Genomic DNA, 71,392 nt, shown 5'->3' on the forward strand with positions numbered 1-71,392 from the left:
ATAGGAACATGTGAAATGTCTCCCTGTGAGTTTTTTTGCAGTTGTTGAATGCTTTTTCGGATATGAGGAGATACTGTCAGCTCCTAATTTCAGCAACATACAAATTAATTAGAATAGTTTATTTTGAAGCCCAGATCTGTCTTTGTGCACATGTGCCTTTCCACGCTTGTGTATGCGGACACATACAATTTTCACCTCTTTGCTAACTTCTTTTCCTTCCCCTTTTTTTCCTAGATTAGTGCAAGCAAACAACAGGAGACTGACTGGTGCTGAAAGCTTCTTTCTGAGGGCAGTGCCTTTCCCACACAGCACACCATTTAAGATGGTGAAGCTCCACATGAGAGCACAGGGCTTCCCACATGCAACTTCCTGCAGCATCCAGGGCTAATTCATGATGCAAAACATTGTCTGAAGCAGGCACTCGACTAAAGAGCAATAACTATAGATTTAAAAATTCAAGGAATTCCTCATAAAAACAAAATAGAAAACAGATTTTTCCTTGTCCTTCCCCCATGAGTGTTCAATATGAGAAAACCCTTTTTGTTTGTGTGCCTAGTCTCCAGCTGGTTATCCTTGAAGAGCTGTCAGTTTTTCCCTTTCCCCACAGATGCATCAATTCCTGCGTGGTAAGCATGAGGCAGAAGGGAAAGGCTTTAACTTTCTGTACTCCTGTCCCTGTTGGTAAATTTGCAACTGAGGAATTATGCAGAAAGCAGGTAAATCCAGGACACTCTCACTCCAGCAGTCTCGATGTGCTGCAATAGCCTCTGGAAGCAACAGGTAGTCAGCCTTGACATTTCTATGGCTAAATTATATGGCTAGAAGCAATACCACTGAGTATAGTGTTGGTATCATACAAATTAATACAGTATAAATCTTGCTACTTTTCTCCTCAACCTAGAAGCTCTTTTCTTCTTTTTCAGAAAAGTGGCTGCGCTGATCAATAATTAGAAAATCTGTAAGAAACAGAGAAAATTGTTTGCCTTGTGAAAACTGGTTCGCTCCCGTAAACATTTGCTTTTAATCAGCATGGACCGCAGCTGCATTCTAGACTGAGCAAGCCAGCAGAGAGGGCTCACCATAGTTTGACTTGAAAGGGGCAGTCACTTCTGTTTCTATCAATCAACCTCAAAGCTGACCCCTTTCCCACCCAACTTATGGTCAATGCCAAGGGACTGAAGGATCAGGATCATTAAGCAGTTCTGAATGGACAAGTCCTAAAGTGAAGCAGAGAGACAGTCAATTGTAGGCGGGATGCAGCAGATTTATATCCACGAGGTGAAAGAAAAATGACTCCTAAATGGGCTGGAGCAGCTGCGACACCAGTCTGCCACAAACGAGGATGAAGCAAGGGAATCTCAGGAAGAGACTCTTTGCCATCCAGCTCTATAAGCAATTACCATAGATAAAAGCAGGTTCCTTGTGGTGCAGGCCAACTGACAGGGTTCAATTCTTAAATAGCAATCTACTCCCTGGGGAGCTTCCAGGTCACTTACAGACCTGAAACTGTGGCAGCTTCACTGACTGGAAATATGACAGCAGAGCAAGAGTCAAAGAGTTGTCCCTGCAAGCGCATAGAGGTTGTCCAAAAACAAAGGCATTAAAAAGTGGATTCCATAAGAAAACGTCTCTTTCCAATGCATGTCAGCTATGAGGGGAATGGAGTACAGTCAGAGTTGCTATATAGGAAGAATGAGCCTCAGCTTTACAAACTAGAATTAAAACTCCCAGGTATTTAAATGTTTAATTGAATACCCTTTTAGCAAGCTAAATCTCATCAAGATTAGAGTTTGGTAGTTAATTTCACGGATCAGAACAATTGTTGCATAATCTCCCCAATAACATTCTATAATGCCTAAAGCTGAATTATGATTTTTTTTTTTTCTGTGCACAGAAACTAATTTTACTTTTCAAATAAAAAAAGGACATAATAATACATTGCATGGGGAGGCATCTCTTTGGTCTAGTGTTATGAATCAGTTTATATCAAAATTTAAAAAAAAAGAAAGAGAAGGATCAAGGTTAAAGTGAATAGTTGGAGGAAGACTGGAGAAAAAAAAAATCTTTCTTTTCTCTGAAAGAAAGTTTTGAACTGTGTGTCTCATCAGCCATGACAGAGCAAAAAACTGAGAAGATAGAGCGAAGCAAAAACTGGACACTGAAGCATGGAAAGATGTATGCTTAGTATTACTTAGAGAGACAGGTGAAAACAACAGGCAAGTGAACAAGTGAGAATGAACCATCAAAAAGATGTTGTTAAAGTTGAAGTGTTAGCAGATGGTTGTACCACAAGAAGGGAAAAAAAAAAAGAAACTCCACTTGTGAAAAAATACAGACCACTAATATAAGCTAAAAAAATCCATAACAAGTAAAACTGTTAGGATGTTGGTGGTTGGAGACAAAACTACTGAGTTTTACTCAGCAGGGCAATGGTTAAAGATACAGTGTGAGACTCCTTTGCTGTCTGTGCAGCTCTTTGAATCAGACTAGCTTAGTGCAAAGTACAGGCAAGCTATAGCAGTCACAAGCACCTTGTGTTTACCAAAGGTAACCAAGCATTAATTAATACAAGCACTTGAGTTTTACTTGGTTAAGCATTAACTAGTTTCAGGTCCATCTGTTTTTTGTTGTTTTGGGTGGCAGTAAGGATGTTCCCTGTTGACTTTGTGTGCTTCTAAGCTGCAACCAGTTGCACCTTCGATCAAATAACGTTCACAATTCAACTTCCATCTAAGTAGAACAAGGGTGATATTCTCACTAATTTCAACAGCACTGCTTATGGGCTGAAGCACAGAAGACCCAATCCCATGCCCCTAAATTCACTCTTTGGCTTAAAGAACACAACACAAAAACTGGGGCTGATTAGTCTGGGGAAAAGGAGGCTGAGGGGAAAACTTATTGCTCTCTTCTAATACCTGAAAGCTGTTTATGCTGAGAGCAGGATTGCTCTTTTCACTGGTGACAGCATGAGGGAAAATGGCCTTAAGTTGTGCCAGGACAAGTTTAGGTCGGATATCAGGAAACACTTCTTTACCAACAGGGTTGTTAAGCAGTGGAATAGGCTCCCCAGGAAGGCTGTCGAGTCATCATCCCTGAATGCATTTAAAAACCATTTGGATGTGGTGCCCAGGGATATGATTTAGAGGAGACATACAAAGGTTAGACTCAATAAGATTACTGCAATAAAAAGATAACAACAACAACAACTAAGGAAATGCTCACCAGTGTTAGAGGCTCACAATAAATTCCACAGGGAGCAATCTCCAGAAGAGATCCTTCCTTAGTGGCAGTCAGCCCTTAAATGGGATCTAGGAGAGGTGCAGCCAGGCTCCACTCCTTCCGGTAGCACAGGTGAATTGCCTTCACCTGTGCTCCCGTGGCTGAATCAATTCTGGCCTCAGGTGATCAATCAGAGGTTCAGGCCGTGATCAACAGTTCCTATACAGGAGGGTTGTTAGGGTAGTATGGATAGGTTGTGGCTGGACTCGATGATCTTTAATGTCTTTTCCAACCTGAGCAATTCTATGATTCTATGACTTACAGCATCTTTCTGTGAAAAACAAATAGAGAAACACATTTAAACAAAATTGAAATGTGCTTTAGGCAAGACAAAGGTTTTATCTTTTCTTAAACGTAAGCAACTTCACGGCCTTCAGAGGCCTAATCCTAAAATATGATAATTTGAGGCTATAAAGGACAAATGTTGTTTGTAATAAAGTAATGGGAGGTTGGGAACTGATTTAAGGAGATAGGATTTGATCCGGTGAGTTAGTTAGAAAATCAAATAGTCTGGCCTCACTTGATGGTTCAGTTTGAGCTTGTAGAGCCATCTCCATTTCAATTCCTCTCATTAAGGAGTTTTCTCATTCTCAGTTTCTCTCATTAAAGACACAAAGTTTAAAAGGTGGCAACTAACTAGAAGAAATTGTGTTTGTACAGTGAATTGAAACATAATGGCCTCAGGTTCTGCCTGCAATTACATCCCTGTGAAGATATTTGTAACTTCGGTACTAATTGCAAATACAGATGGTATCAAAGTCATTTATCAGCAGCTCTAGGGTTTTATCAAAAGAATGAAAGCAAAGTGGCAGGCTGAAGTGGCAACCATTTGATTACTTATGTGCTTTATCACTAACACAAATAAGCCTTTGTCTTGTACTACTGAATGAAACCACTACAGCACTGGGATAGAAATGCAGCAGTGGAAGTTTCCAAAATTCCTCTACCTAGTACTATAAAATGATGTTAAAGGCAGTTATAGTGAGTGAAACAGTAAAAGTCACGCTGATTTTTATTTATGCTGTTGTACAGTAAAAATAAATCTTTCTTGAAAAGAGACTGTAATGTTTATTTGGGAACTTTTTGCTCTCAACTGAAAGCCCATAATAAATCACACAGGTTGCCCCATCATTCCATTTTCCATTCTACCAGCACAACCAAGAGTTTCATTTCTCTCCTCCTTCTGTTCCTGTACTCTGTAATCATCCCTGTAAGGCACCTGAAGCTTAAGATTATACATGAGTGGTAAACCTGTCATCTTCTAAAAAAAGTCTGTATAGTCACTTCTCATCTAGATTGAGTGGATTTACATACATGTCATTGGAAAATTCCTCTTAACTCAGAAAGCGAACTTTTTGCTGTGAATACCTCTGAAGTGTACAGACTCACAGTAAAACTTGTCTCCACACTCTTCTCTAGGGAAAAAAAAAAAAAAAAGACATTTTTCAGGTGAGACCAAAACTTGAAAATGCCTATCCTCCTAAAATATTAATCAGCAGGATAACAAGAGAGGTACACAGCCCATGCCTCGCCTTGTCAAACAAAGGGAAAATAGATGAAGGTGGTGAGACAATTGCATTCAACGGCTGGAAAGCCACAGCTTCTCCTACAGATGCTTGGTCCTCCAAACTCCCTCAGTTATTACAATTTATTTTCTTCTGCATTATTTCCATGGATTTTAAGCAGGTGTTAATTCTAAATGCAAGAAGAAAGATGGCATTCAGAAACAATATTAAAGCTGAATTCTTCAAACTTTCACAATGATCAGCCCAGTTGGTCTATTTCTAAATACCTTCCGCCATCTCAGATTAAAACTAAGAATGTAATATTGAGTAACATTTCTGTCAAGAATTAATAGTGTTCTGCTTTTTGCCTCCAGAAAACTGTAACTTAGTACTCTTCAGAAACAGCCTTTTACTTTTGCTGTTAATGAATGAACAACTTTGTTATTTTCTGTTAAATATTGTGTATTACCTATTTCCTCCAATTCTTTTTGCTCCTTGGAGCACCTGCAATTTGACATGGAGCAGAATTATGCAAGAACAGCCACTGTTATCTGTTACTAATTTTGCTAAGCAAAACAACAAATGAACAAACAAGAAAACTTTCTAAACAAAAAGATACTTCTAAGGCCCTCTCCAAACGGGGTTGATTTCAAGCCCTACCTATTATACAATTCATCTCCTGCACTTACTGAAGGACTCCTGTTAGTTGTCCTGTCATTTAAAGAAACAAGTGTATGCCCCACTGGCAAGCAAATTACACACTGTGACCCTCTCAACTCACTGAACCACTTCAAAAAGAGGGGAAAAAAATCCATTTGTTCATGATCAATGAAGAGTTTTCCTGAAGGATTAATTTTGCATGTTTTAACTTTTCTGGATGACTTTTTTTTTTTTTGACATTTTTTTGTGTACTGAGAGTTTCCATTTATACATGCTAACTTGTAAACTATGGATTATATTATATATATGTGCAAGTCATACTCTCACTTCTCATTTTTCAGTGGTATGTGCAAACATTTAATGTTTGCAATAGCATTTGTGCAAACATTGCTTTAATTTACACATTGCCTCTTTTTCCTTTCCTTGCTTATTATCCTTCTGAAGAAAGAATAACAGCAATCTGTGGTCTCCAGTTACTAATTTTTGTTGAACTGGAATTCCCTTGTGACTAACATTTTATTGAAGACTAATGTCTTCAGTCAGCCAACTATCCAGCTGATATGCAGCATCGTACTGATGCTGACAGTTTGCATCTGACAGTTTGTTTTTCCAGGTGTATCAGTTGGCCTAACAAATGCTATAATATTGTACTGTTATCAGAGCAAGTAAGGGTCTTATTTCAAAGAAGAAACAGTTTTGTTTAATCTAGTATAGACATTATAAATTGCTGTCTGAGCAAATCAAAACACAGCATGATTCTTATATCTGCTGTCACACCTGAGTAGCTGAGCCCTGATAAGATTTCGGGTTGGAGAGAACCAAGCCCCTGCAGGTCCTGGTGCTCTAGCGCAGCTGTTCCCATCACTGTCTGGGATGCAGGGCCTGCCACAGCCTCCCTGTCCTGGGAAACTTTACCTGGGGTCTGACATTTCTGGGCACTGTCTCAGTACAGCTCCTACACACCGCCAGCTGCTGACCTGTTTGCATTGCTCACTACACACCTGCTCTGAGCAAGACAGTCTCGTTACTTGATGTTTACAAGACTGTTTTTGTTGGAGGGTGAAGCAAAGACTTAAAAAAATAGATATATATATTTATATATAGTACTTTACTTTGATTTAGACATACTGAAGATTACTTTAAAGAGAAGATCATTCTGTATGCGTAAAAATGCAAATTGAATATGGTTTTACTTTGTAGCTATCTCAGATTTCACATTGTTTTTATATTTTAAAATACAAGACATGTAGAAGTACAAGCCCCATGCAAAATTTATCACAAATCTTCAAAATAGGTTTGCTACGGCCAGTGACAAATGATGTCCTATAAAGCACTGCATGACTGTTTTTAACATAGCTCTCACACATTATTTCTTCTTCATTGATTGTCCAGCAATATGAACATGGTGAAATACAAGGCATTATAAATGACATGCTTTCATGTCTCCACTTAATCTTTGGTAGACTCATGCTCACTTGACTCCATATGAAAAGCAAATAAAAACAAGTGACGCTGACAGCTGGAACCGTCCCAGCAGCTTGGCTCTAACCATGTATCTGTATTATCCCTGTTCCATACCCGTGGTGGTAGACTGCTCATGCACAACATCCCAAACATTTCATTTGCTTCAACTTCACTTCTGCCTTCTCTTTAACAGGCAGTAATTTCTCTTCAAATTCAGATCCTAACAGTCCGGCCTTGTCAATACCACTCCTCATCATGGACTCTACTCCACATGGTATTCCACAGCGCTTTCTCTTTTCTCTTTCTCTTTTTTCTTCTTCCTACCTTTCTTTCTTCCTTCTTTTCTTCTTTCTCCCTTTCACTCCTTCCTTGGAAAAGAGATAATGCATTTAAGCTGTGACAGGGGAGGTTCAGGTTGGGTATTAGGAAAAAATCCTTCTCAGAAAGAGCGGTGAGGCAGTAGCACAGGCTGCCCAGGGAGGTGGTGGAGTCACCATACCTGGAGGTTTTCAAGAAATATGTAGATGTGGCACTGACGGACATGGTTCAGTGGGCACAGTGGGGATGGGTTGATGGTTGGACTGGATGATCTTAGTGGTCTTTTCCAACTTAATGATTCTATGATTTAATGACTCTTTTCCTCTTTCTTTCTCCCTCTCCCTTTTTTTTTTTTTTTTTTTTTTTTTTAAAAAAAAAAAAATAAAAATTAATTTTTTTTTTTTTTTTTTTTTTTTATAAAAGTCCAGCTTTCTCTTACCTCCTACCTTTCTAAAGTTGTTTACTCAAGAGCCCTCCTCATTTTTCATCCACTACCTCCACCTTTCTCCTTCACTGTAAGATAGATGATAAAAGGCCTGAAATCGTAATGCATTGGCTTTCATTCCCAGTTTTGCCCACTCATTATCTTCTTGATGCTGAAAGCATCACAGGAATATTTGGGATCTGACTAAGAGCTAGGATCCCACCCCCAGTCAACAAACAGTCATACTGAAGCCAGGCATATGAGAATCCTTTCACACGTGCCGTGCTATAGTACTGAACACAGACTGAGGCTCAACACAGCAGTGCTCAGGGCCATTGCTGATTCCATCTGGTAAAAATGGTGACTGGAAAGTGGTCAAAGCAGAATGGACAGTGAGGAGAACAGTGGGTACTTAGAAAAGTGTGATGTGCACTTCCCAAGTGTAGCAACTCAGCTGCACGGTACACAGGGTGGCTGTGCTGTAGCTGTGTGCGTGAGGGCTGGAGGAGTTTGCTGTCCGTAGTGCCTTCGCCACTCGTGTCACCAGTGTCTGCTTACCCTTCTGGAAAAAGGAATAGTGCCATACACATGTCATGGGCCTTGGGGAAGGAAATAAGACATTTCTGAGACCCTGGGTGGAAACTGTAAGACCTTAGGCGTCAGGACCAATTTCATTTCATACTTTACATCTGCATCTTTACTTAGAATCACCATCCATTGTCATCCAGTTTGTGAGCACTGGGAAGCGCCTCTTCAGCCTTCCCGTTATTTGTCGCGCGCTGGCAGGAGCAGGGCCGGCTCTCTGTGCTGGCTCAGCGTGCGGGACAGCGGCACGGGCTGCTCGCAGGTCGCCCTGAGCGCAACAAGGACGACAGCGCAGTCCGAGAACGGGGCGGGCAAGGAAAGAAGCGGCAGAGCCCGCCACGGGGTGCCGCCCGCTCCCCGCCGGCCTCACGCCCACCGCGCTCCCCCCCCCTCTGCAGTCCCCGGGGCCGGGCCGCGGCGGGGCGGCGGGTAAGTCCCTCCCCGAGCGGGGCGGGAGTCGCGGGAGTCGAGGTGCTGCCGGCGGAGGGTCCCGCCGCGAGGTGAGCGAGCGAGCGCGGCTGGGCTCTGAGGAGCGGCGGGTGCGGCGCCTCTCCCGTCGGGCCGGCGTAAGCGCCGGCGGGGCCGGGAAACTTCGCCGAAGTTACGGCCGACAACGGCTCCCAGCGCTGGGGAGAGCGGGAGGCGGCGGGGCCGAGCTGAGCGCTCGGTAGAGGGCAGCGGCACCGCAGGCCCGCCGGGTCGGAGCGCTGAGGCGGAGCGCGGCCCACCCGTCGCGCGCGGCCGCAGCCCGATGGCGGGCGCTGCTAGGGGCGGTGGGGAACTGCGGCGGGAGGCGGGGCGGGCGGGACCGGGCTGGAGAGCATCGCCTGTGCACTAGTCGGCTTGTCGCGGCCAGTTGAGGCCGCTGCGCTGCGTGCGGCGCTACGTGCTATTATTAGAGCTGGTATTTATTGTTGGTGCGCGCATAGCCAGCTATATACTGGGACGGCGTCCTCTGTCTGCAGTACTTTCCCGTCAAAGGAAAGTTCTGTGAGGGAGCAAGTGCCTCGGTCCCAAGCTCGGACCTTCAGAACTGTCTTTAGGTACTGCTCTGCCTGGAAGCTCCCGCTGCCCTCTGAGATGCTTGAAGTGCACGAAGCTCGACAGCAGAGCTCCATGCAGGCACCGTGTGTCTGCCGTGCCCTAAGGTGCAGCGCCCGTTAGGAAGCTCGGTTCCGTGAAGCCCTGATTTCTCCTGCCCTGCAGCGATGCCAGGGCAGCGGGAAGGAGCGTGTTGTGCCAGGTTCAGCAAGGTTCCCTTGGCACCAGCCAGCAGTGCCCAGGGCTGGGCAGCCCCTGCAGCAGGCGCTGTGCTGAGGTGGGCCCGATCCTGAGCTGAAACATGTACATCACGTGGTGACCAGCTCACATGAACAACTTTTGTGGCCGAGCAAGTTCATCGTCAGTACAAATGACCTCTAGGAAATCTGAAATCTGGCTTTTTTTTAGGTGCATTTCTTGTTGAGAATGCCGTCTTCTGTGTGCTGGAAGCCTGTGATAGCTGTTGAATGAAACAGGCTACTAGCCAGAGGTCACTTCTTTTTTGAAAAATAGTGTTTTGCCTGTGTAGAATTGCCCTGCGGTTTATGCTGGATGTGTTTGTTATTCAACATTATCTGCCATAATATGTTCTGTAGTGTTTAAAGGTTGTTGCCTTTTTCCTGCTGGGGGCTGCGGTTTGGTGATGGGTGAAGTGATGCTTGTAATAGGTGGTTTTGTATCGTTTTGTCAGGTACTTCGGGATTGTTACATGAAAGACTACGTATGTGTCATTTATTATTATGTGTGCCTCTCATGTTTTGGAATTTAACAGACATAATATTTGCCCTCATGTCACCGTCATCTCATTCATTTTTGTAGTAATAATCAAAGGTGGCAACAATGGCATTCAGATGTTTAATTACGTTTCATATAGGTGACCAGTGTTAACTTATTAAATTAATGCATGGTGGAGCAGGAGCAAGCGTCACCACTTCCCTCCGTGCTTGGGAAGACATCAGCCTGCTCCTCACATATCAAAATCAGTATATAGTCAGCCATATGGCACCAGAGAGTGTTTATTAAAGGAATGTTTCTCTGAACATTCTGTGTACTTTATTTCTTATTTCACTTCATGTGGATCTAAAATATTTTTTCCATCTCTCAGAAATTAAAACATTGAACAACATTCATTCTTCAGCAAGCTGAAGCCAAGATTTCTTAAGATTTTATGAAAATTAATAAAGCTGGATTTTTGCATCGGACTCCTCCAGATTTTGCTTATCACTGGGCATGTTCAGATGGGTCTGGAGAAGTTCTTCTGGTCTCACTGCTGGAACTCTTGAGGGCTGTAAACTTTGATGTGGAGATCCCACTCTTTGTTGCTCATTTCACACTGGGTATCAAAGATTTCTTGCAGTGCAACTAATTAGTAGTTTCCAGGATGAAGAGTCCAGGACAAAGAAGATACTGAGTTTATATCTTCTTGCAGAGATACTTTGTTATTCTGTGACACAGAAAGAGAAGACAGTTCTCCATACAGTTCTTGTTAACTATGACCATTCAACTGTACTTTGAAAAAGCCAAAGGATATGCAGGAGAGCTGACAACCTTTCCAGCTTCTGCATGTCGGTTGTTCCTGCTGTTCTGATATTGTACCCAACTGAGGGTGAGCGCATAGTCTAGGTTGTAGAAGTAAGAGTTCATTGAGCAATCTGGTCCATTGAGAGGTATCCCTGCCAGTAAGAGGAGTGTGGAACTAGATGATCTTAAAGGTCCCTTCCAACCCAAATCATTCTGTGTTTCTGTGATTGACTTTGACTGCTGACAAAGCATACGGACTCTATAAAGCATACAGACTCAGAGTTACAAGACAGCTCTAGGTTGCACCCCAGCATTCGGTTGCCTCATGTTTTGCTGTGTGGGCTATATTCTGCTGGAACAGAAGTTGCCGCAGTCTGCCATCTCAGATGAGGCACTAAACCTTGTATCCGTGCTATGGAGATATGTGTGACCTTAAGTAAAGAGAAAGCCAATTAAATCAATAAGAATAATGGTAGTTAGCTGTATGCTTAAGTTTCGGATCTGAAATTTGGAGGGAATGAAGACTGGAGACATATTTATTTCCTGCATTACACTGTCATAGCAAGAGAGCATGCGCTTGTTACCCAGCACCTTGAGAAGCAAATAAGATTCCTTTTAGCCCTAGGAATACAAACACATGTATCAGCATGCGGGCCTTGGCCCGTGTTTGCATAGACTGTTACACAGTGTAAAATGACTTCAGTCCTGATATTTGGCCTAAAATCACTGTACGTGCATGTAAATTATAATTAATGTAATGCTTGATCCTGGGGCAGAATTTTTATATGACCTTTTATCAGGAATAGTTTTGGAAGCTGCCCAAACTACAGAATCCCCTGGAGTTCTTATAAAGGAGAAGTTGATGAGAAAAACATTTATGGGGATGTTGATCTCAGATCTCTGAGGAAGAGAAACTTCCACGTGACTTTGCTCTGAGAATGCTCAGATTTGAATCTAGTATCTGCCTAGAAATAAGGTAAAATGAAAGACTGACTCTATTGTCTTAACAGCAGCTGAACTTAAACCAATTTTTTTAAAAAGTGTGTGTATTAAATGGTAAGGAAGAAATCAGTTCTGTGCTTGTCTGATTCAAGACCAAAGTAGCGTGAGAATGTGCCCTTCAGACTGCGTGATGCTGGAAGGTCAGCCTGTCTGCCAGTAGCTGAGCAATACAAGGAGTGTGCACTGAGAATGTTCACTTATCCTTCCAGGTGAATGTTCTAAAAGCTTTGCTCTCACTTGCCCAGTTTCTTTCCCAAAGGTGTATTTTTCAAAGGTTCCAGGGGCAAGAAATCAATATATTGGCCTTCCCCCTATGTTGAAATAGTGTTTAAATTCTCTTACAACTCAAGTGTCTTTGCTTCTAATTTGTAGGACATTGCCGGTACCATTCCAGCAGTATGTTGTGCTCACTAAAAGTCTTGTAACTTTTTTTCGTGGCACATATTGTGCAAAGTCTTATTTCTACTTCTGTTGTCTAAAAACTTTTTGGTTGCTCAAATCATATGTAGGAAATGTAGAGGAAAAACAGTGTTTGAAATTTCTTTTACCTTGGCTGCTTAAGGAGATGGTGCTTCTCACTGCTGTAGGACCAGAGCTAGATTGTTGAAGGCTGCTGTGTCAGCTCATTATTCTGGGCATCTCTGGGACCACATGTTTAAAGGAAAAAAATACCACGGACAGGCGATGCTTTTTGATTATTTCCCCCCAAAGATCTCTTTTTTTTTGGATCCACTGGCCAATTCCTACCCATTCAGGAGATTACAGACACGTGAAATGGTGAGGTTCTTACTTTTCCATGAAAGTATAGCCACACAGAGATGAGAAACTGCAAATACCCTATTAAGGGAAGAGCTACAATTATGCTTCTGTGGGGTTAGTTGAGAGTTCCTGTAAGAGAGAGATGCTGGAAGTGTTGACCTCCTGTCAGAGGGCTTTAATCAAGGTAAGCAAAATCACTCCTAGCACACATAAATCCTTAGGACACTAAGGCTTGCCCCATTGTTACCTGCAGGGTGGTACTATTAGGTCATTCTGATGCATTTGTACTGAGAGCTACGTGGGAAGACAGCACTGCACATCCCTTTCCCTTAGTACTTCTGCACTAAGCAAGGGGCCATGCAATGAAAAGCTGTCATGAGACTTGTTTGTTTGTTTTTTTTTGTTGTTTTTTGTTTTTTTTTTTAATCAACAGAATAAAAAGCTAGTGAATAAAGAAAGCACTGCCTCTACTCGGATGGATAAGATGACCTGCTGCAGCTTTATTTTCTGAGTTAGCATGAAATTCAGAAAGTCTGTTAGTCTCATAGCTCCAGTCTGGGATAAGAAAGCAACCAATGTCACTTCTTATCATTCAATCAGGGAAGGACGGTTAGGACTTTAATGGAAATAATCTGCTTCACCTTCAAAGAAGCACATCTGTTGTTTGTGCAGAAGAGACAAGAGTTTGCCCAGAAACCTGCATTTTTTCATGGTCCTTTGATCCGATTTCCAAATCAGGTTTTCATGTATCAGAGAACTTAGAAAACTTGCTTGTGTGCTGGGGAAAAGGGAGAATAGTTTCGCCCTATAAACCTCTGTGGTAGTTTACTGCATCTATTCTCTGCATTTCTGATACGGGCTTTCTGTGCATTGTAGAGGTCACTCACAGTAGAACTGAGTGCTTAAAGTGTTTCCTCCAGCTATAAGTACATAGCAAACCTGTGCTGTATCACACTTCCTAGGATTACCTGATTATACAGGGAAAGACCCTCTTACAATGTTCCCCACGCAGCCAGAGCAACCAGTGTTACTAAATAGAAGCCATGTTTAATTTTTTTTTTTAATATAATAAATATCTATTCACCAGCCACTCTTTTTTTGCATTTTTTGTAATTCTTTTTCGTCAGCTCAATCAAGGTTTAGTGTCACTGTAATCTTGCATTGTAACGTAATGACAATAAAATGATTCTCATACAAGTCTGGAGAGAATCTGTGCTAGCAGCATTAAAATGTGCTTACCAAATCAAAACAAGTGCAGCGTTAGCATGTGGGAGCCATGCCTGTGCGTTTATAATGTTTCAGCAATATGAGATTACTGTAGGAAGCAACTAATCCAAACCCAGGAAGACATCCCATTACAAGACCATTAAATGACACAGTGGCTGATGTGCACATTTCAGATGGGGAAAGCAGAAGCACAGATCTTGCTGTCAGTATTCAGTCAAAACATCTATTGAATTTAGTGGTAAAAACCAGAGCAAGGAATGCAATACTGTGACCTTTTTAGCCATAAGTTTCTTTTCTCTTAATAACGCTGTTAGAAAAAATATTTACCTCACCAGTATTTAACAGTAGGCTAATGGTGAGAGTTGTATTTTGTGCACCATACAGTGAGTTGTAAGGATTTGTCCAGAGTTTATTACAGAGATGTTAGGACATTGTTTGAAGGCTGTTGTGAAAAATGCATTTGATTGTATCTTAAAGATTACATCTATTTCCCTTTTATCTCACTATTCAATTTTCAGGAAATATCATTTATTTCTATTTTAGAGGAACCTTGGTCTGTGGGGCAGTGCTTTGGCACTACCAGAGTGTAAACTGGAGATTTCCAAACCCAAAATACTGTTATGGCCAGGTAGGCAGCTGCCCTGTTGTCATAGGGAGATGCACCTTTCCTCTTTTTTCCCTCCCATTCTCTCTCCTCCCCTCAACCTGTGTGAGGATTCAGGAGGCAGAACCTACACATCTCCTATGGGGCCACCTAAAATGCTTGTCTAGAGCTGTTTCTTGACTCCCTACGTAGCCCGTGGGAGGAGGCAGATACAGAACATAACTTGTTCTGGCCTGTCTCGAACACACAGAGTAGGCTGCATGAATTGCCTCTGGGGATGTTTTCTATCCCACTACGAAAGCGGTCTAGGCAATTACTTTGCAGAAGATGTGCACCATTTTAGATGGCTAAATGAGAGGGTATGAATTCAGTCCCCAAGAGTACGAAAGAACAAACTTCTGGAGGAAAGTTATGTGTAAAATAATGCAGACCTGTCATTAGTAAAGGCTATGGACGTTGCTTTCTGAAGAAACATACACACATTTAAATTAAGCAGCAGTTGTTATTCAATTTAATAGCTGTTTGCACATAAATGTTTTAAAGTGACTAATTAAATTATGTTTCCATTAGGCGAATCTGATCAAGAATAATGTATCGTTGCAGCATATTCATGGCATGCTGTCTAGGTAAATGACAGTAGAGAAGATAACAGAACCGTGTTTTTAGGAATAATTCCAGCCATGAATTTTTGGCTGTCTTTAGTTCTCGTAATATTTTTTTTATTAGAAGTGTTGGTTTTCTAAAATTGTGTTAGTAAGCACGCACTGACATTAATGTTAATCATATTTTTCAGTAAGATAAAATTAGGCTTACTTTAAATGCTGTTTGTGTCATTTTCCATTTTTGAGATGCTTCTTACAGTCATAAAAATACTTGCCTCAATCAAAAGATTCAATAATAGGTAGTGCTTTTGTAAGCATTGTAGATATGCTATAATCTGAACTCCAGTCGAAAAGTTAACAGATTAATACCTGCTACAGGAGAATACTGGCACTTTAACAGGTAATTCTAGGTTTTTCCTGCTGTTGTAAATCAGAAGACAGCAGCCTCAGGCTGTATGAAGATTTCACACAACCATGGGTCTTCCCAATCTTCAGGCCAGATTAATTGAGGGTAATCTAATTTACCTGTATCAGAAAGGAATTGGCGGGAACTAATGTTGAAAGTTAAGGTTTTTTTAAATGAAATACATTGGAAAGTGAGCAAAACTTCTGAATCACATAGAATGGCTATTTGGAGTCTCTGAAGTGTCAAGTAACTGAATAAATAACTCTTTCCTTAACAGGAAAGAGACTGTAGTTATTTTGTGTCTGATTTTTTAAAAGAGCTTCAATACTTACATATTTAGAGACTTAAATATTTATATAGGTTTGTTTTCCTAACTTAATACATTGATTTGAAAATCATCCGTGAATGAACATAGTGAAAAAAATACTTCTGCAATACAGAGTGGGTATCACTGTGCTGCTGGGTTCCTACCACAATGGGATATCACTTTTTGTGTTGCTGGGGTCCTTCTGTACACCAGAGCATTGGTGGTTAATGAAAAAAAAAGAAAAAAGTAAGAGTACAGTTACCATATAGTCTCTTTGCTGTGTGCATAAGAATGACTCAGATCATTGAACTTCCTCCAGAGTAGTGGGCTGCTCTATAGAGCATTGCTTTATTCCAGAATGCAATTAATGGCTGGGTAACTTAATTGAATTGCAGTTAGCAGCAGTTTCTGACTAAGACAGGTATTTTGCTTTTAAGTGTTTGCTCAAGAATAATATTTTCTGAAATCATGCACTTCATAATTTGTTTGGCAAAAAATAAATCATTCTATTAGTCAGCCAGCAGTCTGTTCTATGAGAATAATTATTATTCTGCCTTCTCAAACAAGTCAGTGCACCAGTCTACAAATGAAATTCATAAAAGAACAGTTCTTCCTAAATGGAATTATCACACACGGCTCCTTACACAGAGAGCACGAAGTACGGTCAGTCGGTCTTTTCTTTTTCTTACGGATGGCCGAGTTCTCAGATAAAGGAACCTCCAGCAGTGCTGACTTAACTCGACAGGTGATGTCTGCCTTCTACAGGTCATTGTGACAAGTGTGCTCTGACAGTGAGTCTTGCTTATGAAAAGAAAGTATCCCCAAAGAACTATAGGTGTTCTACTGCCCTTTGATATGCAGACTCGAGTGCCCTTCAGATTTCAGCTTTCTGTCATCCTGGTAGATTAACATTAGCAGTTAAAAGGAAAACGTCTTCTGAGGGCTTCACCAGTGGCAAATCCATGTTTGTGATATTATTCACTGAAGGGAGACAGAAATGGGAAAGACCTCTCTCTTTAATCAATAATGCATGCTCTAGTTAGTCCTGTCCTCTGGACATGATTAAACATGTATTTTGTTTCGTAACTGCTGATTTTGGTTGACTAGGGATTGTAACTACATATCCTCCAGCCTTTGCAGCTAGCATCAGGAAGATCTAACATGAGCTGAGTAGTCAGCTGTGTTTAATGTTAATATGGCACATAAACTAAAAAGAGCACCCCCACCCCCAAAAGATGAAAAATACCCCAAAATCCCAATGGAGCAGCTAATTCTAACCTGTAGAGGTCCAGACTAAACTTCCACCAAGCAGATGTCTGTGACGTGAGCCAATTGTAGATGGTAGCCTACAGGTATGTCTTTGTCACCGTTCATTTGAAGTTTTGAAAAATAACGTGGTTTCGTTTATGTTAAAGATAAGGAAAAAAAGCTCAGCACCGAGGCTGAGCCATGTAAATTAAATGTTAGTCTGTTCTTAACCGGTAAAATATTTGGTCAAGGAAGCTGATGGAAAAAGCATTTTGGAAGCACACTGGAATTTCTGCCCAGCTGGATGGGGTCAGGTTGGGTTTTCCATGTCTGTTGTTGCTTGGAGGAGCTGCCCTGGGGCTAGGCAAGCAGGGCTGGCAGGACTCAGCCCATTCTAGGAGAGTGAGCACTTGGCCCCCCTCCCTGCGTTCCTTGTGCTGGAGCACACGAGGCTCCTCAATGTGGGAAGGGGAAAGTGCGTCTTGGAGGACACTTGGAGTGAAGGTACCAGTCAGGAATACTCAGTTTGGATGCAAAATGTGTTCATCTGGTGGCTCAAGCTGACAAAATTCAAGATGACAAAATTTGACAGCTGCTAAAGAGTGGAGAATCCAAAATGAACATGCAGTGGTTGTTATTAAATAGGAAGCATTTATCTTAATGTTGTACCAACTACTGCACAATAAATGATGATGATGATTTCCTTTTACTGAAATGTGATATTTCTATACTGTTAGGGTACTGGCATAGTTGTAACTGGATAACATAAGTGCTTTGGTTTTTGTATTGATTGTTCTGCTGAAACCATCTTGAAACCATTCAGGCACACTGGATGTGTAGCTATGTGTGTAAGTGAGAATTCGGAAATCTTTTAAGAAATGCTTTTGCATTTTCTAAAATGTTTTGTTTCCTTTCTTCTTCCCAGAATTTTTCAAATCTGATTTTTTTTCCCGTTACAATAGCTGAAGAAAAATGTCTTCCTTGAGTGGAAAGGCACAAACTGTGCTGGGCCTGGTGGAGCCGGAGCAGCTCGGCTGTACGTTGACACATGAACACTTGTCCATGGACTACAGCAGCTTCTTCTGTCCACCTTCACCAGGCCAGGAGCCTTTGTCTGAGGGGCCCATCAAGATGAAGAACTTGTTTTGGATCAAGCAGAATCCGTACAGCCATAAAGACAACCTTCTTCTGTGTCAGGAGATGGATGCCGTGAGGGAGGAGCTGCTGCATTTTAAAGCAGCAGGCGGTGGAACTGTTGTGGAGAACACGACCATGGGAATCCGTCGGGATATGAAGACTTTGAAGAAACTCGCTGAAGAAACTGGAGTCCATATTATTGCTGGGGCTGGGTTTTATGTGGATTCCACACACTCTTCTCAAACGCAGGCTATGACAGTGGAGCAGGTAAGTCTTAAGCATTTCTTGGGGGCCTCTCTGCTGCGAATCATCTCTGGATGTGTCAAAGATGGAGAGAATTTCAAATAAAATGGGTGAAATCCTTAAGTTCTTAATTTGCAAAACTTGAGAACAGTGTTCCTGCTTTTGTGTAATAGTTGGCCCAGCCCTACTGGTGTGTACTGGGATTATCTGTCAGCATTTCCAGTGCTTAAGCTGTGTTTTCTCTCAGAGAGCAGCAAAAGGAAAATAAAATATTTCATGTAGGCATCTGGTACAACACCAATTATCCTTTTTACAATTATTTAGGGAAGAAGCATATCTCTTCTTCCTCATTTGTCTGTTTCCCTGGTAATTACTTCCCAATTAGATCACGCAGAATTCTTGTAAAAAGCATAAAAAATAGCAATATTTATAGGACAGTTGTAAATCATCACTCTGCTCAAGCTGCCAGTTATTTCTCTCTTCTGTACTGTTTTGCAGGCTTTTCAGGGCAGAATCTAAATCCTGTTGTTTGCACGGTGCCCAAGACAATGTGTTAATAATGACTGAGATCCCCAGATATTTCTACAATAATAAATATTCATTCATCTTTTATTAAGAAAATGTGATGATAGGGAGAAGAAGGGATGGAACTCTCCAAGGCAGGAGGCTGTGAATGTGAATGAGTAGAGCTGAGAAAAGTTTTTTTTTTTAATCTATCACAGTTTACAAATGAGTCAAATTCATTTTAAAAATAAGTGTTTAAAACTTCAGCAGCTGTAATGTGATATAGTACTGTAAACCTCAGGGGACAGAAGTGGAACAAGCTGTAGGATAGTGCTTTTCCTAAACATTTAGAATTTGGTACAAATAGATGGGCACAGGTTTCCCTTCAGTATTTGATGGACTGCAGCAGGTGTCCTGTAGTCAGCGGTTCATCAATACTGAATCCAGTCCAAAAGACAATTATATATGTTGCTCCAGAAGTAATGCCTCCTGTTTATTTCCATGGAAACTACAACAAAGAGCGCAGTGAAACTATTTAACAGAGCAAATCCTCAGCTACAAAACACTTTTTCAGCATGGTCACCACCATTAGCTCCGTGTATTTAGCAGGAATCTCCCTGCATGCTATGCTTGTAACAGTCTGCACTAGCGGAGGTGACCCAGTGTCACTGTCACCACTGAAACGCATCGCCCATCGGCTCATTCAGCTCACATCCACTCTTTGGTCTCCATAAACATTCAGCAAGCATCAATGAATGTCACTGAATGCGATTTTTTTCCGCATGGAGGAATTCACACACCTTTGCTTCATCCACACTTTCATGTCAGACACTGTTTTGTCAGACTGCCCCTCTGCTGCCATCTGTCACATGGCAACAACATGTAACAGAATACTGGAGGCAAGGTTCCACCTCTGCTGCTGTACCACCAACATCCGCATCTGATGTTCTGGGTCAGCATCATAAAATAGGAGACATTACTTTTAGAACAGCCCTTATGGTTACTAACAAAGAATTGTACAGTGATCTGTGATAAGACTAATTTGACTTAATGATGTGTTTTCTGATTAGGCAAAGATAATTTGAGGGGGTTTTTTTGCTAGCCTTAGCTGAATGAGGGAGATAAGTAGGTGTTCGTAAGTTCAGAGGTGTTTAGTGAAATGAGAGTATTATTGATGCAGGAGCAATGTTCTTTGAGCTGATCTCAGGAGAGAAGTGAAAAAAGTGAATTCCCTGTCTGGTTGTCTGTAGAAATGTTTGGTAGGTTGGTTATACGTGAAGCAGAAGGAGTGTGATCATAGCATGGAGGGTTGGGCATATGCTCAGCTGAGATTTCTGCTTGTAGTTCTGGCATCAGTTGAGTTATTGTAGTTTTACATTTGCATTCCAAAGAGCAGGATTTGCCTTAAACTTGACTTTTGGGTCCTGAGGCCTGGAATTTTTGCCAGACTTTCTTCCTTTCCTGTCTGAATAACAAGAATTCCTTTTTTGCTGAGCCCCGGTTTAGCAGGACTTGTTTCTGGACCTACCAACTTAAATCAGTGCTCAAATTGTGTGTGAACTAGCTTTCCCTGCAAACCGGACAACTGAGGGAGAAATGCTCTTAATTGTGGATACTGTTATTTTGATTTCCTTCTCTGTTTATTTTGGTCTTAGTTAATGGCTAGGTTAATGTTAGTTGGCAGAAACGAGATTTTAACTGCAGCATTTTCACACCCCCAACTGTTAAATAAGTCCAAAAGGACCTCAGTAGTAGAGCTTGCACAGCGTCCATAGGACACATTTGATGCTGCTTGAATAAAAATGGTACTGCTAACAAAAAGCCTCATTTCCCCAATCCTCAGCTCACAGGCATCATTGTTGATGAGATCCTCCACGGAGCAGATGGGACTGACATCAGGTGCGGTGTGGTGGGAGAGATCGGCTGCTCCTGGCCCATGACTGCAAGCGAGCGCAGGGTGCTGCAGGCGGCTGCACACGCACAGGCGCAGATTGGGTGCCCCATCATCATCCACCCTGGCAGGCACAGCGATGCACCCTTCCAGATAGTTCGCATCCTGCAGGAAGCCGGGGCTGACACTTCCAAAACAGTCATGTCTCACCTCGACAGGTAAGCACTCCTTCAGAAGATGCAAGATTAGGAATAACTGTAGCTGCATTTTGCATTTTTTTATTCCTTAAAGAAGATTTGGTGAATTCGCCTGCCTGTACAAATCATGAGAACTGGATGTTGAGTGGCTTTCCCAGATGTGGTGAGGGCTGCTGGGATTCCAGCGTTTTGGAAAGTGGGCCACTGATGCTAATGGAACGCTCAGTGATTTGGGTGAATTCTGAATCAAAGCTGGAACTTTTCAATTCTGCTATCAGACAGAAGAAATACTACTTAAAATGAAAACTGTTGGATTTTGGATGATCCTTACCTTAGACCACAGAGCTAACTTCTACTTTCCTTGAGAATAAAAACCTGAAGCCCTACATCAGATGTGTGGAAGAACCAGGTGCTTTTCTCACTCCAATTTAGAAACACATTCTCTATTAACAAATCACTTTTGTGTGATCTTGTGTGACTCGTGATGAGTTGGAAAAAGTCCGAGCATTGATTAGTTTGGACAGTTGTTGAATAATGTGGTCATATGACTATCAGCAATTGGATTGTTTGTCCTCACTATGAGTGTAATGCAGGCAAGAGCTCTGATCTCCAAATTTCTAATCATTTTAGGCTTTATGAGCTTACAAATCATGCTGCAGGTTTTGTACAGAGCTCGGTGTTTTATGTGGGGGTTTTAGGAGCATAATATTCAGTGTCATGAAATTTTACTTATATTCTATGATACAGAAATGATACGGCCTTTCCTTATGTATTTGCCTGAATTCCATTGTATGTATAGCTCTTTTTTTTCTTCTCAGTTCTTAAGAAAAACTGATGGCTTAAATGTTTCTGTGAAAGATGACTGCAGCATATGCAGCATAGTACTTACGGACCCAGTTTTGCTACAACATCAACGTCAGTTCTGTTTTTTTGCCTTTATACACTGTTGTAAGTCACTGGATTCGGTGATTTATTGGTGGAAAAAATAAGCAACATAAGCAGGAAAACAGTCAAGGCAGAGGTGCAGTTTCTCTTACAACCACTGATAAGCAATATGGCATTTCCTTATTCTGTCTTTCTTCTATCGTTATTTTCACACATTCAGGTTGGCAGTTGCTGTAACACAGGCTCAAAACTGCTGTGAAGTTTGGCTTTGCAATGTGCGTTTAACATTTTAGGTCTCTTTCACTGAGAAGAATCCATCTGGGAGCATCCCAGCCCCTTCAGTGTGAGATGAATTTGTACATAGCTCCATATTTCATGCCAGCTTTTGACATATGCAGAGGGGCAGTTTTCAGGTGGATTTACAGTCAAATGCTAAAACTAAAATGCAGGCCACCATTTTGCCATTTAGCATCTTAGAACAAAAGGTAGCAAGTGTCTATCTTGGAAATACAGTGCACATGAAGGCTAGGAAGCAAAAGCTCCTGAATCTTGGCTACTGAATCCAATCCCTTAACGGAGATTAAGGTTGTAAAGGATCTGGGTAGAGATCAGCATCCATTGCTTCAGGAACTTTTGTTCAAAGACTCACAGCAGCTGTTGGGAATGTTGGTCTGAACGTGTCTTGGTGGGTGTCCTTTAGGTGACTTACAGATGAAGTCCAGCCTGCAGGACCTGCATCCCATCTCATTTTCCTTGCGTTCAGGACAGCTCAGGGCCATGCTGCCCCAACACCTACACCCAGCACACGGACCAGCCACTGGAACTGGGAGCTGCTGCTGCATCAGTGAGGCCTCCAAGGGGACCCAGGGGCTGGGGAAATCAAGCTCTCCTACTCTTTGGTGGGACAGAACTTGCAAAACCACTATGCTAAGTGTAGTTTCCAAAACCTGTTGTTCTGGCTGTGATTTTGAAATATGTTGTTGGTGGAGTGTTTTGTTGTTTTTTTTTTGTTATTTCCCTGACTAGTTTTTGTTTTTGTTTTCAAAAACACATAGGGTCACTGCACAGGCATAGGTGCTCTTGGCTACTGTCTGAGCTGATTGTGATTGGATCTAGAATAACCTACATGCTTGCTCTGCATCTTGAAAACACATGTAGTTTCAGTCTTTGTAAACTGTAACATTTATTTTGAAATAACACTTTGAGTTAATTTTACTTGGCAAGTCTTAGACTCCTGCTGATAGCAGGCTTCACTCAGCAAGGGTTCTCTCTCGTCTGTTCCTCCTCCTTGATCCTGTTAAGTCATAATATATTGAATTTGTGACGTCAAGCATTTCCATAGTGGCAGACTGTGATGTAATTGTATAGGATAAAATTCTGACGTGAATATCAGCGATAAGAGAAGAACAGAACTACAGCCGTTCTGGTTAGCTGTGTTGCCCTGGTGGAAAGCTATTTTCTCCCTAGATGCAAAAAATGTGTAATGGTTATAAGAATAAATTCACATGGGTTAAAAGGTTTACATTTGAGGGTTGCATAGTGGGTTTTCTTGTTATTCTTGTTTTTCATTTGCATAGTTTATATTTTTGGTAAAAATGTTTCAGAGAAAAAAAACACAGAGCTGTGGAGTTATTCTTCTTTTCCAAATGAGCGATGGATTTTTGTAGCTTTGTTCCTTCACTTTCCAAATCTGATGCAAAAGCCATACCTCAGCTACTTGCAGACCCATTATATATTTCCATAAGAGCATTTCCTTAAGGTGTTCTGGCCACATCCCAGGGCAGACTGTGATATATTGCATTTCCAGTGACAGTCTGGAGACATCACTGTACATTATGGAAACTAAAGACAAAGTTACGTATTAACAGTGCTTGATGGATGAAACAAGCCCTGGATGTATCTGTCTCCTGTAACTCTTCTGGGAAAGTAAATCTGTCTTATGTAAGCAATCCATTGTCTTTTTTTTAAATGTCACTGAGTTAACCTCCTCCTTAAATGTCCTTCCTTGTTTGATTGTCTATTTAGTAGTTTAGTGATATTAAAAGTAACCAACCTTTCTGCTTCCATTTAAAGATGATTGTAAATGTTTTTATTATATCATGGGGGAAGAGTTGCTTTTGCTTCATCTGCATTTAATGCATGATTGAAAGACAATGCTGTGTGTCATGTTACATTGCATGCGTCAAACATGAGTTCTGTTTTTCAACATCTTACGTTGGTTTTGTTCCTTACAAGTAGGAAGTCACAATATATATCACCATCCTACCATTAGTGGGTTTTTTTTTCCCCCCTTTTACAGTGCTGACATTTTGTTCTTTGTGTTCTGCAGGACCATATTTGATACAAAGAAACTTCTGGAATTTGCAAAACTTGGATGCTACTTGGAGTATGACCTATTTGGTACAGAATTTATCTATTACCACTTCCAACCTGACATTGACATGCCAAGTGACAATGACAGAATTGCAAGGTACCTGCTTTAGTGTGGTTTAAGCAATAGCATTGCCACTGACAAATTAATATTATTGTTGTACATCTTAAAGGGTATCACAGAGCAGTTCTGCTTACAGTTCAAAATTTTGTTTTCTCATACTAAATTAATGGATTTTTTTTTTTTTTGCTGCTGTCACTTCTTTAGGGCACCATGTATAATTTCTTCTATCTGCAAAGGAAAACGTGGCGTCAGAGAGTCGTGGAGTATAACTTGAGAAAAAGATCAAAAGCTGCTTTAACTTCATTCTCTGTCCTAATTCCATGCTGATTTTGTTTAATTTTATCATTTACTGGATGTATATAGGCTGTCAAATTATAAAAGGGAAGTCTGGATATACAGGATATGTGTTAAGATTTGACTTTGGTTTGAAGCCCAGTGTCACTACCAAGCATTGTCTGAGCCTGTAATGACTTCTCACAAGTGAGCAAAACTCATTGGTTTTCTCGCATGGATTTGATTCCCTTTTTCCATCCTGAAAACCACGCTTGGTCATCCACACTTTTTATCATTTATCTTCCCTGTTTGCTTTGTCCTTTCCTGCTTTGGAAGGATGAGGTTCCTGTCTCTTCAGAGCTGCCGTTCTCTTCACATTCACAATGTGAAAATATTGGCCCTACTGGCAGGATCCCTCTTCCCCATTTCCACAGTGCATGCAGTGCCAGCTCAGCTGCAGACAGGTCTGCTGTGCACTGCTAACACGAAGCATTGTTCCATTCTCTCTGTCCAGATATGCCATCCTCCTTTGCTGTTCATTTTCAGTGTTTATGTGTAGTCAAGTGACAGGTTTCTGAGTGGTGGGATGCCAGCCTCTCTTACGTCTTTTCCACTTTCAAAATCAGAAGTAATTCTTCATTTCTCTTTCATGAGAAAGCCTGTAAGGTTCTTGATCACCAATGAAGTAGCTTGCTCGCTTTCACCTGCACTTGAGATCTTGTTTTTCTGCCATTCACCATCAGATTAGCTGTGAAACATCTGTTTTAAGGCTGTTGTAGTTACAGTTCCACTTACTGCCAAGCGTTTGCTGCTGCTTTTCACACTGGGAATCCTTTCTCTAACAGAACTCTGTCTTGTGCTCAGTGTTCTGAAGGGTTGGAATGAGTCTGCAGTTTTCACACTGAGAATGTGAATGTGTTGCTCCTCTTTCCTGTGCCACAGTTGGTCAACATGCATAGAAGTACTGGGAAGAGAATGTGTAGAAGGATGGACTATGCCTTGATTAATAAGTGTTTGTTTAGCCATGGCAAAGTTTTCATTCCATCCATGAGTCCTTAGCCACCAGCATCTCTCCTTAAACTCTCTGACAGCTGAGTGTTCATTGCAGCACTGCTCATAGGCAGAAAATACTGAAAGTCTGTTTTCTCTTGTACGATGCAAAAACCTGCATTCGAGTTAGGAGTGCTGTTAGGTGGGTTTTGCTAAGCTTTTGGTGCAGCCACACTGGGCATTTAATGACAGTGGCAATCTTCCTGAGTTGCTAGGGGTTTTTTTGTGGGTTTTTGTTTTTGGGTGTTTCTTTTTTTTTTTTGGTCAAGCAATGCTAGAGAGGTGGCAATCAAAATGGTCTTCAAGTGTGTCAGTGGAACAAATTTTGACCAAACTAAATGGAAAAAAGTTTGTTCAGATCTTATCTATTCAAAATACAGGTAAACTTCTGTGGTCAGACAATATCCACTCAAACAGAGTTTAATTTGTTTGTACTTAACTCATTTATGCTGCAATCTACTGCCAGGGCAAGTAAAAAACTGAATTTTTGTAAGGGCAGCTTTCCCTGAGTCAGCAGCAAGTACCAACTGAACTCAGAGGAATGAGCAAGCTTCAAATATGGAATGTAAAGGACCCTATGCCTCCCCAAACCACAAAATGAGTCCAGCTGTGGAAGAAGATGATCTTAAGAGGATGTTTAATCATCCAAGAATGTACACAGCCCTCCAGTATTGTTGCTCTTATTCTCTGATTGATTTGTGGTTTCTGTGTTTCAGGATAAAGAAAATACTGGTGTATAATCAGTGAATATTAAGATATCATAATTACAAAATAAACAAGAGAGTTTAGCAAAGCAGATAATGATAATAAAAACAGAATAGATAGAAAGCTTACCCCTTTCCTGGGCTCACTCACAAAACTCCAGCAGAGCAAATCTCCAGAAGAGCTCTTCCCCCCCGTATCCAGCTCTTAAATAGGTCTAGGAGGGGTGGAGCCGGGCTCCCCCCATTCCAGCAGCACAGGAGAATTGCCTTCACCTGTGCTCCATGGCTGACTCAGTGCTCCCCTCAGGTGATCAATCAGAGGTTCAGGCTGTGACTCAGCAGTTCCCATACAACTGGTGACATCGTAATCCTACAATATGCATACTATTTATATTGTTCTCGTGAAAGATATTTTCTTTCCAAGCTCTGTCACACTTGACTTTTTCCTACTGTGCCCATATCAATTAGGTCATGCTAGATGTATTTTCTCGTAAGTAATTGTAATAAAAACTGACAGTAAGGGTTTCCAGATATGGTGTGGTTACTTACAGAACTAGAGTTTGCTTTCTTGCTGATCAAAGTACAGTCAAGAAGGTGAAAATTAGAATTTCACAGTGCTGGTATATGATAGAATTAGGTGGCTCAGTGAGAAATAGTCCGGCCTATCTGCCTCTGCCACTTTAATGCTGTGGCCTGCTACTAATGCAAGCGAAAAACAGAAGCTTACGGGTATAAAGTCATGCAGTGCAGAAGTTTGGATTCCTACAGAATAAGTTCTAAAAACTGAGTGTAGCAAGGGATTGAGGTTCCCAGAGTGAAATGAGGAACAGAAGGCCTCCTTGTATCAGGCTTGCCACAAGGCAATGGCCAGAAGTCTTTGAGTCAAGTTTATCAGTTTGCCGAGTCTTTCAGTTGGGCTGCTGCATTAACTCCTGTTACTTGCTGGCACATGCCAGCACTTTGCAATGCTCGTCTTGTTTATCTAATCTAATGAGCGTATTTGAAACGTTTGATTGATAACTATGTGGAATATGATGTCGACAATTCAGAATTTTTATCAACCTGGTTATTCTAGATGAGAATTAACTGACAATGTGAAAGCAACTGAGCACAACCAGTCAGGTCCCTAATGGCTATTAACTACAACTAGTGTTGTGTCAGCAGCAACAGCTAACCCCATGAACTGATCATGCTGAAAAGGAGCTTTTCTGAGAACTTATTACTTGTACAAATAAAACCACGCCCCGTGCTTTGTGAGAGTGACATTCTTGAATACCTCCACAGGCTCAGGAAATCCAAAGCTGTGCCAATTGGGAAGAGTCTTCCTTCTCCACTTTGAGATGCGTGGAGGAGTGGAGTTTTTTCAATTCAGTACAATAAATGTTTTAAATTTGAAATAAATATAAGGAAAGTTTTCAGTACCTAAAAATAGTCATAATGCAATGTAGGAGTACAAAGATGTAAGAGGTCTAAATACTGACGAGTCCTGTGTTGAGGACCTGTCAGTGAGAGCTATGCTTTTTGCTTTTGCAGGATTCATATGCTGATCGATGAAGGCTACGAAGACAGAATGCTGATGGCTCATGATGTGCACACAAAGAATAGGTTGATGAAATACGGAGGTCACGGATATTCACATATCCTCAAAAACATTGTTCCTAAAATGCTGATTAGAGGCATATCCCAGGATAAAATTGATAAAATACTGATAGAAAATCCAAAGCGGTGGTTGACTTTTAAGTAAGAATAGTGAATTAATATCCCTCCCTTATAGGGAAGATTGGTGCAATTCAGATTGATTTAGGAGAGCAGCCATTTAAATACGTGCTTCTTTTTAGAGATCCAGAAGGTATTAGTGCTATGAACAACCTGATCATGACTTCTTAATTAGACCACCAAAATTACTTATTTTCTCTGTATTTCCTCCCTTCTAAAAGTCCATTCATGAATGATTTGCTGGATATGCAAAATCTTTTCAGTGTATTAAAATAATTGTTACCAAAGAGTAATCTCATATTATTATTACATTCTCCAAAAATATTTTTGAAGAAGCATCATCTGAGCTTTGAAAGAAATTACAGTTTTCAATTAAATTCCCCTTCTCCAGGGTGTGATTTTAATTCGTGTAATATTGATGATCTGCTAATTATCCCTTTATTAAGCACTATTTAAATGATAGAAGGTCTGTCACTTTTAAATCACTTCCAAAGAGAACAGAGGGCAAAATTTCAAATAATTCTAAAAAGACGCTGCTTCTTTCTTGTTGAACAATGTACTGATTTCTAACTGAAACTGGCAGAAAAAATACATGACAAATACTATTTTTTAATAAAGCAATTTGTAGACTCCTGTATGTAGTCGTGTTACGGATTTCTTTTTTAATTTGTCACCTGGAATTCATGGAATCTCCCAATGATCACATGTAAGTGCATACAGACCATCGGCTTTTTGTAAGGATGCAACACCAAAAGTCAAAATATATTACATAATATGGTTTTAATGAGTTGCAATAGTTATAACAAAGATTGTGATATAAGTCTTTACAAATCAGTATATCAAGATATGATGAAAAAGGAATAAATGTTTGCCTTATATGTGTTTTTCACATAAAGTGTGTTGTTTCCTCTTGTCTATCTTTTACCAACTGATTTACCCAAAATAAAAGGTCTTACCCGGTAGTAATGGTAGCCTGATTTCAAAAGCTTCTTCAGATTTCACCTAATATGTCTTGTGGTGCTGAAGTTTGTCCCATAAATACCTCAGTAAATATGCATTGCTAGTTGCAAATGATTTCTAGCTTGTTACATTACTGCTTGACACAGACAACCTCTAGCTGCACTGCTGGCAGTATGCTGAGTGATAAAAGCAATTTTGGATTGAACAGACAAGAAGTCAGCTACACTTCTGCCACTGCAATGCGTGACGTAGTAGCAGGAAACCAGGAGTGATCCCCGCCATGTACACACACAGCTCAGGAGTGATCCCTGCCACTGCACACAGCTCAGTGCTGTGTTGTAGCCCGAAAGTGTAACCGATCTGATGAGACAATACACAAGCAGTCTGCAACTCACTGTCCCTCTGTAACACCTAGATGAATGAGGCCAGCCATCCTCTCTGCCTGGACCATCTCAGTCTGTTTTTTGACAACTCAAACCAGGAACAGAACGAGAACTATGCTCTTTTTAAAAGCTTTACTCATTCAAACGAGGCTTTTTAGAGACATTCTTCAAATCTTCATCACCTTTACTGAGGACTCAGCCCTGGAGAGCTCCTTGTCTCAATGGCAGACACTTTGGGCGTCTTACTGCAGAGAAATCTGAGTTCATACCCTTAGCGGATTAGACAAGGTTGCTTATGGCAAGTGGCATGACATGGAAATGCTAGGGATTGCCTCTATTACTCTTCAATGATTTTCACAAATTTTACCTTGAATTTGCCAAATTGCTAAGAATAACATAACCAGCTGTGCTAAGGAGCTAGTTAATAATCTCAGTAACGTTTTTAGATGGAAATTTGCAAGATTTAACTGAGAGAAATAGATAGCCTCCCGTCCCCCAAACAAAGCGAATAATAAATTATTTTCAGAACAGAGGTATTCTGTGGCTATTCCTGGTATGACTGATTTTAAAGCATTTTTATAACTATGTAACTCATAGTATCTGTGCTTAGTTTAATTCTCCAAGCTATTAATCTTTTGTACGTATTAAACTTCTTTCTTTGAGACTTTAGATATAGATATCTTTATATATATATATATATGAATGAGAAAAATAGGTTTTAATACACACTCTCTTGCATGTAAGTATCTGCTTCTTTCTTTGCATATGTGTTTTCATTTTTGGTAATATACTTATCTGTGTCCATCTCAGGCACAGCTTACTACAAACTGATAGCTAAGTACCACGGAGAAGGCCTGCGTCCCAACATTTTCTCCTACATTTCATCTCCCACTCTTCCTTTGTGGGAACGATCCCAGCAACTTCAGTGAGATGAGACACTGAAGACAATTAAGTGTTGGCCCATTCCTACAAACTCCTAGTTGAACACCTGCAGTGTGTTAAGTCATCACTGTTTTATTAAAAATAGTAGCCAAGAACAGACTAAGTGCTAAAGGACTAATGAAGACTAGTTTCTGCAAAGAATACATGTGACCTGGATCTGAGGATGTGGACTCTAGGCCTAAATAGTTACACAACTAACCATCAGGAATGGGCCTGTAACATTGGCTAAATATATATTTACACATGTTTACAAACTAACAGCCAAATCCTCTTTCCACTAACATCAATGGGAGTTTTGCCATTGGCTTCAGTGTAATCAGGGATTTGGTCCAATATAATAGTTTGACAGCTGTTCAATTTTTCAGGAAAAAAAAGTGTTTTTTCTATCCCTCTTTTTCTTTTAGAATACAGCTAAGGGGAAGACAAAATTGAACAACTTGAGTGGTTGGATATTATGTTAAAAGTCTAATGTAAACCTACAAAGCAGGAACATCGAGTTAAGGCTTGAAGCTGGTTAGTTTCTAGTTTTAAGTGGAAGGAGAAGAAAAGTACAAGGCAAACAATTCCTTTGGAGAGAGAAAGTGTATTTTGATTACCTCTTCCTTTTATTGTAAAATCATTCCTCACCACACTATGAGTGGACTCCAAGCATCATTGTTAGCAGGTAAGTCACAAGAACCAAAGCTGAAGTATGGATAAAGCAGCAAGATCATAGCACATCAAAGTATCATATACACTGAAGAAATAACTCAGCGTCTTTTTGTGTTTGTTTCCTATAAAAATCTGATCTATGTAGGACTTCATTCACATGGACACTAACAATGAGGAAGTATTTGCTTTGGCGGTAGTGGATCGCACATCTGTCTAGCTTGTTTTGTATTTTTTTTAACGCAAAGTTTCTCTGTGTCGTACAGATGTGAACCAGGTAGCATTCGACATTCCCCCACTGGTGAGGTGTAGCGGTCAATCTCTGCTGGGGTGCTTGTTTCACTGACTTTTGCCACGCAAATCCATTGCTTAGAAGGGCGAGCTTCATTGTCAGAGTGCTTGGGTGGGTCCTTTGACTCATTATCAGTCGGCGTAAATAATAAATCCAGAAAATGTGCTGTATTTGTTGTTGTTCCCTCCATGTGCTTTTCCTCCATCTAATTTAATGTAAACTTCATCCCCCGGCTCCAGGTGAAGAACCACGCTGTTACTGGCATAGTCGTAATTCTGGTCAGCATCCTGAGCAATGGCGCTAGCTCGAACCTACACGAAACACATAATCAGTGGTTAAGAAAACCCAGATAACCTCTCCTGCGTGCTGAGATTTAAAGCGTAGCCTCAACATTTTATTCAGCTTCAGTATGTTGCCACTTCACGTGTGTAAGAAGATACACTGCCTATTTTTCTTATGGGTACTGCTGATCTTCTCACACAAAACTCACACAAAATATCTGAAACTAAAGCAGTGACCTGCGCATTCCTCAGCCACCCGGTGAGCACAGCACCACTTGCATTCCTGTAAACGCGTTGTGCCTTTGAAACCACATATGTAGTAACAGCTGGAGTTGGGACAGCTGGCTCTGGTCATGTGCCAGCTTTACATTGGTGCAACTTTCATCTCAGTGGAACAAGTGATTGACATTGGCGAAGGTCTGCAGCGAGGCCCTGTGGATACCGAGCTGGAGTTGTTCCAGGGCTGATTTATTGCCGTACAGCTAATAGGATCACGCTGCAGAAAGGAGCATGAAAGGCACACCCACACGCTCACAGCACGCCCCAGCGCACACAGGCAGGTAAGGAACCAGGCAGGATTTGGAAGAGCTGTTAGTGCCACATTTCATTGAGCAAACAGTTACTTTCTGTGCAGTGTAAAAGAGGCACACTGAAAAATGATGGGTACGTCGCTGTTTACTTTGAGAGGTTCGGGAATTTACAGGCAGTGGAGGACTTCTAATTCCATTTACAACTTCCACTCAAACATGCATTTGTGTCCCATTTCCCCCTGGCTATGCCACTACTGATTAGATGTGACATTCCAGCAAACTGGAAGCAAACTGGACGTAATCTGTAATTTCAGGATGGACGTTGGTTTCCAGCAGCGTCTGTGGCACTGTAAGTCTCCAAATCATTTATATATAGTTTGACCCTGTTTGTTAAAATATTTAAACTTGGCTGTGTGCGATTTATTGCAGTGCAACACATCATTGCTTGTCTTTGTTCTGGTGTTGTTATGGAGCAGAAGTGATTTAGAGGCGCTGCAAACCTGCGCTAAGTAATAATGCATGACTTGGTGTTCTACGTGTGGGATTCTGTCTGTTCTGAACCGAAGGAATAGGCTGTCAGTCACAAATGGCCACGGATCCCTTTCAAGTTTAAATGACAAATTTCCAAATTACACTTTCACGGGAAATGATCTCCCATTAATGCTGAGATGTTAAAAAAGGAGGAGGGATCTTTACCGTGGAGGACAACGTAGAACTAAAAAGCCACAGCAGGTGGGAATTCTTTGTTCATCCTGTATGGGTGAGAAGGGCTGAGAAGTCTTCCAGTGCTTTGGCAGCCTGCAAATTTACTACTGCATGTTAACAATCCCCAGCTATGTCAGGACTTCTTCATCCCGAACCGCCTGGAATTGTTTACAGAGCGCATCTCTTCGGCTGGTGTCTCAGCAAGCCTTATTCTAAGCACAGGGTGTTTCCTTTGGGTTAATGACCAGCGGGTGGAGCTGAAGGCTCTGGGCATTAACCCTAGAAACACCCCTCAAAAAAATAGCACGGACTGGGTGTGTTGGTAGTGTAAATGGAAAGGGCAAAATGGAAAGGGGTGAAATGGCTGCAGACAAGGTGGAGAAACTTTCACAGAAAACAACTACCTTGCCTGCTGGCAAACAAAATGGCTTACATTGCTTCCCAAATTTCCATTTAGCTCACAATTAAATGCTATGTACTGTATTTCTCTAAATTTTGTATTGACTTTGGATAGTAGGAGCAAACTCAAACTGTATTCCTGACTGTTGTATGGTCAGCATATGCACACTGGATACAGCAACAGACATTTCATGTTCAGATTTGAGTCAGTACCTCGTGCCTGAAGGCAAAAAAGAAAAAAGACCCAAAGTGCAGATGTTACTCCCTGTGCCTGGTGGTAAACATCCTGTACATTCAGCATGCCGCAGGCTTACACCTGCTCGTTTGGTCAGCCAGCATCATTTCCTGGTAAAGCCTGTGAGAAGAGCCTCAAGGAATGATCAGAGCACTGCTGTGAGAGTGAGCGTATCTCAGAGCAAAGCCGCTCAGCCCCAAACGGCGCTGGAGCCGCACGGTGCTCACCTCATCCTGCAGCCACACGGGGACACAGCGCTGAGCTCCGCACTCAGCACCTCCCTGTGATGGATTAACTCTGCACACTTCGGTGCTCCTTGGAGGCTTCGCGTGGGTATGAAAGGCTTTCCTGCGAGCCGTGCATCTTCCACCCAGCATTTCCATTGTTAGAAACACTGCGTTTACCGTGACATCTTTGTCAGAATCCCCAACGCCTCACTTGCAGAATTTCTGCACTTTGTCACCACCAACACACACCGTCAGCCACCGGCGCTCCAAGGATAAAGCAGAGCCAAAAGAGGGACTGCTGTGCTGGAACCGCATCTGTGATACATAAGTTGCATGCGGGTATTTGCCTGAATATCTGCACACACATCTGCAGCTCCACACACAGACACCTCCCTCCTTTTTTTCTTTGAGACGCCGAGAGTTCAGTGCGCCTCGTGCCTGACGCTGGAAGTTGTAGTGTTTGGAAACAGACTTCGGGCTCCATTTAATATTTATAGCCCGTTACTTTTTTAAACAGCGCCGGGGCCTGGGAAAATAAACACTTTAAAACGCGTTATAATAGGGGCCGGGAATGGCCGTACGTTCTAATTGCCGGCATAACTGTATTCCCACGGCGGGCAGCGCTGCCTTTACGTGGAGAAATCAAAGCGAATGCATTACAGCGCGCTCTCCTTTACCGGTCCCGGTTTATCTGCCGCGATGATATTTACGGCAGACATTTTTTAATTTAATTAATTGCCGCCGATGTCCTCATTATCCCGTTTTCACAGCGTTTCTGAGGAGCCATAAACAAAAGGTTAAGCGCCGTGTCGGACCCAGCTGCCGCCGCGGGCAGAGGTGAGCGAGCGAACGGCCCCTCCCGGCCCCGCGCTGCCCGGGACGCGGCCGCTGCCCGACGGCACTTCGGGGCGCGGCGCCGAGAGCGGCGTTGCTCGGGCCCACGAGTGCGCGCCGAGGGAGCGCGGAGCGGCCCCGGGGACGGCGGTACCGCCACAGCCCCGCCGAGCGCGGCGGCAGCGCCTCTCCTAATTAAAACGGATTGTTCCGCCGTCTTTCGCGCGGCGGCATCGCAAGATCTTTAATTATTTGTGAACGTCGCCATCCCCCCGCGGGGAACGGCGGCGAGCCGGGGCGGCGACGGTGTTTCTAGGGGTGCTCGGCACAAAGCCGCCGTCCGCCGGCGCTGACCCGCTCCGAGGCGGGACCCGTGGCCGCCGAGACCGCGGGGCTGCCCGCTCCCTGCAGGGCGCCCGGACCCGGGCTCTCCCCGCCCTTCGGGGCTCCCCGTCCCCTCCCGGCTCCCGCTCCTCTCGGGGCTCCCAGATCGCGGCTCCCCGTCCAGTCGCGGCTCCGTTCCCGCAGGTTTGCCCCCCCGCCCCGGCCCACCTGGTTGTTCTTGCAGAGGTCGGCCCACATGCTGGTGCCGTCGCCGCCCCGCATGAGCACATGGTAGGTGAAGAAGTAGATGCCGGGGATGGAGCAGGTGAACTTGCCGGTGGTGGGGTCGTAGTGATTGCCCAGGTTGGTGACCACGTCGTCGAACTTGAGCACCTCGTAGCCCTCGTGCTGCCGCTTCAGGCCGGCGTAGAAGGCGATCTTGGGCACGGTGCTGTAGGTGGCGGCGCTGATGGCCCCCGCCGCGTTTAGCCCCGGCGCCCCGGGCGGCCCCGGCAGCCCCTGCCGTCCCGGCTCGCCTTTCTCGCCCGGCGGCCCCACCGGCCCGGGCGGTCCCGGCTCCCCCGGCGGCCCGCGGGGCCCCGCTTTGCCCGGCCGGCCGGCGTCCCCCTTGGGCCCCTGGATGAAGGTGGGCAGGGACTGCATGAGGCCGCGGTCGGGCGTGGCCGCCGTGCTGGGCGCCTTGGTGCCGCCGTAGGGGTCGCAGACCATGCGGCAGGTGCCCAGCATCTCGTAGTGCGCCGAGGTGCCGGCCGAGCTCACCAGCACCGGGATGAGGACGACGAGCAGCAGCACCATCACCACTCCCAGCGCTCCGGCCGCGATTAGCCGCCGCCTGCTGCCCACCAGCCGGCTCAGCGCAGGGCGATCCTCCTGCCTGCTTTTGGACAGAATCTTGATGGCTGTGCGGGGACCTCCTCAGAGCCGAAAAAACGCCGAGCCCGAGCGAGCCCGGCTCCCGGGGCTTTGGCCCTCCCGCTGCCGGCGGGTCCGGCGCTGCTCTGCGGCCGCCGCGGGCGGGTGTGGAGGGAGCGGCGCCGCCGCCCCGACCGCCGCACTTTTATGCTCCCGCCGGCGATCGACTTTTTTTTTTTGCACACCGTGCCAGTCCGAGTCAACTTTCCCTGCAACTTGCCTTTCCTCTCGCGATCGCCCCGCTCTCTCTCTCTCTCTCTCGCTCGCTGTTGTTTTTTTTTTTTCCCCGCAGAGGTGACGGCGCTCAGCGGGGACGCGCTGTCCGCTGCCCGACGCCGCTCAGAGCCCGCGGTGCCGCCGGAGCCGGAGGGAGAGCGGGATCCCGCCCGGTGCCACCTGCCAGCAGAGGAGGAGGCTGCCGAGCGCGCTGGAGCAATTTATAGGCACCCAAAAGCGCAGGGGAAAGGGGAGCTGCTTTGGCATCTCATTCCAGCATCTGCTCTGCTCTTCCCACTCACAGGGAGTTTGGCATTACTCTGGCAGTGTGGGAAATATATATTTTTTTCCTGTCTCCCCCCCGTAGCCCTCCCCACGTCTCCCCCCCCCCCTCTCCTCCACCCCCCCGCAGGCGGATGAACAGCAAAATCGTGCGCCTCGCTCAGTGCTGCGCCTCGCGGTGACGGCTCCTCCGGAGCGCAGCGAGAGGCAGAGTTGTGCCCGGCCTTTGGGCACCCCCGGGGTCACCGGCGGCGAATTGGAAGGTCACCCCACCTCCCGCCCGGTGCTGCCCCGGGGCCGCCCCGCCGCGCCTCTGTTTGCTGCGAAATAGCGCTTTAATTGTAGGGGTGCCGTGCGGTTCCCGATTGCTTAGGTGGAAGTTCTCTGGCCGCTCAGCACCGGCACGGAGATCGGCACAGCTCCGGAGCTCCCTCTTTACCTCTCCCCAGTTATGGCCATAAATGCAGAGAGGGAAACATTCCTTTCCCTGAATTAAAACCGATGTTCTCATCGCCGGTGCTAAAAGCAGCCACCCCTCTGCTGTCGGTGACACAGAGGAACACGGTTCCCTAGTGCTCAAAAACCCAAGGAAAGTGCGGGGCATACACGGACCAGCAGATGCCCAGAGCTGTGACGAAGCTCTCTGCCTTACCTCGAGGGTAGCAAAGCGTTTTGTTCAGTATTTTTGTTTTGTTTTTGCAAAAGGTTTCTCCTCCCTCAAGGGTTGGTGTGCACCTCTGTGCCACGGTAAGAAGGTGAATGTGCAATCTTGGTGGCATTTCTCCCAAGGAAATATTAAGCAACTCGTCTTGCTCACAGATACACAAAGTACACAAAGAGCTGCTTAAATAAACAAACAGAATTGATTCCTAAATCATACTTCTGTATTCAGGAGCAATGGACGTCAATCAAACGTGGGTGACATTTGCCTGTCAATACAGGGATGATGGCTGGAAAGAGTGTGACTTATTACGGCAAGGCAAGAATCTGAAATGAGCGGCGGCAGCAAGTAGGACAACAACCAAATAACAGCATCTCCAGCGATGATCAGAGGGCTGTGATCTTGTCTCGGGTTTTATTAGCACGAATCCCCTCTCCCTTTCCCCCCCGCACTCTTTTCTTTCTTTTCTGTTTCACAACACAATAAGGTCAAACAAGCAGGCAGTGGGAAACAAAGATTCATTGATTCTTCCTTTTAAGCAGAAATGTCAGCGGCTCCTTTTGCTCTTTCCTGGGAGACTCAAAGGCAGTGAGTGTGTCCATGCCACGCAGAGACGGGCCCTCCCAGCTCCTTATCTCCCCAGAAAACTCCCGATAAAGTGTCCATTTCACACACTTTTAAATACCCCACTCCCCCTTTCTTTTTCTCTATTTTTTTCTTTAATGCTTCATCTTTCAGTGATTCTTTATCTGGCTCTGGCACAAGCGAGCCATTTCCCTCAGCAAAGGGCTCCCACTCGGGGCCGGGAAGGCAGCGGAACACATCGGGAGGATTATTGTTCTATCTCATCGCTCTCCCTGCCCCACAGGAAAAGGCTTTCAACTCCGCTCTTTAGTCTGTGCAAGAAGAAAAGTTGTGTAGAGTGACAGCTCTGCCTCAGACTGTGGATGGCCCTCGGGGTGTTGCGTTCCATCATCTGTGGCCCAGCAGGATTTCGTGGCACCAGGATGTATCCATGCTTCCATTGCACCTTACACTCAAGGAGCACTCTTGAGCCTTCAGATGGACACCAACCCATCGTGCTCTGCCAAGCCACAGTGACCTGGTGACAGGTCAGCAGCAGTGTGCCACGTGCGCTCAGTTCCACGCTCTAGCTCTGGAATGCTGGATCTTCAAGCAAGCTCCTACCAACCTACCGTGTTTATCTCCTTAATACTCAGATTTATCTTCATGTGTATTGTCAGACACCTCTGAAGCTCATTTACTCCTGCAGACTTTCTCTCCAAGAAGGTCTGAGCCAGCCACAACATCACAGCCTGAGCAAGCAGAGGGTGCTGAGTTGTCCATGAAGACCGTGTGCTGGCTGGGAACGCTGCCTGGGACCGTGAGCTCTACACCAGTGCTTCAGGAACCTGGTCATCCTTGGTAAAAATATATTTTCCAAGGAAACTGAAAGTGAAAAATCAAAGGGCTGAGAAGTTACGCACTGAAGGGCTCAGTACTTTGGTACAAGGAAAATGCAGAATCCTCTTTTTGTAATGGGACATTTGTTGCCCTGGAGTGACTTGACAAAGCATCGACTCACTCAGTTACAGCCACTTCTGTTAGAATATTATCTCTTCTCCACACAAAAGGCTAAAAATGAAGATGGACGTCCATTCCTAGCAAAACTATTACACCAAGGTCAGCTGCTGCTTGTCCTAATGCAGTGACCATTACTACATTTCTTTGTCCTTTTCCTTTACCTCCCCTTCCTTTGGGGCTGCCATGTGAGCTGCGTCCCCTGCAGCTTCTGCCATTTGAAGCAGCCTGCCCACAGCTCCTTCCCTCACTGACTAATTAGCTAATATTCACACAGAGCCTTAAAGACGTGAAGCATAACATGCATGTTAATTTTTCTTGTGTGTCTGAAAGAGGGGGATACTGTTGTCTCACCACTGGGAAAAATGGGAGAAAACCAAACATCTTGTCAAGGAAAGGCGCTCTGCAGTCCCCAGGCACAACATGACTCCTTCAGCCCGAGGTGCTCAGTCCAAAGGGTGAGCCTGGGGAAAACAGCACGTGGGAAGGGCAACCCCTCAGTACTACAGCAAGCAGCAGTAATGCGGAGAAGGGAGTGCTCCAAAACCATGCCAAATTCCAGCCGTCCTGCTCACTCCTATCTGCATCAGCTTTGCTTTTGCTTATACTTTAACTCATTGAAAAAAATCTTTTAGAGGAGCGTTTTGAATTCCAGTCATCCCAAAAATTAAGGCATTGCTATACTGCGTCTTCAGAAATATGGGTTGAATCATATATGTAAGTATTGGTGTTTCAGCTGGGCACCAGTGGCTGAATTCTGCTGTGGTCAAAGAGCACCAAGCACTCAGCGACAAGCACTCACCCCAGCAGGTAACTGGCTTCAGTGCTACAGAACAAAGTCAAGTTACAAATGGAGGGGAAATAATCACATAGGTATAGATGGCTCAAAGGCACCACGATGAGCAGTGAAAATGCTGCTGCTACCCTAAGCCACTTCCGGTACTGTTTCAGTTCTGTTCACCCACCTCACTCTATTTCATACCATGGGTCTCAGAGAGGCTCCTGCTTTGCTTTCTGGTGGAGGATTGTGCAGGTAGCAGCAGCTGAGCTCTCCCACAGCTCTGTTTCCATCAGTAGTGAAGAACATTTGTATTTATAATGATGTAAGTTGCCCACTGGCTTCTTTTTTAAAATTAAGGTTTTCATACTCATCGAAGGAAATTCAGCTTCTGTGTAACAAAAAAAAGATGTTTTGTTGATGTTTTGGAAGTTTTACCTGTCTTTTGAAATTGAAGAAGTCCTTCAGCAAGATATTCTCTGCTATTCAAGGATCTAAACCTTTGTGTGTGTGACTGAAAGTCAGTCCAGATTAATTATGTTTGTTGTTGTTTTTCCCCCCATAATTAATAACATCCTTCAATAGCTCCATGAAGATCAGTCTCTGACCCTCCAATCAAAGAGGAGAATGATTCAAAGTACAATTCAAAGAATCATTTTGGCCTTGCAAGGGTTACAACCATTCTTCAAAGTCAAATGAGGGGAGAGTTCAGGGGGGACTGCCACTGAAGCGACAGCTCAACAAGGAGAATTTGCAAATAAATTCCACATCTCTTTTCCTTTTTAGTTTTTAATCTGAAAAGATCAAGCATGACTAGTTAATGGGGGGGAGGGGAATTAAAATGAAAAGATCAGTACCCAGATTATGTTCTGACAGGTGAATCACTGCAGATTGTGTATGTAAAAATAAGTCTTCAACGCAGCAAAACTAAAAATTATACATCTAACTGACCGATTTTATGGCTATAAAATAGTCTCAGATGATACTTGGTAATTGTTAACCTACTTAACAGTAACTGAGCATAAAAGGTATTCATGATTGCAAGAGCCCTTGTTTATTTCAGAGATTAGCCATCAGCTGCAAACGTGAAAGCTGCTCCTGCACATTTCTTGTCTCCTTGCACACATGCCTGCAAGCCTGCCTCTGCCTTTGTCTTCCATCCCCTTCCTCCCCTCCCCATCCCCGAAGGCACCAAACACAAAGCTGTTGCAATGCACATGGGATGTACTTTGAACTCTAAGATACTTTTTGGTAGCATTACTGATACAGCTTTTCCAGTACCAGTGGTCCTTGAGCAGCTGATAGTTGTTGTGTTGGTGACAGTAAGCAACTGTGGGATCTGTACTTGTTACCCAACGTCAGTGTTGTGTTGTCTGGGCAGAGCTGTACCTGCTCAGCCCCTCCTCTGATCTGCCTCCCTGCAAAGCGCTGGCCCCTGCTCTCCTCAAGGGAGTTGTCACTCAGATGGTTTCTGAAGAGATCACTAAGAGCAGCAGAACTGTGCAACTGTCAGCGAGCAGTAGCTTGCACCAGCTGGTGAATGCCTCTCCATAAATGCCTCGATTTGCCGGTAAATGCACTATATTTCCAGAAATGGCTTTAAAAACAATGAATTATTTTACATAGCTTTCTTCACAGGAGCCTGGGTATCCAGTGCCCCAGAGACCACGACAGTGCTTGCTCGTGGCAGGCTCCAGCTCTCACTTGGTATGGGCCAACTGGGCCTTTCTCCAGCCCCACTGCTGCTCTTGTAAAGCAGGCATGGTAACTCATCACTCTTGTGGTGATGAGGTCTTGGCTTCTGCAACCACCTTGTTAAGCATGCTGGTGGTTGAAATGTTTTTCATGTAGGCTTTCTCCTTGACCCCCACCTTTAGCTCCCTCTTGATCAAAATCCACTGCAGATAATCTGTCATAAGCAGGCAGACAGAAGAACTCACAACATTCATTAATAACCCCCAAATATACAGGTATTCATAAGTGCAGTTCAATCAAAGAGTATTGCTAATGGCAAAGGGTGCAGTGCCGGAATTCTTATGAAGATGTAAACAGCAAAGACAAAGAGATAGAAGATAAATGCCTCTAACATGAGAGTGAGATTAAACAACCACTTCATGCCTGCTTAAAACTATACCAGTAAGCAAAGGCATAAATCACGTTGCACTTCTATTACAAACTATGTCAGTCGTTAGAGTCAATCAGAAGGAGATTTCCAGGCTATTTGGCCACGAGTACAATTCCAGTTATCTTTGAAATGGTTACTAGATGGTTAAAGAGAGATATTGCAGGGAAAAATCCAAAGCAGAGACCAGCTTTCCTAAACTGTCATTGGCAATTTACCCTGTGTCCTCCAGATCCAAAGGACTCCCTTTCCATTGTTATACCAACCCAGCAATTTTCTGGTGTGTCATATCATAGTCCTTTATATTCATCAGGAGGTTGATGGATGGGCAATAAGGATGGATAGCTGGGAGTGGAAAACTCAGAATTAAAATCCCAAGAGTGGCAAGTTGCCCATGAGATTTGTTTTTTCTTCTACCATCTCCTCAACCGATCTTATTGTGCCCAATTATTGATTTCTGAAGTAGTTAATGGCATAATTTACTTAGCAAGTTGCAATTATTTCTGATTTTCCTTTCTGTAGGTTTCATTTGTTAAAGCAAAAGGCTCTTTGATCCCAAGCAGTCTTCTTTACAAGAAAACGGCACACAGTGGAATTTGGCATGATCCTGCAAGATGCTGAGCCCTCAGTTATTATAGCAGCAACTGCTCTTGAGACTTTATAATACTTACCCTTGCACTGCTAATAAAAACTGTGCTGCTGTATTGGTCTGATCCATCACAAACCAGGATTGCTCCACCGAAAAAGATTCAGCTGAGAAGTTGACACATGTGCATGGGATCAGAATTCACTGTTTATGGTGCTTTTGGAGAGTTGCAAAGCACAGAAGGATCCCACAAATGCACTCTTCCCTAAAAGGGATGGGTTATGCCTCCACAGCGAGGAGAGGGAACAAACATATCTCTACAGTGCTGTGAGGAAATGAGCCATGCCAGGAAACCATTGTGTATGTTTCTCAGCTTTGTGCACTGCTGATGTCATTATTATTGTTAGGCTATTCTATATGGATGTAACTATAATTTCAGTAATTGTGAACTCAACCTGTGTTTGTGCATTTAGCAGCAACAGCTGAAAGAATGCAGACTAGAGAGGAAAAACCAAAGTCTGTATCACCTTCAAAGACACGTATGCGTTCTTATGCTATTTTATTATATTACACATTTTTTTTTAGCGAGGCTGTTGGTATTTCTTCTATGCAGTTAGAAAAAATCTAGGATGCTCAATTACTGCACAAGTCCAAAAGCTGTCAGGTGAGAAGAAGAATGTGACTGGCTGAAGAGTGCATCTGGGGACTCAGGATTTCTCTCTCCAGAGGGATGAAATCCTAGCCAGAATTTTCCTTGCATACAGTAAGACATTATACATATGTTTACAACCCCCTCCTCCCCAGCCCCATGCACATGTATGCACACAAAACTCTGCATGCTTTTGCTGGAATCAGAGCAGAACACTGAGCCTTGTGGTTACTACAACTCAGCAAGCTGCCATTTTGTATTTTATGGCTGAAATATAACCAAAAAGAGCAGGATGATAGACTCAATATTCTGTGACAGTATTCTCAACCACTGCCATACACAGAGTTACTCCACAGAGCTAATTGACAGAGTGCCAAATTGTGTTTGCACTTAACACATGGGCAGCTCCATTGGCCTAGAAGGCACACTCACTCTCATATTACTATGCAGCTCATTGAGCACATGCTAGAGTTTCCCCAGTCTTTGGGAGAATAGAATTTTAACCTGAGATCTTTTGTTCAATTAACTTTAAATCACCAGTGTCAGTCTTTAAACATCTAGAAGAGGCAAGAATCTTTTATCAAGCTTAATGCCTGGGAGAGAGGATGAAATGCAAAGAATGTGCATGGAGTATCCTGGCAAATGCTGCTTCTCACTGAGCGCTGAGGGGAATCAGAGAAAGGACACAAGGAGAGAGAAGTGCCTCTGAGCAGGGTGAGACAGGAGCTGCTGTGGGCAAGAACTGCAAAAGAAATATCACTTCCAGGGAACAGCATGTCCAGCAGTTACATTGGGATAGCAGTACAGTAGGCATATTTGGGCACTGTTTGGAAAATTAATTTTGAGGAAGGAAGGAAGAGCACAAAGCAGAGAGTCCACATGCAGGAAGAGTCCTAGCGCTTCAACAAATGCAGCAGTGACCTCAAGATGGCCCCAACCAAATTCTTCCTCTTGACATCTCGCCCAGTAACCGCTCCACCAACATTTGTCTCCCACCAGGTAGGAATGCTAACCGCTCTCCACACAAACTAATTTGCTGCTAAATTGCCACTCAGACTCCTCCATTCAGGAAGGACAGCAAGCAGAAAGCAACGTGCTGTCACACTGCCAGGCATGGATGCTGTGAGATCCACCCATAGAGCAGCGCAAGCCTGCAGATCTCGAGTCAGAGCTCCTTCTTCGTGCATTTAGTTGTCTCCTTAAGGATTATACCACAGATCTTTTCTCGGTCGTTAGGCTTCTATTCTGCATTTAACATATCTGTTAATAGCTTTCTGTTCTTAATTACATTGCTACTGTTTCTTCCCACTCCATGTATAATCACTGAATGTACAGATGTTATAGTTATGAAGTATACCAGAGAGTTTGGCTACGCAGTAATTATACCAAAAAAGGATAGATAGAATGCTTACCCGTATCCTGGGCTACTCTATGAAACTCCAGAAAAGGGGTACCCAGCTCTTAAATGGGTCTGGGAGAGGTGCAGCCAGGCTCCCCCCATTCCACCAGCACAGGTGAATTGCCTTCACCTGTGCTCCCATGGCTGACTCAGTGCTCACCTCAGGTGATCAATCAGAGGTTCAGGCCATGATTCAGCAGTTTCCATACACTCCATTTATTACAGCTTCCTGCATTGTGAAGTGCAAAATAGGTAACTAGCTGAAAGCCAATAAGTAGGTATCTCAACAACACTGTTACATCTGTACTTTCCTTCCTCTTGCTATGCTCAGTGAACAGTTAAAAATGCCAATTTCTTTTTTTAAAAAAATCCAATAAGCAGAGATTTAACTGGCTCACCACAACTCCACATCTCTAGAGCAGCCTCATTTATCTGCCCAGCTTCAGACAAGTGGTGTGAGGATGGACTCAGTCATCCTTTCTGTTTCTGACACCCACTCACTCAGAAGTTTCCTTTGCTGGTTGTCCATAGCTGTAGTTTTCCCGCATGCTCAGAACCTTGCAGGTCTCCTTCTGAGAGCACTTTGAACACCCCCATCCCACAGACACTGACCAGGACTCAGGGCTTTGCTCCCAATATTCTTGGACATAACTTATTCTCTGTGCACTGTTTTCATCTTCAGTAACACAAAAACTTAAGTGATTTGGTTTCTACTGACTCCAGTCAGACCATTTAGCAGTTGGACAGATTAACGCAGTGGAAGGACAATACAGGAACGTAGCAGCAAGGGGACCAGTGCAGATAGAATTGTATTTCAGAGAAAAAGTAAAGGTGCTCACTCATTTCCAAAGATGTAGGCTCAAAGAAAGGACTGCACAAGGGAAGGATCTCCAACCAGAGACCCTTCACCTACGGCAGTCAGCCCTTAAATGGGGTCTAAGAGAGGTGCAGCCAGGCTCCACCACTTCTGGTCACTCAGCTGAATTGCCTTCACCTGTGCTCCCAGGGCTGACAAGTCCTTTCCTCCAGTGAGCAATCAGTAGCTCAGGCTGTGTTTCCAAACAGATTGAAAAGTTGGTCTTCTCTCAGTAAATGAACACCGTTTGGCTCAGTTTGAAGCCCCCACAAAGTATTTTGTGAACACCTGGGGACAAGGTATTCTAATGCTTGGCTCTGCTGATGCTTTTATAAGAGTGAGTCATAGAATCATTAAAGCTGGAAAAAACCTCTAAGATCATCTAGTCTGTCATCCCATCAGCACCATACCAACTGAACCATGTCCCTAAAGAACTAGAAAGAGTTACAAAAGGCCAGGACCTGACTTTCCAGCTCTCAGCTGAGAAAAACAGCATCATTTGTATTTTATAGAATTGAATTCCATAAGCTGAAGCAAGAAGGAAGGAAAGAGTAGCATGGTGGGACAGGTCACAGCTATGCTGCTGGATTCAAATACTGTGCCAATACTGAAATATTGGGCAGTGCCAGGGCATGTCTCTGGGCAGAGAGACAAGCTCTGCGCACCCTTTCTAGCTGCTCCCCTGTGTTGTCTTTGCAGCTCCATGGCTGCAAGGTCTGGGAAAGAGCATCACCCTCACTGACCCACCCACCTCAGATGAAGGACATCATCTGAGAGCGAAGGAGAAAAACAAAGAAGTGTTTTCCATGCAGAGGACTCTCACCACCAGATAATGGACAATGTTCTGGTGAGTTAAGCACTGCAGGTGAGGTACTTGATTCTGCAAGCAGGCGTGTGCCTGTCTCACTCCACGTGAGGGCTGTGGGAAGTGGAACTGAGAGCAAAAGTCTGCGTCTGAGCTTGCTGAATGGGACAGATGGCAACCCATGCCAAAAATAGCTTTGCTAGAAGTAGAACACATGGTAAATTGCATTAATTTTAATAATTGCTTTTTATGCTTTGATAAAAACTGGCAAAGACCTAAAGGATCCTCTACTCAAGACAATTAACACAGCTCTCCTTGACTGCTCCCCTTTGCTGCTCTGAGGCTCTCAGGCTCACAGAATGGCCAAGGGTGGGGCAGCCCACTAATGCCAAGAAAGCAGCAGCTCACTGGGATGTGGGACCACAGGGAAAATGGGACTGGCTTTGTTTCGTCTGCAAGGGAAGCACTGTCTGCTGCTTGGCAAGGCACAATCTCTGTATATCCAAGGGCTCTGGTAACATCACCTTCTGAAGCCAGGCAGATTCAAAGTCCCAGAAGAGCCTCTTTCCAAAGGAAAGGCGTATTTAAAAGAAAAAAAAATACAGGAGATATAGATACATGATTTCATAGCTACTGTAGGGGAAAGAGAAGAGATTGATAGCTCCTTTGCCAGCTGCAAAGGAGATTTTTGCCTACCAAAGTGCAGGGTATCACTGTTGTTTTGTCACATGAGAAGAGGTAAGAAGAAGAGCATGCCCAAGCAATAGCTGGAGAAACATCCACCGCAGCTTCTTACAACTTCCAGTCAGGAATTAAGGATGCCTGGCCTTGAAAGAAACCCTCACATCAAAGAGAAATGCATCCAGCAGCAGTGCCAGGTACAATGTTAAACAGCCCCAGCACCTTGGTTACACCAGTACCCCAGTTAGTTACACCAGCACTCCAGTTACCACAGCTCAACACCACCTTGCCCAGCCAAATCAGTTCAGCCTACTGCCCAGCTACAGCCAAGCTCAATCACAGCACTCCGTCTGCTGGCAGCGTCCACGTTCAGGGCTGTGCCAGCAACACAAAATCGGTTTCTAATTGCTGTAGTTAATTCAGGGCATCCGCTGTTCCACCAGTTCTAAAATTACATGGAGTTACCTGGGGGATTTCAGAGCGCCGCAGCACCAGCTTTTTGCTTATGAACTGTATGCTGGAATACACAATATGTTTCACATAATGTTACCAAATTTTGATATGAATGAAGTATATTCTCCTTTAAAGCCAAAAAGTGTGATTGTTCACACTTGAAAAAAAATCCTTCTAATTTAGGACTTCTTGATCCACAGAGATCACAGAGGTGAGCACCCCTCCAGACACAGTACCTGTTCCTCCCCAGCACAGTGCACTCGGTGCTGCCATTCCCACACCAGCACTGAGGTGCACAGTGTGAGCTGTGCATGGCTGAGGCCAGGCTGCTGCCCAGAGAGAAGCTGCTGCACAACCCCTGTGCCCCAAAACTCATTCCTCTGCCCCTCCAAAAGCCTCCCTCTGCCCATAAGTGCCCCAGCACCCTGTAAACCTGTGTGGATGGATGTGGATTACACTATGAATGTTATTTGTATTCCATCTTTTCTTTAAGGCTCAGTGATTTGGATTGACAAATGTATTCTGATTTACTAATATGTTTTCTTCCCATCTTTGCCCTGTTTTTTTCCAGAGGAATTATTCTGTTCACCAGCTCAGGAAAAAACAATCAACAGCTGGAAGGTATATTCTGCTTCAGATTTTTGCACAGAATTACAATATATTTCCCTTCTTTTTCTTTCTGAGAAATGCATCGGGTTCTGCATTCTCCCCACTGGCACCATCCTGTAGTTCCATTTAACTTGGTCCTCCTGCACCCCTCAGGTTTTTGTTGCTGTGTTTCTGTGAGGTATAACAGCTGTGCCATACTACTTTTACTTTCAATATCATCTTTTTTTTTTTTTCCTCCAGCTGCACAGTGGTTTAAAAACCTCTTCACAGAGCACCTTGAAAGCTCTTGATGTTCATTTGCTGCAAGCGCATGGTGATGCCCTCTTCAAACACAGCCATTATCTGAGAAACAGCACGAGAGGAGCAGAAAACTTGGGACAAGTGGACTCACTCGAGCAAACTGCCAAAGGGATGAGATGCTCAGGAGTTGCTGGGCTGAAATGTTTGACTGGATCACAGACAGCAGATGAGGACAAATTTTTGACTTCTCTGCCAGCTTGTGGGTTTTCACTGCATCTGAAGATGGATGTTTCGGCATGACAGGAGATGAGAAATCTTAGAAATACCAACAGAATATCAAAAATGCTGCAAGGAAACTGCATTACTTCTGTTCCTTGCCTTACCCCATAATCAAAGCAGTTACTTCAGACGGCTTGCTAATGAAACTAGCTGTTGTTTCCCCCAGTTTTAGCAGCATTTTATGAATTACTGTGTAGGTGCCAACACCACTCAGGCAGTAGGGCAGCTGTGTTGGGTGAGTGATTCAAGGTGACCAAGCCCCCAGCTCAGTCAACTATTGATCAGACCCCCTTTACATAATTGTTCATATTCCTCCTCAGCTGCTCTCAGCCACACAGCCTGCCTCAGGGATGGTATGCACCCAGATAATAATGCCTAAACATGATAGTGGCGACACCAGAGCTTCAAGCATCTTTGCATTAGCACAGTCCAACCGCCTGTGCCCAAGGAGCAACTCCGTATCACCTCACAGAGGGCCTGGGAGGAGCCGTTATCAAAGGAAACGTGATGTTCATAGCAGAGCACACAGCACTGGATTAAAGACCTCTGCACTGTTCAGAAGGGGTTTCACATGCTGCATCCAGAAGGGGATTTCAGAGGAAATACCTCAGCTTTTTGGTGAACCTCTCTTACTGGAGGGACATCCTTTGTGAAGGAAGAGCTGCAGGGGCCAATATGGCGCCTTTAGCCATTATCAGACGCCTTAAGAAGGGGCCTGACTCTCAGCAATGTGAGAACACTGCTTTTAACACAGGCCTGAGTACAGAGGAGACACACTTCAAAGAGCCTGGCCCATGGCAATCCCTGCAGGGCAGAGAGGTGGCAGCCTTCAGGATGAGGCCTGATGCAGAGTGCTGCCATGAGGCTCCCCCAGGGCCGACTGAAGCCCAGCCCTTGTCCCACAGCTCTCAGAGCCGCCCATGCACGGGACATCAGCAAGTCAGAGACCCTGCAGGAACACATCCTCAAAGTTAGCTAAGCCTCCACTGCTGCCCAGTAATGCTGAAGCAGAAGATAGCTGAGAAAAACACAACACACCCCTCATGCTCATGCTTAAATTTGTTGAGCAGTGCTGCTGCAGACCACATATAAAGGCCTCCACCCTTCCAGCACAGCTGCTGTGCAAGTTGAGGCAGGAGGGGAGCAGGTGGAAGCCTTGCCTGATAATAACTGAGGCAGGTGGCACAGCAAACCTGCTTCTGGCAGTTCTGCAGCTGGGGTGGGTCAGAAAGCTGGTACCTGGGCCATGGGGTTGCTTAGAAGCCAGACTGGTGTTTCAGTACAGAGAATTGCTAGGTCGTGTTACATAGTAACACAATGTTACATACATGCTTCCAATGTAGCGCACAGCTTCATTGAACTTCTTACTGCTATCCTTAAATGCAACCCCGTGTTGTCATGCTCTTTAGCATACTTTGGGGTGATCCCTATTAGCAGAGCAAGACTGCTGGCCTCCTTGGTCTCCTGTAGTGGCATACTGTGCTCCACTAACTAAAGATACCAGGAAGCCCTGGAGATATGGGCTGTAACACTTGGGAAGGAGTTGAAGAGCTTTGACCAGATTGGCTTGCCTTCCTGCTAGAAATGTCTGCTGTGGTGTTGGTAGCCAGCAAAGCAGGCCTGAGTAACAAACTACTTCTGGTTTCTTTATATTCCAGTGTGAGTGAAAGGGCACAGGAGTTAAGACAAGGTGCAAAAACGGTCGATTTGAGGAGCACATAGATGTGTGAATTCCCACAGAAACAGATTATCTCAGTTTAGAACTGGCAAAAGGCAAAGAAATTGCCAGGCTACAGTCACAACTGTACTTTAGAGGGGATTATTGATATGATATTATTGGGGGCAGTGAATTACTAAGAAGGCTTCTGCACATCCTTCTCTCCACGATGATCTCCCATTGCTGTCTCTCACTATTCCTGATAGGGGCATCTTGCTGCCGTGGTTGTGTGAAGCTGGGGAAGCCCTCTCGTGGTGTGAGGAGATAAGGAAGTAATAGCTGAGGGCACAGCTGTGGCCTGCTGGATGCCACCACCAACTTTCACAAGGAGTTTGCCCCAAGCAACAGCTCTCTGTGGTGTTTCCTCACAGACAGAGTGACTTGTATATCCTCATTGGGAAGCAGAGCCTGCAACCATCAGCCCACATTTGGGGAGCAGCAGATACATTGAGGTCTCTACCACACGTGCTCACACTTAATTCTAGCCAGAAAAGAAAAGAATTTTCTGCCCCAGGCGAACCTCAGTGTTTGTTAAATGATACTGGTTGCATACCAGTTCCTTTGACCCAGGGAAGGCTCCCTTAGGTGCAGCCTGTTAATCTACTTTCCTCGTCACTGCTTTTTTTTCCTTCCCTTTCCCTCCTGTTGATTTGAGGAGTTGTTATTAACCTGCCTGACTTCAACACTGTCAAAAAAAAAAAAAAAAAAAAAAAAAAATTGTCTTGAGATTTATCCAATTATTCACTTTGTTATATCTCTTCCAGCATTTAGAACACATGGAGGAAGGGGAAGGAACAGCAGGAGGATGGAGAACATCTCTCCTACTGTGATTTTTACAGTTTGCCTCCCTGAAGATCCCAGCTCCTGGGCACGAAGCCTTTCATGTCTTGCAATCCCTGCAAGTGCCTCTGGCTGTGGAGTGTCAGCCACACAGGTGCACAGTCCAGGCACACGTGCTCTTGGTGATGATGGTCCTGGCTGCCTACCGGCCTTTCCCAGCTCTTCTGTAGCCAGACTGAAGGCAGATTCGCACCTTTGGAAAGGAAACAAAACTTTCTCCTCTTTTCATTTTTCATCTTTATCTTTGAAACTGTAGGTCTTTATTGCTCTTTATTCCCTGGAGTCCTTTCAGAATTCTGGGGACATAAAGGGGTTGATGGGAACAAAGCAAGGCGGCCCATTCTCCCCTCTCAGATTCAGACTTCTAACAAGAGCTTCCTATTAATGATAATAAACTACTAAAATCCAAGCACTTCCCATTATTGGCTTATTTTGCGCTCACTAATACTGCTGCCTTGCTCAGGATTGTTACTAAGAGGTGTGTGATACTGATGTGATTTACCTCAGTGTTCCTGCCACTGTTGATAGATTTGCTTTTCTGTATTCAACTGCAAGAGCCTGTCTTTTGGAGTTTGCATGGAAACTTGGGGCAAGAGGAAGCCCCCTGGTTGAGTGAAGTTTGCTTTGCAGCATGCACATCAGACACAACCCACCCATGCTCCCACCAGGCCTGGCCATCATCTCCCCTGAGAGAACACATTAGAAATGATCATTTGGCCACGAGTAAAGGGAAAAAGTGCAAGGGGAGGTGAGGGCACGGCCAAGCAGTCAGCTTGGCTCAGGCGTGAAACTCACTGTCCTGTTCTGAGGACTCAGGATTAGCACCACCCTGGTGGTTAAATTGATTTGTTCCATGCATTTACTGAAGGCAGGAGACACTGAGCCCTGACAGCGAGACTGTGGCTAAGTCTGTGTTAACTCCATCAACATCAGCTCAAGAAGTCTGAAATTCCCTTTAGGTCCCAAACATCATCCATCTCTGGGAATCTGGGTGCTCCTGGAAAGTGAAATCTTTGGACAGGAGCTGGGTTTCATGCTCACCTCCTGACTGATTTTTTTTGCCATCTTTTACTTTTCATTTGCCAAGCCATCTTGAGCTTCACAAGCACCTGGTGAGCCCTGGTGTCCTTCTCTTCTCTCCAATCCCTACTCTAAAACAAATCTACCCGCTGCCGCAAGATATCTTTACCATCCTATAAGATTTTCCCTACCTGTACTCCTCCGATATCTTTCTTTTCCTGCAGTATGATCCCAGTTTGTGTTTCCATAGGTCTGCTGGTCACCCTTCCGCCTTGCAAACTCCCAAGCTGTCATGTGAGAAGATGGGAGAGCCACACTGGAATTTATGGAGATGCCAGCATGAACAAGACACTTGTTTTCCATTGACACCTCATAGGTATTCACACTGCCCTCCTCTCCACCAACAAGCCTCGTTAACAGAACATTCCTGCATAAAAAATTGCATGTCAGAGATGCAAGACAAACGATGGTGGTAATAATGTAGGAGAACATCCTCTGAACATCTGAGAGGGCTGAATTCATGGACCACTTTTATCAAAGCGTACAAGAGGCACTTAAATATTATCTGCTGCTTATAAATAATATCGGTATGTTAAATACACACATTTTCACAGTTTTATAAAGCGAGTGATCTCTGTTTGCTTTCAACTGGAAATCATAAAGTAAAAATCAATGAGCTTATAGCTAGCTTATATTATAGTCCTTGAAGAGTCAACCGACTCTATAAAAATGACTGTTTTCTAACGAAGATATCATTAATTGGATCGAGTTGGCAAAGTTTAAGTGCCTGTCATATTTTGATTGCTATGCAGTGCTAGAGCTTATTGATTTTATAGAACAGCCTGTAGATAACTGTAATGATTAATTTCATTTGGTTTACAAGAACAGAAAACTTCTGTGCAGAAGTGGATGCACTGCCTTATTTCTCATAGCAGCCTGCACTCGGGCTCTGGCTCTGAGGCTGGGCTGGGTGGCCCGGCTTTCGCAGCTGCCTTGGTGATTACACACAGATATTCTGTGTTCCCCCAAACCCAGGCTTCAAGGGTTTTGAAGAGATCATTTTTCCACCTTCATCTCTTAAAGCAGATGTTGCTGTTACAAGCCTTACAGAGAATGGTGGCCATGGCACTGAGGTTGCTATGAGGGAGGCTGCCTCCAGCTTCTATCATTTTTCCCAGCTCATCAGGAGTGGGGAGAGAATCATAGAATCATTAAGGCTGAAAAAACCACTAGGATCACTTAGTCCAACTGTCAACCCATCCCCAACGCACCCACTGATCATATCCCTCAGTGCCACATCTACATGTTTCTCCAGGGATGGTGACTCCAGCACCTTCCTGGGCAGCCTGTGCCATTGCCTCACTGCTCTTTCTGAGGAGGATTTTTTCCTGATACTCAACCTGAACCTCCCCTGTCTTATAGCCATTACCCGTCATCCTTTTGGTGTTACCAGGGAAAAGAGGCCAACCCCATCTCACTACAACCTAACAAGAAGATAGGATGGGACAGCTCACAGGTTGAGGTGAGGACAGGGAGAATCTTCACCAATTACTGTCACAGGTGAAACAAACTCTTCTTGGGAAAATTAATTCATTGCCTATTAATTACAGAACAGGACAATGAGAACTACAGGAACAAACTGAGAACACTTTCCTCCCACTGCTTGGTTAAAAAAGCAAAGCTGCATCCTGGCAGCAGGTGCTTCGAGTCACTTGGATCTGCATAGGGAACGTCTTGGTCACTTGGCAAGTTGGCCAACCCCAAATCCAGCACCAGGGAGCTGCCAGCAGCCTCCTGCCCTCCCCATCTCCTGCTTGTGGGATTTCCCAGCAGCAGTGAGGCCACAGGTCCAGCCTAGGGGTACAGTGAGGCCCCAGCATGGAGTGAGCAGGGCCAGGGTACCCTTGCCTTCACTGCAGCGGGGATCTGCTGTCCCTGAGCCCAGGAGTCGGTTGATTTTCTGAGCCTTGGGAGTTATTTTTAGCTTGGTGCCGCATGGCTGCCTTCAAATTATTTGGTTTCTTAATTGGAGGCGTTGATGCACAAGCAGGATGAGGGGAGAGGAAATACTAGGCCTCCCTGGGGACATCCTGCCAAGTCGGGGGTGACAGCAGGGCCGGGCGGGAGCACGTGTCTGGACCACCAGCACAAGGAAATGAAAGAATTCCAGGGCTTAATTTCTAGTTTTCAGGTGTTTTTTTTTTTTGTTGTTTTTTTTTTTCTTTTCCCAACCTTCGTGTTCTAATTGTATTATTGCACCCACTGCTGGCAAAGGCTGAAAATTGCATCTGGATATGCTGCTGGTCATTTTTCCCATTTGCACAAGAATATGGGAACCTCTGGCAAGCTCTGAGCCTGTGAGTTATCTGCAAAGTTCCTGAATTTAAATCAAAGCTCTGGTTTGCAGCTTTGCCCTCAGAATGCATTAGTATTGAATTCTTGTTCTGTTAAGTGTTTAATGGAAATCATCCCTGGAACAGAAATCTTCAGATTGCTGAATTGGACAGAAATTAACCCAGGAAAACCAATTTGTATGGTCTGGATAGTAAACTCATGTCCCAGTAAATACTAGTGCCTCTGTTCTCTGGATCAGAGCCCACTTCTGTTCCAAAACAGCTGCTCGTTTCTGTGTGACCATGTGTGCCAGGCAGGCTTGAGGAGCAGCTTAACTAAAGAATCCACATCAGTATGAGAACAAAAAAGAGATGACTGAGGTTGCCCAAATCAGCTGAAAGCCATCTGTGTGGTTTCTCAAAAAGTAGTATTTGACCAACAAATGGAAAAACTCCTCGGGGAGGGAGGGCATTTCCCCAGCTCAGATGGAGCAACGACAAAAACTTGGGGTTATTTTGACGAAGCAGCATGTCCACATATTTGCTTTTTGAATTTGTTCAATTATGCAAAGGAATGGATATTATACCTAGGATGGGTTCATGGCTGGAGTAGGTGACCTTGGTAGTCTCTACCAACCTTAACGATTCTATGATTCTACAGATACCCTTGTGTCCAAACAGATGTGTAACAAGAACAAGCCTCCTACCCTTCCTCCAGCAGATGCTCACAGCAGTACCAACTGATAAGATCATTGGCTCTCCATGTCCCCACTGCGCTCCATCCACAGGGCTGAAGGAAAACCAATGACCATTATTAATCAAACGTCCACTCTCTCACTGGGAGGATGAGCTGCCTGTGTCCCAACACACATCACGTCCAACTATGCCCTGCACTTTGGCACTCAGCAGCGCTGCTGATGGAGTTGGAGTAGCCCCAGGGCTTGGAGTGGAAGCCTGCTAGCATATGAGGCTCTATGGGGCCATCAGCAGGACAGGAGATGCTCCTGCTCCTCAGGCTTTGTGAGTGTTTGACCTGGGAATAGCTGCATGCTCCAGGGCCACCAGCTTGCCATTACACTGGCAAAACGATCAGTAAACCAAGAGGAGCAACGTGCACTGCTCTGTTGCCCAGGCAGAGCAGGAGCCTGATTTCCATTAAAACCCCATTAAAAGCATTATTGAAATGAGGTGGTCTGTGGACACTCATTATTGTCTGGCTGTCTCCAGTCTTTTGCCTAACCCTAACCTTGTCCCAAGGAGTTTGCTAAAGAAGGCTTCAGACTGATTAAGCTGCAAGGGTGATACCATACCTCCTAGGTCTAAAAACATGGAAAAAAGTTTGCTCCTGATACACAGCATAAAAATGACACTTCTAAGGGCTTTTTGCAATAGGGAAACTTCACTTTGGAGAGATGATTGAGATCCTGATGCAGAGGGATAGGAGCTGGAAGGGGAGATGGCAGCCTTGGGCAGAAACCAGGCCCAGGTATCCACAGACCACTGTGCTTCACAGGCATATGGCTTCTTAGATTAGAGGAAACAAAGCACCCAACGGGGGAAGGAAATCCAACTTCTGGAAGGTTATAATAGCTCCTTCCCAGCACATCTGCCAGCCCCGGTGTCAACAAAAGGCAACAAACACATGGCACCAATCCTGGCATGGAAGGATGTGTCACTGCAAGGAGGAGTAGGAGGGAAATAAAGCGAGCTGACAGCTCACATCCTGTGCCATAATCCTAGAAATTGTTAATATTTACAAAATTAACAACTGATATAAGCGACGACAGTCTCACTCCTCCTGGTTGTCATGAGAATATTAACAGCTACCACCCGCTCCAAACAGGAAAAATTACCCATCTCCAAGGCGCCTGCTGCTCACACCAGCAGAGGGACATAAACCCCTCCCACCTGCAGAATGGCACTGAGCAGTGCAGAGCACCCAGCGTTGGGGCTGAGAGAACTCCTGCCCTTCTCTGCTCTGGGGCAAGGAGGCAGTGGGAAGGATCCTCCCTGTACTTGCCCTCAGGAGCCCAGCACCTGGCCCAGCACAGCGGGACAAACCTGAGGGATGCAACATCCAGCAGTGCTGGCTTGGACTGCATCTCCAGACAAGCTGCAGTCTCATGTGAAAATGCCCCCCGTTTCGGTGTGATTTGATGACCAGATTGATGAACGGATGTTATGGTGTCATTTCCTTAACAGGAAAAGACCTGGCTAAAAACAAAAGAAAGATCCTTTTATTCCAGAGACTCCATGGGAAGCATACTTCCAAACTGACAATCAGCAAAAAGATGAAACTTCAGGATCATGTTGTTGTCTATCTCTGTTTTAAGTGAGAAACACAGTGGCAGCAGTGCAGCAGTGCCTAGGCTCTCAGAGCTGGGACTGTTTTCAATCCCATCCATTGGGAGGGCTGTGAGGCAGCACAGGGTTAACAGACACCCTGAGCACAAAAGCCCTGCAGATGCAGATGCTCGTTAGAGTTTCACGTGTCATTTTGCCCTGTCATTAGTAGGAACAACCAGCCTCCCCCTCCCACCCCCCCCGCCACTCTTTACACAGACACAGTGTGTCAGTCTTTCAGTAATCCAGTAAAAAAATGTGTTTGTTAGGTTGCACTGTATGCAAAAAAAAAATTGCCAAACTCTTTCCAGTGCACCGCATGCAAAATCTAAATAGAGAATTACCTGTGCTGTTGTTTCCAAAGAGCTCCCAAGTGCTGGAAAGCTATGAAAAGCAAATTTCCTTCTCATAGGAGCGATTTTCTCTCCTTGAAGTGGCGTGTTCTTGGCTGTAGGAAAGGCTTGCCCACAGAGGCAGCCTGAATGAGTGCCCATGGAGGACTGGATGGCAAAAGAAGTTCCTTCCAAGGACCATGAGCCAGCTATTGTTAATTAGGCCAATAACATGTTGAAATATAGTGACTGGAGTAGGAAAGAGCTGCCTTCACAGAGCTCTGTGCTCATGACATGACTTCTCACAGTGTCCTAGGGCTTGTGGGCAGAAGCCTCAGTGTGATGGAACTACTCCAGCAGTGCCCGCAGGAACCACCTGAGGGACCTTCATTATTGGCGCAGTGCAGTAAGAGACAGCATCTTCTTTGAAAGAGTGGTCGGGCCCAGGGAAGAGGGGGAGCCACCATTTGTGGAGTTGTTCAAGAAATACGTACATGTGGTACTAATGGACATGGTTTAGTGAGCTGTATTGGTGGTAGGCAGATGACTGGGCTGCAGCATCCTAGAGGTCTTTTCCAACCTTAACAATTCTATGATTTTCTGATTCTGTCTCCTTGCCTTAAAGTACAGCAGGGAAGTAAATGTGACCCATTAAAATGAAACAAGTGGTTTTAAAATATTAAAAAAGCAACAACTCCAGAGAACAGATACATAACACCATCAAACTCGCCTTAAAACTGTTGTGCAGTTTGCTCTAAGAAGCTGGTTATCTTTTAAAAACACTAAAACATTAGCATGTTACATCCCAGATGATTTTCTTTTCTTCCCCACTCCTTTTATTCTGCCCTGAACCACTGCAGAACACCCATTTTGCTCTCTGTTTGTGAAGCTTTCTGCATTTCAGCTTTACATCCTCTACTCAGATCATTATCTTATTTTTTCATCTTCCTTTTCAAGAACCTTCTCTTTTCCCCATCTGCCACCATCTTCCGTATAATATTTCTCCCTTTAGGATTTCTTTTATTCTTCTCATCTGTACGCTTTTCACTTACTCTTCCCCAGACCCCTCATTCTTGCTTTCTGTTGTCAAAACTGCGTTCCTTCATGGGGGAAGCAGTGGGAAGGCTGGGTGTATTATTTTTTTGACTGTGAAAAGTCATGAATGTTCCGATTAATACTTCAGAAATACTGCAGAGGAGAGTTTGCACGACTCTTTCCACATTTACAAAACTTGCAACAGCAGTTAATGAAAGTCTGACTAATCCTTCAAAATCAGAAGTGTATTTAAAGCGGTGCAATAGCTTCCCACAAATAACATTATCAGGCCTTCCTGAACAAGCTTTTATTTTTATATTAAGAGACCCTACTGCATGCTCTGAAGCCAATGTAGGTTCTGAGCAGCTCCTCTCCCTCTACACCCCAGGACCTCCAGACAATGGATCAGCCTCAGTACCACCTGTGGTTGGATCCAGCTGGATCTCCACCCTGGTGAGAAAAAGCCACTCTGCTACCAAGCTGATGGCAGCCAGCGCCCAGGTGTCCCCAGGGAGATGCCAGCAGGGCACAGGTCCCATGTAGGTTGGCCTGCAGAGCTGCTGAGGGCTCAGCTGCACCCCTTGCTGCTGTGCAGTGCCCTGCCCTCAGCCACAAATTACATCTCAGATGGAGTCCAACAGGTTAGTTTGAATCCCAGCAAAGAGGTTCAGAGGCAGCAGGAGCATGCTGGTCTTCAGGGCCCTGAAGTCAGCATTCGTAAAACGGCCTTGTGAAAGCAAGGAAAGCAGGTGTCTGCCAAGATAACAGAGGCTCAGTAGTTTTGGGATCTTCTGACATTTCACTGATCTTTTTTCAAGGCTGCCATTAGATACCCTCATGTTTTAATGCCTTCATGTAGATTTCATTGTGTGCACTCAAGCAGGTGGCCAACCCAGCCCCTCAATGGCTCTGTTTCACTTGGAACTGTTTTCCTAGACAGATCACTTAGGAGGTTTTGGAAATCCTCTGCAGAGCCTGCAAAAGATAAAATTGACTGTTCCTGACAAGTTTATTATTTTCACCATTTTCCATCTGCCTATCAAGGCTGCCTCATTCTTCTGAAGTATCAAAGACCACTTAAAATGTCTCTAAAGCTTGAAGCCAACTTCCTACCCCTGCTTGCCAATTCAAAAAATCTGTTGCAAAATACATGTCAATACACTTATTCCCAGCCTAAGACATCCACTTATTACTTAAATACCACGGTAGCCTTGAACACCATCAAGAGGCTGGTGGTGGCAAGAGTCTTTAGATGCAAAGTGTATCATTTCTAGCATGAGATATTTATAACCTTTTCTACTCTTATTTAATACAGCAGCATTCTGGGCATGTTTCCCGGCTTGCTGGCCAGACAGCATCAGAGATTCAGCAGTGGATTGCTCAAGTATGAAATCCATGGAAATGTAAATAGGGAGCAGGAAGGTCCTGACTGGAGCAATCCAGTTACGAGTATCTATTCTTGCTCCTTGAGTTGCTTGGTTAGATTTTGCTTTTGCAAGACTAAAACTGTTCGGAAATCACTGTCTGTATTATTATTTTTTCCTCCCACTGATAAGACCTGAAGCTGTTTCAGATGTTAAACAATTTGTTTAATCGCTTCACAACTGTAGCCTCTGAGCTTGGTTGTGGAGCGGGCTTTGCACAGATAAATATAGCACCTGTGGCATTTTCAACAGCCATTTGGAACGGCTCTTCAGTACAGCATTTTCATGGCAGAGATTAAATACATTATTTGGGTCTTCTGCTTTAAAAAAAATTGCTTTAAAAAATTGGCAGAAGTACCATCTTCTTCAAATGAGAAAGCTCACTTTCCCCAAATTGAGGCTGGCAATTGGCAGCTCTTTATAATTTTTTTTTCTTTCCTCTTTCTCTTCCCCTACTCCCTGGTTTCAAAATAACCTTCAAGGCAAAAATGCAGGGCCCAGCAAAGGAAAAAAAAAATGAAACTGATTGAAAATTTAAAGTCCTTGAACAGAAGGCTTCAAATTTTAACTAACTCACATCAGAGAAAATGTTATTACATCCCTACGAAAGAAAGGAACACACTGCAGGAAACGGGACACATGCTTCACGAACGTTGCTGTTCGGAAGTCCCACTGAAGAAATCAAACCACAGTACAAATAGAGACCTTTATTAAAATCGTTTGGAATAGTATATGAAATTTAATATTGTATAATATAGGTGCAAAACCCTGATATTAACAGGATGTGATACGTGTGAACAGAGGGCATTAACATACGTATAAATAGAAAAGCTAAAATGTGTTTGACAGTGATATATTAAATGGCTACATAAATGTGACCGTAATTAGGAAAGAATACGATTCTGTATTCTTTAAGCAGTATCCTCTAAAGCAGCACACACAGTAAATTGCTTTTACCTTTAGTCTTCGCTTCCTTACAATATGAGTAATAGGAGATGTGTTGGAATATTACAGGCACATGCAAAAGAAATGTTAAAGATATAAAACCAGAGGCACAAGCTGGAGACTTATTTGTTCCTGGCTGCCAGAGGCTTACGACTGATCTTCTTTGACTTGTCATTGTTCTTCTTCGGAGGTTCAGGGTTTGCCTGCATGTGTCTGCCATAAAGACTGCAAGGAAATGAGACAACATTTGTTATCAAACCATTAAATATAGGCTTTTGATCTGTAGCGTGTTCAATGAGACATATGGTTACTAGAAATAAAAAAAAGAACAAACACGGAAGGTCATTACATTTATTTTGTCTCAATACACCGATTCTTCTGTCAGATCTCATGCTGCAGTCCATATTATCAGTTTGTTTGTGACTGACCAGAGAAACACCAGGAAGAGCAGGCCTTTGGAGCAATCAGCTCTGAATTCAGAAACTAGCAACCCCTCCTTGGCAGTTATGGAATTGAAGCACAGAGCTCTGCGACGACACATATTCAAGTCGACAATGACAAAAATTGGCTTGAACTGGAGAGATAGAGTGCCCTCTTAAAGCAAAGTGAGCATCATCCCTAACCAGAAAACCCAAGGGCTTGATAACGTGACAGAGAGCAATGGTGTCACAGCCTTCTTTGCTGCTCACACATGATTGATAGTACTGGGACAGCTACCAACACATCACTGCCACATTAGTAAGTACCACTGATTAAATGTTGACAAAGTATCCTACAATTAAGACGGCAAGCATTCAAAGCAGCACTAAATAGACTACATGGCTGAGAGGATCTTGCTAAATACCACACAGTAATTAATAGATAATTTATGAGTAAACCTGATGAAACTAAATTAAAAACACACCAAAAATAAACACAGCTCAAACTTAACTTCCCTTCTTCGCACAGAGTGCTTTTTGAAGGCGCACTTTGTGGAGGTGTCTGTGTGCACAGAAGGGAGCAGGAACAGGCTTTGTTTCTGTTCATTCAGCTGCACAAACACCTGGAACAGTGACACAAACACCAAAATCCCTATGGAAGGCGTCCCCCTGCTAACACCTCACCTTTGTGCTGGGGGGTGTCTGCTCTGATCCCACATTCAAATGTTGTCAATGAGGCTGGGCACTCCACAACCTTCACAACCTGAGAGGATTGCTGCTGCTGAAAAAGGTAAAGGTACCGGCCTCTCATGTCACCCTGCTTTTGGCACTCAGCTTCTGGTGGAATTTCTCAAGAAACAGGACACGCTTGGGGCCTTTTGATGTGCCCAAGTGTGGCTCATTCAGTCCTGATGAAGCCCACCTGCAGTGCTCACACATCTGAACACCCCTGCTGCAAACTAGGACTGGCTGCAGAGCCTTTTGCAAAGCAACATCAGGACAGAGCCAGCTTCTCATGAATTGTTTTTGCTTCTCCAGAAAGTGTGACCTGATAGGTAGCTCTGCAGTGGATAACGGCCTGAGTGTGTATCTCAGAGATAAAGCAACTCTTTAGCTAAGTCACCTTTTGTACTTTGCAAGCTGAAATTACTTTCAGATGCAGAGGATTTGCCCTGCTTCTTACACAGGGCCTGGTGGACTACGTGGCCAACTTCACGCAAGAGATGTTGAACAAGGATTCAAAGAGATAGAGATACCCTTCATTTACCATGCTGCACGGCATGGCTCTGGTGGAGCTATTTATGGCAGGCACGGAGAGGTTGTAGCTAAGACTGCTGAAGCTGGGAGGTTAAAACCTTGCACCTGCTCTGAGCTTTATTGTGCAGCACCTGGAGGATACTTCAGCCCTGGGGTTCCTGGATTGCAAAATGGGATTAGAGCTTGCAGAGCACTGAGGAGAGGCAGCGCTCGTTTTCACCCCCTCAGCAACTGCAGCTGTACATCACGCTGCTGAGCAGACTGCTGTCAAGGCACACTGTGCCCAAAACAGCCCTGCTCAAGGAAAATACAGCTGTAAACTAAGACACTGCTTCACCTTACTGAACTGTTATGTATGCCATCACCTGCTGTCAGTGAGAAATCAGATCCCATTTCCTGAGGAACACAAAGAAAGCCCTGAACCTCCGTGATAACCACATGCTGTCTGTTAGCTAGAATACACGTATTTTCCTTTTTGTAAGATATACAGCCCCAATGGCACAAGGCTGTATTTCATCCAGTACAGCACATGTACCAATCAAACATCCCTCCTAAATACCCATCCCATTTTGCAAGACGTCAAGTGAACTGGGGGAGGGAAGACAGGGGAGGAGATGTTTTGGTATCAGGAAATACTATCGTAGAAGAGCACAGAAATATTTCAGCTGTCATTCAGAGAGGTTGTCTCGTCAGAAACCGATCCAGGGTAGAAAGAGTCCAGAGACAAGAAGCATCTTTTTCTCAACAATATGCGGCACAGGATTTGAGCCACTGTCAGCAATAATTTCCTAACTGTGAGAAGTTAGCAACAGAGAAGTGGAAATAGATGGTGCTCCAATCTGTGAACCAAGAGTTAGTTAAACACTAAATTAACATTCAAGCTGCTTTTTGGCTCTGGAGAAATAACATTACATTAGAGTGTAATGTGAGGTTTTTCATATAATAAGAAGGTCCACATGAAGGACTTCAACAACTGAATTAATAGAGAATCCACACATCCACGGCATGTGAGCAGAACCTCCTCCCCCAGCAGACTGGAACAGAAGTCCACTGCTGCTGTTCTGCATCTTCAGTCTGCTGCTGCCCACAGCTCCTTCGTCCCATTAGTGCTAATCCAGAAAGGACCAGAAAGGCTTTAATGGTTGTTTTTTTTTTTTGGTTTTATGCCTTTTTTTTTTTTTTTGCTCAGGTTCCACTTTTTTTTTTTTTTCCTTTGGAAGCTTTATGTGAATTTCCCACTCAGAAACCCTTTGGGTATCCATTATGTCTCTCATTTTCTGCTTTCTCAGTGCAAATTTTCAAGCTCGTGGACTGGCAGGGCTCAGATTAGCAAACCATTTCTGAAAATAAAAGGTTTGGTGGGACAGGTTCAGTCAGGTTCTGCTGACTTCATGAATGCTTTTGAAGTGGAAGAACTGACTATGGACAATTTTGAATCAACTAAGAAGTTCCAGTAAAGTCTCCTTGGGCAACATCTTTTGACTGTGAAGTGAGGCCCAGAGGCTGCTGCACATGTTAAGTGATAAAAAACCCCAATTTTCCTGTCAGTATTTCTGGTCGCAGTTTTACTTTGGCACTTGCTCCCTATGATACTTAGCGCTAGGAGTGCTCCACTGATTCCCTCTCCACCCCCATGCAAAGAGTACATTTGCAATAGTAGATCTACACGAGTTGCAGCATTTCAATGCTCTTTTTGCTTATTCTCAAGGCGTGGGCGCCCAAACTTCATCCAGGAGAGTAATTATTGGGTTCGAAATAAACAAATCAAAGACATCTACTTAGGTTTCTCTGGCAAAATTTCAAGTAAGTTTCAGCTGCATGATGCTGTCTCAGCTGAAGATAAATGCTTTACAATCTATCACAGCAGTCTGCTACGCAAAGAGCAAGGATCAGATGTATTTAGATTATATAAGCCTGCACAGACAGGGACTCTCTCTCCTGTGTTTGCACACATCAAATACAAGGAGACATATGGTGTCACAACAACATTTAAATACAATAATGACTGTGATAATGCTGCTGGGACCGAACTTGCCTTCTGTTACACTAGGGAAAAGAGAATTCCGGATTTCCAGTGAACTTCCAATAGAATGAAAGACACCACTTTTATAGCTCCCGAGGAGAAAAAAACAACAGAAAAAGCCAAAAACAAAAAGCCCTAATTTAAGTGATCCATACAGAGAAGCAACTAACCAAACTGCATGAGAACCCCAAACCCTTTGGCTGTAAGACGTGTGGAGTTCACACATTGCTCCTTCATGATTTTGTTACCTCCTGGAAGGGAACAGACACAGAAACCACAGTATATAAGTCACCGCCCGTCAGCCAAACTGTAACAATGAATAATGCTGCTCTGCCGTTGCCACGGAGTCAAACACGGGCTGAGACACTTGCACCCTGCCCTTGGCTCAGGTCAGCCCAAAACATGCCTGCTGACAGCCCCGCAACCAGGCTGATGGGCAGCAAGCTGCTGAGAGCCGGCACCTTGATGCGGCTCTTTGCGTGGCGAGACCCTCAACATAGGCAGATGGGCTCAATAAACAGAGAGCAATGCTGAGGCTGACTGACTGTGCCTACTGTTTTATGGCAGATTGGTGAGGTAAAGGCTGTCAATATGGCACCTTCATACTTGGTATTTTGGAACATCATTGGTTGCTGAGGCTGGTACAGCTCCAGGAAGTGCACTGTGTACACCTCTCTACCCAAAGCCTGGGCTGACCAGTAAAATGTGGACTGCAAACAAACGCTTGAGGTATTTGCAGTTTGCAGCAGCAGTCGGGAGCCAGTTAGCGCAACCACAGCTTGCAAACTATTGAACCATTGTACAATTAGCAGCTACAGCTGCATTGCATGTAGTCTTGTCGCTGTGTTGAAGTGAAAGGGGAGATTAAATGCAAGTCAGAAAATGATGAAAGTCCCCATGGAGAGATTTCTGGTTGCTTTCTTTCCTTGTACCACATTTTTCAAAGCAAACTTCTCTCATGAACGTAAATGTTTCTTTGTATGCAAATATAAACAAAATCTCCCTGCATTCTCTGTCTGCCCCACTAACAAATGCAAGCACTAAGGCTGCTGCTGCAAAACTAACAATATCAAGTGGGAAAGACACTCATTAAACTTCATCATTCTGTCTACTTTAATGATGCTTTTACTTAATAAAAATTCCCTGAGCAGTTGCAAGGATATTAGGCAAGGTCTTTGGTTATGTATCAGGGGTCTAAGCTGTCACTAGCAAGCATGCAGTTCAGGAGGGGCATTCCCAAGGGGAAAGAGTGAATACAGCTTTCTTGTAATAAATTTAGAGAGAATCAATAACCATAGCCTGCCACATTACTTAAGCACTTAGGAAAGTAGGTGATCCTTCTAAATTAAACTACAAATTGCTAAATCTTGCAATTTAGAGTATAAGCTCAGACATGGAGCCTTGCAACGCGAAAGCATGCAGCCTTGCCACCAAATCTCTGAATTTAAAACTCACAAAGTTCCAATGTTGTCATTTTCAAAAACCCTCTTCAACACAATTTTCTCCAGTATTTTTCCCTTGTACAAGACAACAAACACTAGCTGAAGGCTGCATACTCCCAGAGATTAGTGAACTAGTGTGGATGAGCAAACTAGTGTAAAGTGTTGGAGGCACACATTGCTTTTCTTGAGTTTAAGCAGTTTGAAATAGGATCACAAGGCTAGCCATAAAAACACATTGCTCGTTCTGCCTGTAGGAGAGCTACAGGGTGAGTATGAAGAATAAAAAGGGCAGGTATAGGTAGATAAGATTTTGGAGGAATACTATCTTCACATACATACTGCAAGCTGAGAAACATAAATAAAAGATCCCACTGTTGCTCAATTTTAGAAAATTGGGTATTTTTTCAATCTTGGTTATTTACGGTGAGCTCAGCTGGATGGATCCCTAGCTCACCTGCTGAACCAGGAGAGGGAAAAGGCTACATGAGCCATGGCATCACAAAAGACTAAAATCTGAAAGTACTGCAAGACTGAGACACTTAGTTGCTTAGCCTGCATTAGTTTCAACTCTCCAGCACTTTCTGCAAGAGGCCTTTGCCCAAGCAGTCTTTGCACAGCTTGCTGCCCCCATGGTGTGCTCCCCCTGCGACTGAGCCTGGCCTTCTCTCTGTCAGGAGCTGCTAACATATCACCTCCTCAAAAGCATCTTCTCCCAGGGTGGAGACAGATGCAGGAGTTTAATGTGCCAATGATGTACCCATGAAATGTGGCACTGATGTACCCATGAGGGGAAATAGGTTTGTGTGTGTGTGTGTGTGTGTGTGTGTGAAAATTACTTTGCAAGTATTGTATAATTTTGGTAGCTTACCACTGACTTATTTTTTTCTGTAATGTAAGTCAAACAATTTAAAGTAATAGAAATACTTCATGATGAAACAAATATCCGGTTACCTTGAACACTTGGACTGCAAGCTGCTGTTTTAGAATTCTTCATAAAGAAGCACAGACAAGAGTGACTTGTTTTATTCAGCTAATTTTTTACCCCTTGTTTGCAAGTGCTTCGAGAGCAGATGGCAGCAGTGTCAGAGATGTTCATCATCTGAAGCTTTCTGTGAGTTCCTTCAAAACAAAAATCAGATTTGGCCTGTCATCTGTTTGTGTGCCAGCTCGCTCTTCATGCCCAGACACTCTGGTGGCACTCACTGTGAGCGGGGCAGGCACTGGTGCTTCTCCTTGCCTGCTGCTGGTTCAGAGTACCTGGGCCATACAGCCTCAACACGCTGTACGGCTGCTCCAGCATTGCCAGGTCTGTGATGCTTTGTCTTCCTCTGCTCCCTGCTCTCACTCCCTAGTATTTCAAACTGGCTCAAGCCTCCAGAGCCCCAAGTAATCTTTATAACCCAAAGCCTTTGAAAAGGTTGCCCTGGCATCACCTTTCCCTGCATCCCCAAATCCTGCACGGTGCCTTTCAACGAGACTTTCTGCATCAGCAGAGCTGGGGATCCAAGTGCTCTCAGATCTTCCTCAGCTGCGATCACCACAGAAATCTCACAGGGTACCCGGCTACCTCTCTATGGGTTGGGCTGTTCTGTCCCACCAGGCAGTGCCAGCTCTTCAGGGAAGAGCACAGTGTTGTTCATGATACTGCCAGGCTGCAGTTTGGCCTGGGCCACATAGGTGAAGAAAGGAACACGATGAGAGGAAGCAGCCTGTGCTCACTGGGGGCATATCTCACCCAGTATATGAATCACGGCATTAGGACACAGGCTAAAACACAAGCCCTGCTGAAACAGCCCACTTCAGTTCTCGTTTCTAGTGAGTTTCATTTCTAAGAGCATGATTCAGAAAGAAGAGATCAGGATGGGTGCAGAGCTGGCTGTCCAAGCTCATGGGACACTCAATGGAAATCCTGCTGACAAAACCAGCAGAGCCGAGAGCTTTCCAGCTCACCAAATGTAAAGGGCTGCTGCAAGACACTCAGTTGCTGTCTGCTGCTACAGATTTCCACTGACTAGGATGGACAGTAGGCAGCTAGCTGACACACACACGCTCACATTTAGGTATTTTAAAATGTTAGATGAAGTCCGCCCAGAGAAACCATTCCTCTGCTCCCACTTTGCACGCAAGCTGTTAGCTGCATTACTTTATAGACTCAGCTGAGTCATACAGCTCAACACTGACTTATTGTGAATTCCTGCCTAAAAAACACTCCAAAGCTCAATAAGCAAAGTACTCCACCAGAACTGTCCCGTGGCTCACTGTCTTAATGACCCTACAACGTGCACCCTCGAGACAAGCCCATCCATCCCACGTCTCCCACCAGCCAGACCTGACATCTTTGCACTTCACAATTGAATCCCACAGCACAACCTTCTGCCAGATCCCTCAGTCCCCATCTCTCCACTTTATAACTGCTGTGCCATTTACCTTCAGAAGAGAATCAGTCTCTACTTGCCATGTTTCTGATGCTATTTACCTACAGGTTACTGACAGAGATGGAGCCCTGACTACCTGGACCTCTGGCTTAGCTCAGAAGCTTAGCTCCATGTTGCCCCTCACAACAACACCATCAGTTCTGCCGTGACTTTGCAGCAGCCCAAACTGCAATTGTGAAGGGAAAATGATCCAGAAAATACATTAGAGAGATATTTCAGAGATGTGTACGTGCAGGGAGATCTGAGCTAAGTAACAGACATCTGCTTTCCTATAGGGCTAGCTGTTGCAGAATGATCTGAATTCTGCCAGACACGTGAGCTCTTAAAATGGTGAATCTCTACTTCTTTGAACTCTTGCACATTAAGGAGAACTTCATTTTTCCCCAAAAGGAATTCCAAGTAGGTGTTAGGCATCTCTTTAATTAATATATAGTAATAAAAAAAAAAAAAAAGCATTTCCTTATCCACTCTGAGGCCAGCAGCCTTTTGAAACAAGTACTTTAAAAGAGAGGCGTGTTACAGGAGCACAGCTGGAAGCTCACAGAAACCTCACTCACAAGAAAAGTCTTTTTTAAAGGAAAATGTATAGGCCAAGATTTGCAAAATTGGATAATGATCCTGTACATACAACATTAAAGACCTTATACAAAATCTGGCTCTTGGCAGAATGGTTTTTGAAAGCACATGGATCACTGGCATCTGTCTTCTGAAAATCGGACCAACCCAACGCACAGCAAACTGAGCAACAAACACCTCTGCCACTGCACAAAGGCAGAGCGATACACCTAGGGGTCCTACATGGAAATGTCATACATGCAAAGGAGAGGACATGCTTATGTGTATATCTTCAAAAAATGAGATAAAGAGAAACACAAAGATTTCATTTAGAGACTCTACTGAGTTTATAAAATAACCCCCATCTAGCCCCAACAGAATGAGATGGCAGCTTGAGGGAACCAAGGAGAAAATGATTCATTTCTGCACCTGGACATGGTCCTATCAGACTCGTTTACACAGAATTTCTCCCCAGGGATTCACATCTTTAAACATATCTGGGAGGGCTGATCTCCCTTCTCACACTCCTTTTCAAATGGATGAGAGAGCAGCTCAGCTTGCATGCACAGACCAGTCCATTCATCAATTCCAGGCATGAGAAACTGCACAGGTCAGAACCCCAAGTCCTATGGCTAAGAATTTCCACAGGCTTCAATGGAGAATTTTCCCCACCTATTTATGACCAGAAAAAAAAAAAAACAAAACATTTTAGTGCTAGATAAAGGTATCGACTGCAAACTCTGAGAGCTGAGGCACACATTGGAACAAACAACATCCTCCATCTAATGAATGAGAAGGAATTAAGGGTTGCAAAATCTGCGTGACCAGGATCAGCCTCTTTGGCAAAAAAATGCAACAAGAAGGAAGAAGACTATTCAAGTAAGAAAGAAGCATGTAGCACTTACCAAAGTCATCCGTAGCATCACAACCCTTGTCTTTATGTAACATCATGAGCATGTAATTAGATAAATCAACAGTTTTCTCCATTTCACCAAACGATGTTATTGGGTCTATATTCAAGGTCACCTGCCTGCTTGCTAATCAACCCAGTGAGGCAGTGAACATGGTGCAGGAAACATAGTGGCTTGCAGCACTCACCTTTCTTGAGCCAACTGAACACAGTCTCCCTCACTTTTCTGTTACTTTAAAGTCGCTGTTTACGTGGCATTCTTTGGGCTTAAACAAATCAGTGCTCATTTTCCTTTTTGAATGCTACACTAAGGGAATTGCTGCTCAGTTAAATCTCCTTGTATAATCTTTATTATTGATTTACTATATATATTTTGGTGTGCATCTAATTAACATTAAAGAAAAGGAAAATGGAGGGTAAAAATAGTTAAGCGCAAACCAAGGAACTTAAGTTACTCTGTGTCTGGCCGGTATGTATTATTTTTTTTCTTAGTAACTAGATGTAGAGAACAGGCACTCTGGGGAAATACTGATGCATGGTCTTTTTCTTTCTTTTTTAAGCAAATATTGAAGTTCTTGAGTTAATTTGAGCCTGCTCAGCAGCACACCAAGGATGGCTGATTTCATTGGCAGAAGCAGGGAGAAGATTAAGGAGACCACAACTCTTCATACATAGGGTTTATACTGCTGCCCTGCTCTGCTGGATTGGCTCATGCATCCACTTCCATCACCTCTTCTAGCCGCAGGGCCAGCTGCCTCATTACTACTCAAAATAGACTAAAAGTCTGAACAGTGATGAACTGCACCAATCTAATCCACATGAACCACCACTCCTGAGGGCCTCAAAGGGAAAGGATTAGGCCCTGGTCCTATTTCACAACCCACTCGGGTGATTCAATACAAGAAACTCAAGCTCCAGGGAACCACGGATTATGGGATGCTCAGAGGGAGTCTGGGGGATTGAGCAGAAGTATTTAAGGGTAATATGGGACTCATGAGATGTTTAAGAGAAGGGCCAAGAGGGCGGAAGGCAGGAATCAAGGGAGACGGTAGAGAGCAAGTGCAGGGAAATGAAGAGGGTTCCAGGTGGGGAATAAATGAGGCCAGTCATGCATGAGCAGGAGGCTGGTCAGCACACTTGCTGAGCCAAACTCTGTGCCAAACCACCTCCATTTTGCCCTATCTAAACTCTATTTTCTGTTCTCGAGAGTGTGCATGCATGATCCATCAGCAAACCCCAGGCTTGACTAGCCTGTCTCTAAGTTGAGCCCAGTGCTAAATACTGGAGAGACAAAGGGTCTGGGATGTGCTTCCAGAGAGACTGAGGGTCTGGATGTTGGAGGCAGTGGGTCTGGAGACTTGATAATCTCGCAGACCAAGATTTACGGAGGCAGATACTGAAGAGATCCGGAAATAGGGTGTTCTTGAGTATTTATTCCTGTGTCAGGCTATTGCTTGCCATTTCTGAGTTTGTGTGGGTGTCTGTTTGTGGTTGGCCATGTCTATACACTATCTGTGTATATAAATACTCCAAATTTGAGGTTAGTCTTGTTACTGTCAGGACAAGAGAAGATGGAAGAGAAGCAGCTGCTCATTGCTACTGATACAGGAAACCCCTGGCTCCTCCAGTCCACTGGGTTGAGCTGTTAAAAAGCACTACTAGAAAAAAGATGAAGAAATGGGAAAACTCACTTTTTTTTAAAAGACCATTATAAAGGGAAAAGAGTAAAGTGTGGAACTATGAAAGACCATTATATTACCACATCTGAAGTACTGCACATCACAGCAATTCAATTGCACTCAGTCATCTCAGCTGGCTTTATTCAACTCATGTTGAATATACCTTCCAGGAAGGCTGTTCCAGGGGAAACAGCCTTCTTAGATTCAGTTTTTGAAAATACGAACCAGGCCATCATGGATTTAATTTTACCACCTTCCTTGTGAAATCTATTTCCAAAATACAGACCTTCACAAGCCCCTGGCCCACACTGGCACAAACACTCAAATGACAGTGACCTTCCAGATGCTCTGACAAGAGCTCAGACAGGTCCACAAACATGCAAAGGAGCAAGAGGATTCAAAGCCAATTTAAACATAGTTTTTGCTACTCATGTTAAAATGCTGGAAAGCCAGAGATCACACGCTTCCATTATGGAAGCAAAAATTACGAATATGTTGGCTTCCCAGTTAAATACTTCTACTGCAGAAGACCAAAGATGATCACACAGATACCCCAGAATAAAGTGATAGAGAACATTCAATTAATTTTCCAGCCAATTTTGAACGAAGTGTCACACCATTAGTATCTGGCAATCAATGACTAGGTCTTATGCAACTCTATGGTGTTCTTCCATGGCTATAATTGTGCAGACAAAGCTACTCCAGAATCTTTTCAGGTGGGACCTATGTTATGTGGCAGCCAATAATCTTGATGGTAACACTGCAATGAAAATGTCGCTTAGTGTAATGAGCAGAGATCATAAGTTA

General features: G+C 44.0%; 3 protein-coding genes across 5 annotated transcripts in view; 1 reads left to right on the top strand and 2 right to left on the bottom strand.

The window, feature by feature from the left end:
* Positions 1-8,670: 8,670 nt before the first annotated feature.
* Positions 8,671-28,728, top strand: PTER (phosphotriesterase related). 2 transcript variants are annotated; one of them, XM_042817045.1, is made up of 5 exons: positions 8,671-8,735; positions 17,915-18,356; positions 20,680-20,945; positions 24,139-24,279; positions 27,804-28,728. In XM_042817045.1, exons 2-5 carry the CDS (start codon positions 17,925-17,927, stop codon positions 28,012-28,014), a joined length of 1,050 nt encoding a protein of 349 aa, XP_042672979.1. In that variant the 5' UTR covers positions 8,671-8,735; positions 17,915-17,924; the 3' UTR covers positions 28,015-28,728. The 2 variants fall into 2 exon arrangements, with proteins under 2 accessions (XP_042672979.1, XP_042672981.1); XM_042817047.1 differs by having other exon boundaries at positions 8,719-8,735; positions 17,878-18,356.
* A 2,614-nt stretch (positions 28,729-31,342) lies between these two features.
* C1QL3 (complement C1q like 3) lies at positions 31,343-35,562 on the bottom strand. The gene is made up of 2 exons (XM_042817413.1): positions 34,975-35,562; positions 31,343-31,522 (listed from the first exon to the last, which is right to left on the bottom strand). The coding sequence occupies exons 1-2, from the start codon at positions 35,560-35,562 to the stop codon at positions 31,343-31,345; spliced, it is 768 nt and encodes a 255-aa protein (XP_042673347.1).
* Positions 35,563-59,612: 24,050 nt separating this feature from the next.
* RSU1 (Ras suppressor protein 1) overlaps positions 59,613-71,392 on the bottom strand; it is a 99,682-nt gene continuing 87,902 nt past the window's right edge. For both annotated transcript variants that reach the window (XM_042816764.1, XM_042816765.1), the window contains exon 9: positions 59,613-60,090. In XM_042816764.1, coding sequence (XP_042672698.1) covers positions 59,988-60,090 — 103 coding nt within the window. In that variant the 3' untranslated portion in view covers positions 59,613-59,987. The remainder of the gene's footprint in view (positions 60,091-71,392) is intronic.

The sequence above is a fragment of the Centrocercus urophasianus genome, unplaced genomic scaffold, assembly GCF_019232065.1.
Source record: "Centrocercus urophasianus isolate 14NV4802_14NV808 unplaced genomic scaffold, USGS_Curo_1.0 seq_16, whole genome shotgun sequence".
Taxonomy (NCBI): domain Eukaryota; kingdom Metazoa; phylum Chordata; class Aves; order Galliformes; family Phasianidae; genus Centrocercus; species Centrocercus urophasianus.

Bases quoted from the DNA above. Each gene is read 5' to 3' on its own strand.
- PTER (XM_042817045.1), top strand. From the start codon at position 17,925: ATGTCTTCCTTGAGTGGAAAGGCACAAACTGTGCTGGGCCTGGTGGAG. The intron at 18,357-20,679 runs GTAAGTCTTAAG...CCCAATCCTCAG, and splicing joins AGGCTATGACAGTGGAGCAG to CTCACAGGCATCATTGTTGA. The intron at 20,946-24,138 runs GTAAGCACTCCT...TGTGTTCTGCAG, and splicing joins GTCATGTCTCACCTCGACAG to GACCATATTTGATACAAAGA.
- C1QL3 (XM_042817413.1), bottom strand. From the start codon at position 35,562: ATGGTGCTGCTGCTCGTCGTCCTCATCCCGGTGCTGGTGAGCTCGGCC. The intron at 31,523-34,974 runs GTGGGCCGGGGC...TGTTTCGTGTAG, and splicing joins ACCTCTGCAAGAACAACCAG to GTTCGAGCTAGCGCCATTGC.